Source organism: Theropithecus gelada, chromosome 6, assembly GCF_003255815.1.
Source record: "Theropithecus gelada isolate Dixy chromosome 6, Tgel_1.0, whole genome shotgun sequence".
Taxonomy (NCBI): Eukaryota; Metazoa; Chordata; class Mammalia; order Primates; family Cercopithecidae; genus Theropithecus; species Theropithecus gelada.
The window spans coordinates 30694330-30766418 of record NC_037673.1 but is presented as its reverse complement, the minus strand read 5'-3'; positions in this window follow the sequence as shown (position 1 = coordinate 30766418).

The following is a 72089-nucleotide window of genomic DNA, read 5'->3' as shown; positions in this document are numbered from 1 at the left end:
TATGCAGTAAGTGGAAACTCCATCTATCTACTTTTTCAAACCAGAATCTTAGGAGTCATAATGGGCTGTGCTTTCCTCCCACTCTTTCAACTCGTCAGCAAATAATGTTAGTTCTGCTTTCAAAATATACCTTGCAACTGTCTGCTTCTTCCCACTTTTCTTCTGTTCCTGCCTTGTTGGAGCTGCCCTCCTCTATCCTCTGGACTATGGCAGTTGCCCCAAACAGGTTCCCATTCCTTCTTTTTCTCCTTTAAATCCAGCCTCCACATAGCAGCATGAAGAGTGAAATTCATAAAGTACAAACCGTAATATATTAACACATCATTTAAAGTCCTTTAATGATTTCTCAATGCACAGAGAAAAAGTCTAAACTTGTTACACAGTCTATAAAGCCAGACAAAATCTGGTTTCAATTTGTTTCTCTAATTTAAGGTTTTGATGCTATTCCATGTGTGCAGATCTTCAGAATTTTTGAAAACACACCAACTGGTTTCCTATATCGTGGTCTCCTTGCCATAGAAGGAGAACAGTGCAGTGCTCAAATGGCTGTACTCTGCAGACAGGCTTTGTATTCTGACCATATCACTTGCCAGATCGGAGGCTTTGGGCAAATTACCTAAACTCTCTGTGCCTATATTCCTTTTCTCATACACATGAAAAATAAGTTTCAACATTACAGGGTTGCTCTGAGAATGGAATGTAAAACATTTAGAAGACTGACCAGCAAATCCTAACTGTTCAGTAAGAATTAGCTATTAGTATTAGTTACTATAGTGTAGGCTAGCACTCACTGTCCTTGACATCCTCTCTTTGAATAGACATCTTCTTCCTATCCTTCAGATCTCATCTTAAGCATCTCTTGCCCCAAAGAGGCCTTTCATCATACATGTAATTCAGTGCCTGACACATAGTAGTGGCTTAAGTATTTTATGAGCAAATCAGTAAATGAAATTCTAGCAGCTGAGAATATACAGCAACTTCCCAGCCATACTGGTAGTCATATATATTTGCTGTCTTTTCTTGGTGACAGATCCAACACTGGAGTAGACATGAGAAAGAAGAGGGAAGTTCTTTATGCATCCTAAATTGAGAAAACCTATGATTTGAAAGCCCTCTTGATTTCTGTCTGGTTACAATAAATAGATACATCTCAGTACCCATATCAGTAGAAAGAGGAAGTTTGTCTATATACTTCAACATAAACTTATATAACTTTTATCTAGCTTTATAATTCTCATGTATATGAGTATATATTTCATTAGGCAATTAGTTCTCAGCTACTACTAGAGATAATTGTTCTCTCTTAAATTGAAAAAATATAATTAAACAATATATTTTTAATACTTCCTCAATTATCCCATGAGGAGAGTTACTCAATGAGCAACTGAAAGAAATCAAGTAAAGAAAATCCATTTCCTTAAAATTTCTGTTTTTTGTTGTTGTTTCTTTATTATTTGTTTGTTTTTTACAGGTACTCTAGTTTTACATCTAAGTCCTTAGGAGAAGAAAAAGGATTTTCTAATTCAAGCCACTTTGTAGTGACTGGTAATTTGACTGTCATTTTGTATGACTCAAAAAGGATAGCCAACCCCATATAAGACCATACCATATATTTATTCTATCAATACAGACATTTTAAATTGAGTTAAATATGTTCTCTTTAAAAAAATAAATTTATTCATGTAAGTATAACATACATCAAGGAAAGTTTACAAATGTCAAATGTACATCTTTGTGAAGTTTCACAATGTGTATATCATCCAGATTAATAAGTAGAGTATCACTGAGATCTCACCTCTCTTACCCACCTCTAAAGTCAGTTACTCCCCCTTCCCACAGGTAAGCACCATCCTGAATTCTCATATTGCAGACAAGTTTTCCAGGCTTTTGAATTTTATATAAATGGAATTATTCACTATGTACTTTTTGGATCTGGTTTCTTTTGCCCAACATTTTCTTCATGAGATTAACCTACATTGTTTCTAGAAATAGCTATTCCTTTTAAATTATGTGTATGTTTGCATTTTATATATTTTAGAGATTTAGCTTATTTTACAAATACCATAGCTATACCATAATGTATTTATTTTGCTATTGATGAAAAATTTCATTTAGTGTTTGGCCACTGTGAATAATGCCTTACAAATATCTACATTTGGGGAGGTTCCAAGATGGCCGAATAGGAACAGCTCCAGTCTGCAGCTCCCAGCATGAGCGATGCAGAAGATGGGTGATTTCTGCATTTCCAACTGAGGTACCAGGTTCATCTCACTGGGGCTTGTTGGACAGTGGGTGCAGGACAGTGAGTGCAGCCCACGGACTGTGAGTGGAAGCAGGGCAAGGCATCACCTCACCCAGGAAGCTCAAGGGGTCGGGAAATTCCCTTTCCTAGCCAAGGGAAGCTGGGACAGATGGCACCTGGAAAATCAGGTCACTCCCACTCTAATACTGTGCTTTTCCAACGGTCTTAGCAAAGGGCACACCAGGAGATTATATCCCCTGCCTGACTTGGAGAGTCCCACGCCCACGGAGCCTTGCTCACTGCTAGCACAGCAGTCTGAGATCCAACTGCAAGGCAGCAGCAAGGCTAGGGAAGGGGCACCCACCATTGCTGAGGCTTGAGTAGGTAAACAAAGCCGCCTGGAAGCTAGAATTGGGTGGAGCCCACCACAGCTGAAGGAGGCCTGCCTGCCTCTGTAGACTCCACCTCTGGGGGCAGGGCATAGCTGAATAAAAGGCAGCAGAAACTTCTGCAGACTTAAACGTTCCTGTCTGACAGCTCTGAAGAGAGTAGTGGTTCTCCCAGCATGGAGTTTGAGATCTGAGAATGGCCAGACTGCCTCCTCAAGTGGGTCCCTGACCCCTGAGTAGCCAAACTGGGAGGCACCTCCCAGTAGAGGCCAACTGACAACTCATACAGCCTGGTGCCCCTCTGAGACGAAGCTTCCAGAGGAATGATCAGGCAGCAACATTTGCCATTCTGCAATATGGCAGATATGGTGATACCCAGGCAAACAGGGTCTGGAGCGGACCTCCAGCAAATGCAACAGACCTGCAGCTAAGGGTCCTGACTGTTAGAAGGAAAACTAACAAACAGAAAGGACATCCACACCGAAACCCCATCTGTATGTCACCATCATCAAAGACCAAAGGTAGATAAAACCACAAAGATGGGGAGAAATCAGAGCAGAAAAGCTGAAAATTCTAAAAATCAGAGCACCTCTGATACTGATAGTTAACAAGGATATCCAGGAATTGAACTCAGCTCTGCACCAAGTGGACCTAACAGACATCTACAAAACTTTCCACCTCAATCAACAGGATATACATTCTTCTCAGCAGCACATCACACTTATTCCAAAATTGACCACACAGTTGGATGTACAGCATTCCTCAGCAAATGTAAAAGAACAGAAATTATAACAAACTGTCTCTCAGACCACAGTGCAATCAAACTAGAACTCAGGATTAAGAAACTTACTCAAAACTTCTCAACCACATGGAAACTGAACAACCTGCTCCTAAATGACTACTGAGTACATAATGAAATGAAGGCAGAATGTTCTTCATTCAAAGAACATTCAAAGATGTTCTTTGAAACCAATGAGAACAAAGACACAACATGCCAGAATCTCTGGGACACATTTAAAGCAGTGTGTAGAGGGAAATTTATAGCACTAAGTGCACACAAGAGAAAGCAGGAAAGATCTAAAATTGACATCCTAATATCACAATTAAAGGAACTAGGGAAGCAAGAGCAAACACATTCAAAAGCTAGCAGAAGACAAGAAATAACTAAGATCAGAGCAGAACTGAAGAAGATAGAGACACAAAAAACCCTTCAAAAAGTCAATGAATCCAGGAGCTGGTATTTTGAAAGGATCAACAAAATTGATAGACTGCTAGCAAGACTAATAAAGAAGAAAAGAGAGAAGAATCAAATAGACCCTATAAAAAATGATAAAGGGGATATTACCACCGATCCCAAAGAGATACAATCTACCATCAGAGAATACAATAAATACCTCTATGCAAATAAGCTAGAAAATCTGGAAGAAATCGATAAATTCCTGGACACATACACCTTCCCAAGACTAAACCAGGAAGAAGTTGAATCCCTGAATAGACCAATAACGGGCTCTGAAATTGAGGCAATAATTAATAGTCTACCAACCAAAAAAAGTCCAGGACCAGACGGATTCACAGCCAAATTCTACCATAGGTACAAAGAGTAGCTGGTACCATTCCTTCTGAAACTATTCCAATCAATAGAAGAAGAGGGAATCCTCCCTAACTCATTTTATGAGACCAGCATTATCCTGAGACCAAAGCCTGGCAGAGACACAACAAAAAAAGAGAATTTTAGACCAAAATCCTTGATGAGCATTGATGCAAAAATCCTCAATAAAATACTGACAAACCGAATCCAGCAGCACATCAAAAAACTTATCCACCATGATCAAGTGGGCTTCATCCCTGGGATGCAAGGCTGGTGCAAATCAATAAACATAATCCATCATATAAACAGAACCAAAGACAAAAACCACATGATTATCTCAATAGATGCAGAAAAGTCCTTCGACAGAATTCAACTGCCCTTCATGCTAAAAACTCTCGATAAATTAGGTATTGATGGGATGTATGTCAAAATAATAAGAGCTATTTATGACAAACCCATAGCCAATATTGTACTGAATGGGCAAAAACTGGAAGCATTCCCTTTGAAAACTGGCACTAGACAGGGATGCGCTCTCTCACCACTCCTATTCAACATGGTGTTGGAAATTCTGGCTAGGGCAATCAGGCAAGAGAAAGAAGTAAAGGGTATTCAGTTAGGAAAAGAAGAAGTCAAATTGTCCCTGTTTGCAGATGACATGATTGTATATTTAGAAAACCCCATTATCTCAACCCCAAATCTCCTTAAGCTTATAAGCAACTTCAGCAAAGTCTCAGGATACAAAATTGATGTGCAAAAATCACAAGCATTCCTCTACACCAATAACAGACAAACAGAGAGCCAAATCATGAGTGAACTCCCATTCACAATAGCTTCCAAGAGAATAAAATACCTAGGAATCCAACTTACAAGAGATGTGAGGGACCTCTTCAAGGAGAATTACAAACCACTGCTCAACGAAATAAAAGAGGACACAAACAAATGGAAGAACATTCCATGCTCATGGATAGGAAGAATCAATATCATGAAAATGGCCGTACTGCCCAAGGTAATTTATTGATTCAATGCCATCCCCATCAAGCTACCAATGAGTTTCTTCACAGAATTGGAAAAAACTACTTTCAAGTTCATATGGAACCAAAAAAGAGCCCGCATTGCCAAGACAATCCTAAGCCAAAAGAACAAAGCTGGAGGCATCACACTACCTGACTTCAAACTAATTACAAGGCTACAGTAACCAAAACAGCATGGTTCTGGTACCAAAACAGAGATATAGATCAATGGAACAGAACAGAGCCCTCAGAAATAATACAACACATCTACCACCATCTGATCTTTGACAAACCTGACAAAAACAAGAAATGGGGCAAAGATTCCCTATCTAATAAATGGTGCTTATAAAACTGGCTAGCCATAATTAGAAAGCTGAAACTGGATCCCTTCCTTACACCTTATACAAAAATTAATTCAAGATCGATTAAAGACTTAAATGTCAGACCTAAAACCATAAAAACCCTAGAAGAAAACCTAGGCAATAACATTCAGGACATAGGCATGGACAAGGACTTCCTAACTAAAACAACAAAAGCAATGGCAACAAAAGCCAAAATTGACAAACAAGACCTAATTAAACTAAAGAGCTTCTTCACAGCAAAAGAAACTACCATCAGAGTGAACAGGCAACCTACAGAATGGGAGAAAATTTTTGCAATTCACCCATCTGACAAAGGGCTAATATCCAGAACCTACAAAGAACTTAAACACATTTACAAGAAAGAATCAAACAACCCCATCAAAAAGTGGGCGATGGATATGAACAGACATTTCTCAAAAGAAGACATTTATGCAGCCAACAGACACATGTAAAAATGCTCATCATCACTGGCCATCAGAGAAATGCAAATCAAAACCACAATGAGATACCATCTCACACCAGTTAGAATGGCAATCATTAAAAAGTCAGGAAACAACAGGTACTGGAGAGGATGTGGAGAAATAGGAATGCTTTTACACCGTTGGTGGGACTGTAAACTAGTTCAACCATTGTGGAAGAAAGTGTGGCGCTTCCTCAAGGATCTAGAACTAGAAATACCATTTGACCCAGCCATCCCATTACTGGGTATATACCCAAAGGATTATAAATCATGCTGCTATAAAGACATATGCACACGTATGTTTATTGTGGCACTATTCACAATAGCAAAGACTTGGAACCAATGCAAATGTCCATCAATGATAGACTGGATTAAGAAAATGTGGCACATATACACCATGGAATACTATGCATCCATAAAAAAGGATGAATTCATGTCCTTTGTAGGGATGTGGATGAAGCTGGAAACCATCATTCTCAGCAAACTATTGCAAGGACAGAAAACCAAACACGACATGTTCTCACTCATAGGTGGGAATTGAACAATGAGAACACTTGGACACAAGGTGGGGAACACCACATGCTGGGGCTTGTCGTGGGGTTGGGGGAGGGGGGAGGGATAGCATTAGGAGATATTCCTAATGTAAATGATGAGTTAATGGGTGCAGCACACCAACATGGCACATGTATACATATGTAACGAACCTGCACGTTGTGCACATGTACCCTGGAAATTAAAAGTATATATATAAAAAAGATATTTTGTTTTCAAAAAATCCAAAAAACAAATATGTACATTCATGTCTTTTAAGGAATATACTTACTTATTTCTGGGTACATACAAAAAGTGGTAATGTCGAGTCATAGAATATTTATATATACAGCCTTAGCAAACAGTAAGAAGATTTTAAAAGTTGTTACATCAATTTGCACTTCTGTTAGAAATGTTAGAGTGTAAATTGGTGTTTGGGAGTTCTCCACCAATACTCAGTATTTTCAGCGTTTTTAATTTTACCCAATCCAGATGGGAGCGGATTGGAATCTGATGACTAGTGAGATTGGGTGTCTTTTCACATATTCATTGACTATTTACATGTCCACTTTTGTCAAGTGATTTCTTAAGTCTTCTGTTCATTTATCAAATAGAATTTGTTTTTTTTTTCTTGTTGATTTTTTAGAAGTTCTTTGTATATGCTGTATACAAATGTTTTAGGTACAAAATATAAACGTATTTCCTATGCTATAGTTTGTTTTTTGTCTCTTAACGCTTTGTTTTGATGAAAAGCTCCTACTTTCAATATATTCTGGTTTATCTGTCTTTCTATTTTAATTAACACTTTCTATGTACCATTTAAAATATTTTGGCTGCTTCAAAGTTATAAAGATTCTTTTATATTATCACTTAAAATTTTGTTAAGGTTTAGATTTATATATATGTTTTAGATTTATGTATATTTTTATATATTATATATACATATATAGAAACCCATTTCTATATATAATATATATATATAAATTGTGTGTGTGTGTGTGTGTGTATATATTTATTTTTCTTTTGAGAGGGATTCTCACTCTGTTGCCCAGGCTGGAGTGCAGTGGCATGATCTCGACTCATTGCAACCTCCACCTCCTGGGTTCCAGTAACTCTCCTGCCTTAACTTCCCAAATAGCTGGAATTTCAGGCACCCACTACCATGCCCGGCTAATTTTTTTTTTTTTTTTTGTATTTTTTGTAGAGACAGGGTTTCACCATGTTGGCCAGGCTGGTCTTGAAATCCTGACCTTAAGTGATCCACCCGCCTCGGCCTCCCAAAGTACTGGGACTACAGGCGTGAGCCACTGTGCCTGGCCTCCATTTACATTTTTAAGCCACCTGGAATTGATTTTTGAATATAGTGTGAGGTTTACTTTTTATGACTTATTATATCTATATCTATGTTTAAATCTGTCTATCACGTATCTATCTATCTATATCCAGTTTACTTTACACCATTTTTTGAAAATAAACATTCTTATTCCACTGATCTGTGGTGTCTCTTTATCATTAACCAAGTGTTTATATAGTCCAAATAATGCTAGGAATAATAGTGCTATTTTAAAAAGACAATATAATTCATAGACATTTTCAGCCACATTTAGTAGTTCCAGTAATTGTGATATTTTAACAATAAATGTTAAACACTGATAACATAGTTTTAAACCTCTCTAATATCAAAGTGACAATCTGATGAAAGATTTGAACTCCATTCACAGCAAAATGCATATTACACAAAAATTTTGAATATAATTTTAAAGTTGTTTTGAGCATCTTATAGTGCGTGCTTTCTGATTTATGAACCCTTGTGTTAAAATCTTCTGAATAAATGGTAGCATTTGACTTCATAACATAAAAATTATAAAAAATATTTAAGAAATAATACTGGATGAAATAAATGATTTTTTGAGCTTACATTTGCATTTGTTAAGAAAATATTTAACTTTGTGGTATAAGTGTGTCATACCTGAATTAAATGTGCTTTTTAAACAAGTAGATATTGACTATGTTCTATGCAACTAGAACACAGGAAAGAATGCTTAGCTCATTGTCTAGTGGGAGAAATCACACTTTAATCAAACAGTAATTCATCCTTTTTAATGGAATTATACTAAATAACAGAAGTCATTTTAACAACATGCATGAATAAACTAACCCAAACAAATTTGTGGATATTAGGGATGGATGGTGGACAAGAGTCAAAGAAGGTTTGCTTAAGGAAAGGACAGTTTAGTTGAAGTCTGAATCGTGAATATGAGTTATTAGTCAAAGGGACAGATAGAGAACATTTCAAGTAGAGTCAGCATCAAGTACAATTTCACAGGGTAGGCAAGAATGTGGTTAGTTTGAGAAGAAAAAAAGCTAGCTTGAGCCAGTGAAGCATAAAATGCAAAGGAGAGATAGCACAGGGCAATGCTGGAGAGGGCAGGATTGTGCCCTTTTCTAAGAGCACTGGGAGGCCAGAGTACTGGAGGGGCAGCACTGCCATGAGATGATGGTGAATGGCTTTGGTGGTATCAGGAGAGACAATGGAATGTGAAACTTATTGACAAGGAGAGAATTTATAAGATTTGGTAATAGATTTGGTATATGGGAAGAAGAGAAGGGAGTTCTCAAGAGTTGTTTCTGAATTTTTAGTTTATATAACTGAATAAATAAAATTTGTTGAGATGGAAAAAAGCTGTAACATAGTAAGTGGATAAGATCTTTTTTTTTTCTTTCTTGTGGATGAACAGAAATAGAGTGAAAACAAAAATCATGGAATTATTATAGTTGGGGATTTATTGAGTTGGAACTGATTTTTTTTTTTTTTGAGACGGAGTCTCGCTCTGTCGCCCAGGCTGGAGTGCAGTGGCCAGATCTCAGCTCACTGTAAGCTCCGCCTCCCGGGTTCACGCCATTCTCCTGCCTTAGCGTCCCAAGTAGCTGGGACTACAGGCGCCCACCACCTCGCCCGGCTAGTTTTTTGTGTTTTTTAGTAGAGACGGGGTTTCACCGTGTTAGCCAGGATGGTCTCAATCTCCTGACCTTGTAATCCGCCCGTCTCGGCCTCCCAAAGTGCTGGGATTACAGGCTTGAGCCACCGCGCCCAGCCGGAACTGATTTTAAAGCATCTAAATGATGAAGTCGAGTTGACAATATGTAGATTATTCTAGTAGGGACATGGTCTGGCTAGAAGGTATACATTTGGACATTTGGAAGTTAGTGAAATTTAGATGGCATTTGAGGCCAAGTATGGAAGAGACCGCCAATGGAGGCCCTACAGGACATGCATTAAAAGAGTGATCTTTATCTTTCCTGGTCTAAGCTGGCTCTGTTTGAAATCAGCTGATTAAATATACTTTTGCTTGAGAGCAAATATATAATGACTCTCTTGGTCATTGATAATTTATCAAGATAGTTTACTAGGCTAAGAGGCCTAAGTAGACTTCAGAAATTATGACTTTGGGAATGTATTTTATCCAAATCATTATCAAACAGAAATGTCCTCTTCCTAACCAAAAACCAGAATTTGATATTCTCAAGGGCTTATGATAATTATGGATCTTTTTGTGTAGGAAGATGTGTGTGTTTGTATGTGTGCAGGTAAGAGAGAAAGAGGGGGAAAGAGAGAGAATTAAGCTGGGTGTTAAACATGTGAATATTAGCTACACCACATTGTCTTTAACATTTCTCCACCAAAATCTCACAATGTTATAAATAAGGTTTAATGTAATAATACAGAAGCATTCACAAGATTAGAATTTCAGAACTGGGTAAATAAGTCCTTAGAACATGGACCATAGAATAAAATACGCTATTCTTTGGGTTATTGTGGAAGAAGAGGTTCAGAACAAAGTCTGTTGAGTATATGTGAGAGGAGGTTACCACAATTATCTCGAAGCTGCCAGAAAAACAAACAGACTACCTCACAGTTTTACATGAGGTCAATTCTGAGCCTCACAGTGCCTGGCACAAAGTATTTTATTCACTGGGTAAGCATTATTGCAGTTTCTCAGCTTTGACACTATTGTCTTTTCGGGATGGATAATTCTTTGTTTTGTGCTATCTTGTGCATGGTTGCATGTTTAATAGTATCATTAATATCCCACTAGATGCCAGTCATACCACTACCCTAATATGACAACCAAAAGTGTCTCCAGATATTTGTGGGGGAGGGTAAGGGCAAAATGCCACTGGTTGAGAACCACTGATACATTGAATTAACAAGCATTTCCTTTCTGATGGATATTGGCTATTCTGAGTCCTTTTTGTCCTTCCCAACTATATCCAGGAGGATGGAAGGGTCTTAACTCTTGAACAGCAAGAGGGAGAAGGTCACTGTTAGTCACCCTGTGGTCAGAGTCAGAGGTCGCAGATCAAGTCAGGTGCTGACAGCCACATTCAGTGAGGAGCAGTGAGCTAGGATTCGAGGCTATGGATTGCCTATTAGTCAGCTAGGGTTCATCCAGGGCACACATGCGTGCCTATTTAATGCCTTCTAGGCTTTATGAAAGAAGGTTTTCACAAGACGACAGTGGAACCCTTGTGAGATATCTTACAGATAGGCCAGAGATCAACTCTAGAGGTTAAAAGTTACCATTTAATTGACTCCTTTCTCTTTAGGTCAAATTACTTACAAAGAACAGTCTGAAAAACAAGGGAGTGAATCTGCCATCTCATAAGCTTGACATTTCCTTTGAAAAGATAAAATTTAATGACCAAATAAGAAGTAGTTATGATCCTTGAGTTTGAATTTGCTTATGGATGTGACTGGTAATGTGAACTGATGTATTTCTAGTCTGGCTGGTCCTGTATACCCAATACATCGGCAGGCATCTGCTCCACAACAGTAAGGGTTATACAGTATTCAGTTGAAGCTGTAAGTCTTCATAGTACCTCTGCTTTACACATGCATTCACACTGTAAGGCTTATATTGAAGCAGATAATGTATACGCCTGTAGGTAAAGGGTGGTTTCTTATAATAGCTCTCTCTGGAGGAAGAAAACAATGTGTTCCGCACCAGGATTTCTTCAGGTGTCTTTAAGCATAGCTAATATCAAGCATGTTTGTATAGTCCTAGAAAATACAGCTAAACTGCCTCCTGGTATGACATGCCATAGGACAGCAGCCAAGTAGAAATGTGTATTGTTATGACAATACAGGGATTTATATCATTTTAAAATCATGCTGGCTGCCAGCAGGAGTAGAAACCTAGTGACCTAAATGAACTCAACCAGAAATCCGTTAAATGATTTAATTTTTGGTACATCCAGCTATTGATTATATAGTGCCGGAGCGAAAGCAGTAGCAATATCAAAGGCATCCATGAAAGCCAGAGAAGAATTAGTAAGAGGAACTAACTACTGTGAGAAGTGAATAGATGTCTGATATGAAGGGGCTAGCACAACTAGAACAATAATTTTGTGACAAGGCTGATTTATTCCCTGTGCAATGAAGAAAAGAATTTCCACAGATTGTTCATGTCAAAACATCAGACTATAACAGGTGTCTCAACATCTGAGTGCACTGTGATGCTCAACATTTTTTGCCTTTTGAAAAAACTAGAAACAAGTGAACAATGTACAGGTTCACATACAGGAGATCATGAAATCTTTTGTGTTAGAGTGGCTGGGCAGGGTACAAATGCTGCATAAAATAGAAATGGTAATGTGTAGCTATTGCAGGGCTCACATTCACAGTAAGAATACTAAATGTAGTAGAACTTACTCCAGGTGAACTCAGCTGTGTCATATTATTTGTACAGTAGCAGAGAAACATGTGTCTTTTTTTCAATACTCTACTACAAACAATCTGTAATTCTAGTTTAAAAAAACTCCATAAGTAAACAAAGACCAAGACCTTTGTATTAGTCCATTCTCTTACTGCTATTAAGAAATTTGTAAACACAAAGACGAGGCAATTTGTAAACACAAAGAGGTTTAATGGATTCACAGTTCTCCATTGCTAGGGAGTCCTCAGGAAACTTGCAATGATGGCAGAAGATGAAGGAGAAGCAAAGGCATGCCTTAGCGTGTCCCTCAGGTGGGACAGCATGAGGGCAGGGGAAATGCCCCTTATAAAACCATCAGATCTTTTGAGACTCACTATCACAAGAGCAGCATGGGAAAAACAACCCCCATGATTCGGAGATCTCTATCTCATCTCTCTGCTTGACATGTGGGAATTAATGGGATTACAATTCAGGGTGAGATTTGGGTGGGGACACAGAGCCAAACCATATCACCCTTTATTTCAGAAAATTAAAAGAAAGAAAATAGGCTTATGAAAGAGTCCCTCCACAATTCAAGGTATTGAGAGTAGAGGATTGTGGGATAAAAATTCTATAAAAATCCTTTAACAGATTCATGGAAGGAGTCTTAAAAGATTCACAGGGCTTTTACTTTTTACTTTCTTTGATTTTCACTGAGAACATAACACAGATAATCCAACTCTTTGGGTGTTGGGGGGACCATATTTTTGTTAGGATTGCAGTGAAAGAATGCTAGAAATAAAAGGCTCATGTGAGCCACTAAAGTATGAAAAAGGGTTCATTTTTTTTTTTTTGCTAGCATAATCCTTATCAATTTTTGATCTAATTATAGAAGAGTAGATTTTAATAACAGCTATTTCCTTCTTTTACCATAAAGTCAAATAAACAGTTCTGAGGTTCACCTTAAACTTTTTGCCCTCCCCAACACATGCCTAGGTTCTGGAGGTGGAAATGACCTTGGTCTCTGGTGATACATTCTATTCCAAGCCTTTCTATTGGCCTTAGCTATATTCCAATGTATAAATGACAGCAACAGTAATAGTAACAGAAACAGTCTCAGGTATAGTCACTGGGGGACTTTTTTCCTTTGTGAAGACTACAGATTTTTCACTTCATTAATTATTTCTCCAAAGAAAGAACATTTATAGCAACAATAAAATAAAATATTTTTAGTTTGGGAGGTAGGGAGCAAAACTGGCTATACGCAAGGATTAAGGATTATGGTGGTTAAGGTTGAGGAGACAGACTTTCTGGATTCAAATCATGGCTTTGCCACTTTCATGAGATTGGGAAATGGGCTCCCAGTGAGCCCCACTCTGATCACTTGCCATGCTATGTTGAAAGGTTCTGAGGCTGCATTCAAACACAGAAGGAGGATTGCTGTTGTCAATTAGCAATGTCTGGCATGGCCATGAAAGGGGGATTGGCATCATTCAAGCCATCCATTTGTCATCCCTGGGCTGCAGGCAGTAACAGAATATTGAGTCAGTTTGAATGTGACATTTATCATCCATGAATTAATCTTACAAATCCTCCTGGCTGCTTAGGTGGGTCTTCTTTCCTCACTAATCTTTATGTACTCCTCCTGAAGATGTGCGTTCTCTTGAAATAATAAATATTCTATGGTCAAGTAGTTGCACTATTCTGTCAAAAGCAGCAAAAACTGGTTTCTGAGAAGAAACGCCCCCACACCATTATATTTATTTTAATCTGTTTATGAGAAAGTTGAAATTTTTTCTTAGAATCTTTACTATATTACTATCATAAATATCACATAGTTAAGTAATGGCAGTAAATTATGAAGGAATAACAACAAGGAACATTTTAATAGTTTAGACCCTGGATTTGAATGAACAAATATTTCCACATACTACTAGGCAACGTAATCCTTTGTATATAGAATGGTATAAAACTAAATTTTGTAGGTAGTTTCTCTCAAATTTGTTTTATTTTAATGTTACTGTTTATGGATCATTTCCAAAGAAAAAAATTAAATTAAGGAAAGATTAATGTTGGGAGGAGTTTTTAAATATTTTATTTCTGCATTGACTGATGTACTGTTAACCTTGAATGGTATTGATCCACATTTAATAGAGAAGTGGGTAGATTCTTTCTAAGAATATCTTGAGTTGAGGATTAGCAATTTTGAAAAGCAAACTTATAGATAATCTCTTTCACATTGGCTGCAAATGTATTGTTCTAGGTGTTAACTGATGTATTAAAGAATCAGTAAAAACAAATATGATCCTCTTTTTCCACAATCAAGACGACATTTCAATTTATGCTCATTAAATGCATAATTAATAGGCCTATTGAGCATTTAAGAAAATACATATGCTTCTTTCTAAAATACTTTTTAAAAGTAATAATATCTTGGATTTGCTCATTTAAGCACTAAATAATTCCAAGGAAAAAAACTATTCTTATTTCCAAATGTTGCATCAAGTTATACATGTCCGTATCTCATAAAGTTGTCTTTTACTACATGAAGATTTAAGATTGATGAGATATAAATTGCTGTTCTAAACTACATTTGTTACATTCAAATGAATTAAGTTTACTTCTAAATCATAAAGCTCTGCTTTCTTTTATGTTTGGATCATCACATCTGTAGATGAAGAACTACCCTGAAATAAATAAAGTTGACTTCCAGTGTGAACATGGCTGCAGAAGTCAGCAATTTCATCCTTCTCCTCCTGCAAATCATAAAAAGAGCAATAAAGAGCATGGAAAACCAAGAAACAAAAACCCTACAAATTTCCTTTTCAATTGAACCAGGAGACAGATATAATGTACATCCTTTAAAATATATGTAAGACCTGCCAGGAGCCTCTGAGATCTGGTGAAAGCCATGAAGAAGAAATTAAAGGGAAGAAGCACACAGAGGAGAAAGAGGAGTTGGGGAAAACAGACTTCAGAAAATAGAAGCAAATACACACCTCCTGAAATGGCAAAAGCTTTGTCCTTGCCTTTCACAGTGTTGCTGAAACTAGGTGTCATCAGGCTAGAGACAGAAGCCTTGCCAGACTCAGTTTGTCTCTGAGAAGGAAAGGAGGTGGGCCTACATAGAGGGATACAATGCTAGTAGGAAGCAGTTTGCCTCTGTGCAGGCAGAGGGAAAAGTCATAGGGCTGTCTGGTAGGTCATGAGTGTCAACTTGGGGAAAATTCAGCCAAGAGACAGAAGTGAGCACTGAATATGTCTGCTTCTAGAGCAAAAATTAAAATAATTATGGGGATTAGAGTGACAGTATAGAATGTCAGTGTCAGTGGTTATAACAAAGGAGGAAAGATCTGCCACTCACTGAGTACAAAAACAAAAAAAACCCAACAAAACACACACACACACACACACACACACACACACACAACACACACCTCCAATTCTAGTTGTATCATATATCCTGGATTTTAAACACATTTCAATTATAGAGATATTAATATAAAAAATGGACTTCATCCATTTAATAATTGTGATAAGAGAAGAAAAAAGCATATGTTGGAAGCGATTACTGTTGAAAAATATGGGAAGAAAAATACTACCTAAAAATTCAGCACTATGGGTGTGCATAAATTATAAATCAATTGTAATGGTAAGACATCCAGCAAAACTACTGTGCTTTCTAAATATCAGAAGAGCAAAATATACTGTCTATACTAACACGTATACAAAATGTAAGTAGAATCAAATAACAAAGAGTTTGTATCTTATGTAATAGTTCCAGGTAGAGGTTACTGGTCAGTGGAGACTCTTCTAAGTGCAGCAATTCAGGCATCCAGGCTTTTATATCCTAGGATTTAATCATCACCTGCCTGCAGCCAGCATATAGGGAAGAATCACAGAGGAGATGCAAACTGTTTTTAAAAGCCTACCCTGAGAAAGATCTCATCACTTTCCTTCATTTTCCATTGGCTTGATGGCTCATATGGGCATTCCTAACTGCTGTGGAGACTGGGAAGTATAGAGTTGAATTAGGTAACTCAGGAAGAACAGGAGAGAGAATTTGGTGGCCAGTTTATAGTCTCTGTTAAAACCTTCAACTCAAAAAGGAGAAAAGGGGATAGCAAATTAATTTGAGGAAAATTAGAAAGAATAGAAAAAGACACAAATCAGGGATTAATGAATACAAAAAGAGAAAAATTATAGAACTAATAAACCCTCGAAGTGAGAAAAGTTGTATTGTCTGCTAATGTTTAAGTTAAAAATGAGTGAATAATTAAAAAATATATGTTTGCATTGCTTGTATAAGCATATGACAAGGACATACACAACAAACAATAGCAGTAACTGTGTATTTAAAAGGACGGGAATTAGATGAGGGAACAAGGTGGAAGCCATCTCATTGTACATACTTCTATTTTCTTTTGGTTTTTCAACTATGTAAACAAATCACTTATTTAAAAAAGCACAATAACATACAAGCTAAATGAAAACAATTATTTAAGCAAAATTGAATTTGTAAACTTCAGCTCTGAGATTACTTTTCCTAACAAGTTTTTAGGAGGAGAAAATATTTTTTAACAGGGGGGCTTCTAAACAATCAGTTAATGAGGCACTATCATTTTAAATGAGATAGAATACATAGCTATGAGATGATTGCATAAAAACTTGAAAGCATAGATGATTTTCAGAGTGATATCATAGTAGTTAATGATATTTGGCACAGCTAATGGTGACTATGCTTCCGCAGTCTGGTCTTTGGTGGATTGTCTCCCTAAGGCAATGTTGAGAATTACTAGACTTTCAATTTCATATCTAGTTGACACATTGTGTGATGGGATTTTCCTGCTGTGTGGCAGTGAAAGTCTAGGAAATAGGAACCCCTGATCGTGATATTTTATCCCCCGAAGTGATTATAAGAAACTCCGTTGATGGCATAAAATATTCCTAATTCATTCTTATTTCTCTAGTATGTGAAAAATCTGAGATTCTGAATTAATGCTGAACAATTAAAGTGAAACATGGTGTTCAGGAGGCAATAATTCAACTGCAGGGTAAAGCCAACTCAGTGGGTGCTGTGGGAGATGGTAGAGAAATCCTAATTACTTATGACCACCTTTGGGTACACTATTTCCATGTTCCCCTTGAAATAAAGAGAGAAAATGTCTTGTAGTCAGTATTAGAGCTTTCTATATCAGCTGGAGTTGCCTTGTTATCAAGAGGGAGTGAATGATTGAAGAACGAAGACTGATATCAAAGAAGCAGTCAATGGGTAAAAAAAGGGAGGAGTAGCAAGAAGTTGGCTAAAAGTACTATCTAAATTGCTTCTTTTCTTTACTATGCACTCATCTTTGACCCTAGTTCTCCTTTTAGATATCCAAAGTTACTGAAGGAGAAGGTTCTTCAAATAACCTGTTTTGAGTTTTGAGTTTATTTCCCCCCACTTTTGTTTTCTTTCTTATATAAGCAACAAGAGTTCCTTTTTAACATCTTTTTTAAAAAAAAAAATGACCCAGCTGAGATGGGTCAGAGTGACAAATGAAAGAAAAATTTTTGCTGAAGGAAGTGAGTAGCTCAAAGTCAATATTCTCCAACAGACTGAGTGAAAGCAGCCCTCCACAGCGTGGTCTTATGTGACCTATTCAGTCATATCTGTGTGAGGTTAATTCCCCTGGACTACCCTTTGTTGATTCGCATGAGTGGTTGAGGAGGGACAGTCAAAACACATCCAAGTTTGTGGTCATGACTCCCGTGTCTGGGAAAGTAGTACATAGACAGACATTACGGAGAATCCATGCTGTTTGAGGTCAAGGTAAAAGAATGTCTCTGCTTGGTTCTAAGCTTCTGGAGTGGTGATGTCGAGAAGGAAGTTTCCTTTGTTTTAAAAGCTGCTGCAGAGTTTTGCATAGTTCTCTAGTTGATTAGAATAGTGGGAATAATTAGGGTAGCCATGCATCCTGCTTTGTCGGAAACAGTCGTGGTTCATGCCTATTGTTACAGTAAAATGATAAACGGCACTTTCATTCTCAAAAGTGTTCTGGTTTGGATGGTAAATTATACCATGTCCCAAGGAATTACCAATTTTAAGATTTTAGTAATTCTGTTTGTGAAAATAGCAATAGCAAACAATATGTGCATGTCCATTTTCTTTTTCTTTTCTTTTTTATCAAGATGGGGTTTCACTCTTGTCATCTAGGCTAGAGTGCAGTGGCACGATCTTGGCTTGCTGCAACCTCTGCCTCCCGGGTTCAAGCAATTCTCCTGCCCCAACCTCCTGAGTAGCTGGGATTACAGGTGCACGCCACCACGCACCACGCTAATTTTTGTATTTTTAGTAGAGATGGGGTTTCGCCATGTTGGCCAAGCTGGTCTCCAACTCTTGAACTCAGGTCATCTGCGGGCCTCGGCCTCCCAAAGTACTGGTATTACAGGCGTGAGCCACCATGCCTGCCACATATCCCTTTTCTCTAACAATCACGTGAATGATTGGGTCCCTACCCTATAGATTGGAAGGAGAAGACGGCCCCCAGCCGGTATATTTATTTAGGACCATGAATAGAGCAAGAAGAAATCCAGCATTGAATGTCTATATTTTCCAGTGAGTTTAGCTACCATATAGCACATAAAACAATTCAAGTTATTCAGGAATGTATATTTAAGAATTATTTTGAATAATATTCCTAAGAAATCTTTTTTAAACCAATGTGATATAAAGTGTTTTCTTCTTTCTGAGCCTCCAAAGTAGGGTGGGTAAGAAAGGGGCACACAATTTGAGGCACTATTGCTCTCAGGTTCGTGCAAATGCCAGCCTTGCACTTCTGTTTGTTGAAGAATATTGATTTGTGCTTCAAGCCAAGTCTCATGCTTTATCTATTCTAAAGAGGCTTCCTGAACTCTGTGATCTCTCACCAACCCACCTCAAACTAGTGTATTTCCCCTCATGTGTTCTTTGATGGTACCTTATGCAAACCATTGTTTCACTTTGTTGAAAAGCGTGTGTGTGTGCCTGTGTGTTTTGCTGTGTGTTTTGGTTCCTTGAGGTTAGAGATGAGATTGTGTACATTTTTACATCTGCAGCACATATTACTGTATCTAATACATGTCATGGGCTCAATATTTATTGAACTATAAAAAGAAAATTAATTAAAAACAAGTCATTGATTCAAAAAGCTCATTAAAATTATTCTCAAAAAACATAATTGCAGCCTCAGAGAATGTGTTCCAATAATAATAATAATAATAAGTAATATTTTCTGACCTTTATAATTAAATGGTTTAAGTACAAGTTTTGAAGTATTTAATACTTGTATATAGGAGAAAGCCTGAAGAAATAATGAAATTTTCAGTGTTGCCATGAAACCTGCAGAGATAGATTCTCATTGGGATGTCTTCTGAACACTTCTTTCCACTGAGAAATAGCATAAAGTCGTCTTTATTGTGGTGTGTTGACTTCTGACTCATCCCAAATGAATAGACTAGACTTTTATTCCTCCCTTGCTCTGCTTCTTTTTCTGAAGAAAAATGCTAAGCCATTTTGGGGAAAAATTTTAAGAACATGCCAAGTAAATGTGATAAAGTCCAGATATATACAAGGTCAATAAATCATTTCTGAACTCAGTTTTTGAGGGATCTGTAATGTGTACTGAATGAAAGTATCTTTTCATTTCTATATTTGTAATATGACTAATTAGATGCATCAAAGCAATGTAAAATCAATCTAGATATATTTGGTAGGGAGAAGACTGGCTTAATTCAATTTTCAGTCTTTGATTAACATTTGAGTTTTTCTCTTAATATAGAGACATGCAAGACACCATGTGAAACCAGAAGCTCAGAAATAAAAGAACACAAAAGAAGTTAGCTTTGAGGAGGTCTATAATCATCCCATATTAATATAATCTCACAACCCTAATGCACATTTTTAGCAATGAATCCATGACTAGGAGCTGAAGAAGATAGTTGCATAATTATATATTATATTGAATGTGTTCAGGATGATTCAAGTGGAAGTGAATCACAAGGCCTCAATTATCCAGATTGACTCTCTTGATCAAAACTAATTTACTGGATAATTGTGCACTTCTCCATCCCTTTGGCCTGATAAGCTCTCATCGAGTTAGGCGATGGGGAGCCAAATTGTACTTATTATATTTTTGTGTGTGGTTCTTTCTTCCTTGGTTTCAGATTTGAATATGAACACTTGGCTTCAACTAAGACCTGTCTGGACTTACAAGATAACTGGAAACTGTTGGGTTTTGTTTACCAGGTGGATTTTTCTGAGTTTTGTCCAACTCTGGTGGGGATGATCTTCTGGGTCTGTTGTTTGCTGATGCACACTGCTGCATTATGCATGATTCCTGACTGTTCCTCGTCTGAATAAGCTGTACAGTGCTTTGCTGGTGACTTCCCATTTGTACTCAGCCAGTGATTTTTGACAGTATTTACACCTAAGTATATATTTTTTCCATAATATTAGCACCCAATTCATGGTAAGGTATCAAGGATGAGAAACATATGTCATATACTTGTGTATAATGTTTAAATATTTAAAGCATCAAAAACTAAAAAGTTACATGGAAATCTTCCTCCAGCAAAATTGCACAGTGGATGTATTTTTTCAGTAGTATGAAGCTTTTATAATGTTGATTTATTGTATAAAAAGTAAATGCAAAACTGGAACTTAGAGAACAATGCCTTATACTAAATATTTATAGTTTGAAAATAAATTTTCTCATTAGGTTTGCCATTTGAAACATTAATTATACTGGGGGAGGATGAATTGCTTTTCATTCCTTATATATCACCAACTTCAGAAGATATAAAATCTTTATTTACTAATTTATTTGAATAACACCACAGATCCTCATATCTCGGTACTAGAATGTATAAACATATCAAAGTAAGACATGACAGATATTTATGCAGTTCCCCATGTATAATAGGAGCTATGTGTGTTAGGGAAAAGTAGATGGGAGACAAAAATCTGAGAAGTGGCTTCTATTTTCAAATCTGCCATTGCATCACATCATGACTTTATTTGACACACATAAAATGGTGATTATGTCTGCCCTGCCCACTGCAGAGGATTTTGTGATGATCAAATAAAATAATATTTCTGAAGGTGCATTGTAAACTATGAGATATTATATACATTTAGGCATTATTATTTATTAGGTTTTGGCACCATGCAGTTGAGCCCAGATCAATTACGGGATCATAAATTTCCAAGTATCGATTGAAAAAGCTTCCTGTGAAAAAATCTCAACTCTTTCCTTTGATATGATAAGACTAAGAATTGGGAAGAAGCTTAGAAAATGTAAAAAGTCATTGTGTCAAGAACATACACATTAAAAAGAAAAAGTAAAAGACTGGTATCTTGAAAGTTAGTTCAGCAGGTTAGGGGGAAAGCTATGTGAGTCATCTAACCAAATATGTAGACTAGGTTGTAGTGATTCTGTGGATGCTCACAAAAATACGCATAATGACTATTTAGCTGAAGGGATAAGGTCAATTCAATGAGGTACTATCAAGACTATGACTGTCTGCATACTTTGGAGGGAAAGTGAGAACAAAAACTCAGATTGTCTTTTAGCCTATAGAGATTAAGTGAAAAAAATCAATATCAAAGAAGTAGTGATGTTGAAATGAAGGAAAAAGCACCTCTTCATATAGTTTCTCCTGTTTGTTGTGAAAAAAATTGTACTTCATATAGGAATATTCTCCATTATTTTTAATATATGGAAGGTTCTCATATTTTTCAATGTATACTCTCGAAATATATTTTTTTTTGTATAATAGTGTCACTCACTGAATTGCTAAAAGGCTTCCTAACACAAATTATTAACACAAATGGATTAAGATTTTTCTATAATCGTACTCTTTTTCTGTAAGTGCACTTTTTAATAAATCTGATTTAATAACTGGATTTCCATAAAATTGCCATCTTATAACCCTGTTATATTTTCTGCATTTGCTCAGTGTGCCAGATTCCATTGCAAATACTTCCAAAGGGTGAATATAAATTCAGAGTGACAGTAAACATTTTGGGCATATGTTAAACCAGGAAAATTGATTCTTCACTGGTGCTACTTAACTCTGATTGGTATCTTGTAAACCTGTGCTACAACACTGGAGGAAGAGCACTCTTCAAACAAATTGTTTTCCTACAGACCAGCAGGGTGCCTAGGGTGCTAGGGTATATGTGTCTTACTTCAACATAGGCAGTATTTATAAAAACTTTCTGGTTTAATGAGTCATCTTTTTAGGTACAATCCTAATTTTATCAATGTGTAGGTAACAATCTACTTTCTTCCCACTATCCTCTTACTGGTGTTTTACAGTAACCCCCAGTGTTATGTTAATAGGAAACACGGAAAAGTGACTTAGAAATGGAAGAACCCCAGCATTCTTCCATTGAGTGATATAAGGAAGTGAGCATCTCTAATTAGGTATCTACTGTGACTAAACCCTCCTACGGTAGACACTGAGAAGAGTGTAAAGAAAGATGAGTCCTCTCCTTTCTGAACTTAGAATTGCAATGGATAAAGAACTACTCCTGATAGCTAGGATAATAATATTTTTAAAACTTTGGGTATGTGATTGTGGAGAGGGGGTGACAATCTTTTAAATTTCACAACAGCTTATTAAAACAAGAATTAGCCCAGTGCTTCTTTATTCTCAGTCAGTTCAAAACTCATTATTGGTTCTTCTCCCACCTTTTGCTTTGTGGTACCTTGACACGTTATTCCAGGAGAAGGTTAATTTCATGTAGATTGCTCAGTCAATGTCCATGACATATTAGTCATCTTCATTCAGTGATTAAGGATTCAAAAGCCTGGAGACAAATGCCAAGTGCCTTTTTCATGTAACAATATAGACTAAATATTTCAAACTATTTAAACATTCTCATGAGTAATATATGTCTGCCCTAAGTCAGGAATATGCTGCACAGTTGTTTCAATTATCTTGTTCTCTTCTATGTTTTCTTTGGTTTCTTGATCTGCCTCCACCATTATCCCAATCCATTCAATCTGCTAAAGGGTGTGTCCCATTGTTTAAAAAGGGCTTTTGTTTTTAGGCGCTATTGCTCTAGTAATGGATTAAAAGTACACTATATTTTTGGAGGTAATATGGATGGAGAATTTAGGTTTAAAGCTGCCCGTGATGTAAAGTTGTGATATGTGTTTACAGTGTGCTTAAAGCATCCTCAGTGGCAACTGAGTTTAGGAAATCAGATGTTGAAGCATGCATTGATTCTAATTCAGAGAAAACTGATCACATAGCTTCGTTCCTACAATTAGCCATGATTTTTTTTTCTTTAAAGTATATTTTGGCAGTGTAACATAATTAAATGAACTCCTGTGGTCTCTCAACCATAAAGTATAACGGCTTTTTAGAAATCAATGCAGAGGTCGCTAGTCTTGCAGCCCGAAACCAAAATATTTAACTATATAGTCATATGGCTAATTAATGTGCTTATGGAGATTTTCAATCATTTTTGGATTTTTTAAATTAACTTGAAGTTTTACTTTAAAATAGAGCTGAATTATTATTGTATGGGAAACAGACCAGGCAGCCCCAAATAAATAACAATTTGGTAGTTATCTGTGTACGTGCATATTATTTAGATTTAGGGAGATACTTTAAGAAAATTCAAGCCTCATTCCACTCATACCCCTGACCATACTTTCATATATATTAGTGGTATAATCTAGGCTAATGACATTCAATTAATTTCCAAATCTTTACTCTGCACTCCTCAAAACGCACGAAACTCATTTTATTTTTTAAAAATAACAAGTTAGTTCTAGTTTAGTTTGAAACATAGAATTCAATTGCATTTTTTTAACCTATTCCAGTTTACTTTTTCCAGTACACTATATTTAGTTGAAGATTATTAATAGAAATGTACACTTTCAAGTAGACACTGATGACTATAATGGTAAGAAAAGGAGTCAAATCAAACCTGAATTCATTGTAGCTTGAATTCATTATAGAAGCAGGTTCTAGCAGATATGTACGTGATCATCAATGATGGCAGAGGGAAAGACATAAGGGAGATAGAACAGCTTGGGATGTGGGAGAATTAATTTAGTTAGTCGGCATTTAATTTTTTTCCCCTGAGCGTCTCAGTATCTTTTTAACACAGCAATTTGTAATCTTAGTTTAAACACTTGCAGTTTTGAAGCTCTAATTATAGTTTATATAATTCATGTTTTCCAAAGAACAGTGTTTCTTTTTACATAGAAACATTTGCGTATTTCTTTCAGATGTTTAAATATTTCAGCATTTATAATAGGAAAAAAAAAATCCTTATGATAGCCTTGTAATAGCTTTGTTGAAGGGATTGGAAACTACATATTAGAAGTTAACCCCTGATTTTGAAATTTGACTACATCATTTTTAGTGGGTTTTCATAACTATAAAATGTATATTTAAGTGAAAATGTATATTTTCAGGCAGAAAAGCAACAATAATCATAACACATTGTATTAAGTTCAGAAATAATAATGATTATGGATATTTGACAACCTGAAAATTGCCGATTACTTATAATTTCATTTTACAGTTTTCATGAAGGAAAACTCCAAATCCATTCTTTGGCACTTTGCTAGGAGACATTTGATCCTTCGGTGTCAAGCTCTTTTACATTTTTGCTCCTTTTACTCTGCTGTAGGATTACTCTACTCAAGAGGAATAGACAAGCTTCTGGAAATCACAAGAGTGGCAACTGCCAATGGAAGTAAAACAATATATATCTCATAATTCATGGGTTGACCAAAGCTAGGTCTTTTCTCCTTTAGGAGGAATTACAGTTTATTTATAAGTTAGTTATCCATCAAGTGGGAAAGAAATCAAATTTCGTTCTCTCTAGCACTTTTCATGGACATGTCATCCCAAGGTGTTAGTATACTGATTTATAAGAGGCCTGTAGAAATAGAAGGTGTCTTGTGCAAATCACTTGGATGTTTCAAAGAAAAATAAATAGGTTAGCTGAATTATTCAAGGACATCTTACTCCTGATTGCATGTGATGATAAGAGCTAATTAATCCATGGATATGTCTGAGCTATCTTTAATTCCATCAAAATTATTTTCAATATCACCATAACCAGTAAACATTTCTTGATGTCTTATATGCATAAAGTATGTATAAATGTATTTAAAGAGTATATACCTGTGGATAGATACATGTGTAACATACATAAAGCCCTGACACTGAAGAGGTAAATACACAATCCCTACCTTCAAAAAGTCGCAGATCTAGTCTTTACTTTTTGTGTATTTACAGCTAGTATAGTCTGCAAATCAAGTTCAACATAATCTGAGAAGCACCCTAGAATGGTAGGTAGTTCAGGGGCATGAATTCTGAAGCCAAATTGGCTCAGTTCAAATTCCAGCTGGGCCTTACTAACTGGGGATCTTTGAGCAAGTTATTTAAGCTGTCTGTGACTCAGTTCTTTATCTGCAAAATTGGGATGGTAATAATACTTACCTCATAGGGCTACTAGAAAGATTAAATGAGTTGATATTTATAAAATACCCAGCAGCTGGCATATAGCAAGTGTTATGTAAAGGAAGGATGCTTAATGGATATTGTAAAATGGGATTATACTTCAGTAGATGGAGAGATCTCTTGGAGATGGTTCCAATGATTTGGAAGAGACAAAATTTGAGTTACATCTTGAAGACAGAAGAGAAGCAGAAAGATAGAGGAGGACTTTTCAGATGAATAGGGTGAAATGTGCTGTCCTACTGGTGCAGGCTTGATCTCAAGGCAAATATGTTTTTGGCAGCAAACATACGAAGAACAGGAGAATGCTGGAGTTGAGACTGAAGAAACTGGACCTGCAACAGGATTTACCTCTGGGTGGAATGACCATCAGTCAAACTCTAAATCCAAGGGTGTGGCATGGAGAACATGAGCCTACTTAGAGATAAGTCTGATGTCTAAGAAGGAAGTTCACTCAGTTTTCCAGGCAGTTGTGCTGTTCACTGATCACAGATGTCAGCTTTTTGTATCAGGATGATCAATCCCCTTTGGAACAAGACCAGCTGTTCACCTTGCATCCTCTGCTAAATTACCAATGAGTTGTGAAGCTGGCACCCACCAACAGACAGCCTGGGCACACCAGACCCCATCATGGCAAGACACTTACTCTGTCTCACTCTGTTTCCCCACATGGCTTTACCTACCAGCTCATTTCCTAGTACCTAATTAGCTCCTGAATGCCTCCATTTCTTTGGCAGTTTTTGGCTCCATTTACTGCCCCTTCTCTCTTCATGTTAGTGGTCTGTTTGGCCCAGCTGACATTCATTCATTCCAGGTGACACCTCTACCCAGCTGAGCTCCCATCTGTATATACCTACCACATAGATTTATCTCAGACCATCTTAGGTGGAGTCCAAGCCCAGCAGCTATGGATGAGGGAACTGGGGCCCAGGAGCCCAGTGTGCCTTAGATGGATGCTGACAAGAATTGGGCCATGGATCAGAGCCCCAGCCAAGAAAGCCAGAGCTCAGAGCAGAACTCTAGTATTAACAAGGAAGTGGAACTCAAACAGAATATTGAGGTGGAAGCTTTGTCACGTGATCATCACTGTAAAGGGCCCAAGAAGGCTGAACTTTAGGATCCCAGAGTAGATGCTCATTTTACATGAGGAGCTCTTTTATTCCCAACCCACTTGCAACATCTACATCATATAAGGGATTGTCCATATTTCGTTCTGGCACTAGGAAGGGCTGATACTCTGAGACTGAGGATTTTCTGAATAACTGTAAGGGCCTGGGAAAAGCAAAGGCTGAGGAAGTTTTATAAACAAAAGTGTAGAGGAATATGCCTTCCTATGTGCTTCTGAGAAATAAACAGAATTGCAGCATAGGGGAGAGTTGACGAGTACTGGGAAATGTTTAGGGCCAAGAATAGCAGACTTTTAATGCCAGGTAAGGGGTCTGCATTGCTTTTTGGGCAGGGGAATTGCTGAATATTTTGAGCCTTGATGTGTCTAGAGATTAGCTGGCAGTTGTCTGTGAGCTGAAATATAGCAAAAGAGGAAGAGATGAGTCCAATTATGACATTCTTTATTCACAGAGACAACACTCTGAATTTTAGCTTTTCAGTGTCTGACATTTAGTAGGTGCTTAATAAATATTTATGTAATGAAAGAATAAAGTAATTAATTATAGGCTCCTTGAGTTAGTAGATAAATTCAAGATCAACTAATCTAACCCTTTACTTTTTGTATCAAGTGATCTGGCAGCTTGTCTGAATATTTCTTGTCATATGGAAAATTCAGTATATATCTAGGCAGCACATTTCATTTGGCATGGTGGCATTTTTCTACTACTAAGAAAGTTTCTACTTATAATGAGCTCAAAGAGGACCTAATTTTTTCTTTCCTTTGCATGTAATAACCACACATAGGTCACAGGCCTCTGGAGTCACATAAAATAGCCATTGCTGTCTCAGAGAGGCCTTTCATACTCCAGTAGGCTATGCCAATATTCTTGGTATATACCCCATTAGCACCTGCAACTCTGTGTTTGAAGTGGTCACTGCACCAGCCATTAATTATTAGCATCTATGATGAGAATATCACTGCTGAATCCCCAGCGCTTAGCACAGCCCTGACACAGAGTAAGTGTTCTATAAATACTCATCTACTGCACAATTTTCTATTTATATTCTACAGTATACAAGGGACTATTCTAGACATTGATGTTGCAGCATTAAAATAAAACAGATGAAGACTCTTCGTGCATGATGTTTCCATTGGCAGGAGGGATATGGGGAGGAGGGAGATAGATAACACCCATATAAACAAATGATATAAAATATGTTAGTGGTCATAAAGATAATGACAAAAATAACACCATGTAAGGAGACAGGGTTGAGGCATGCTATTTTAGATACAGCGTCTAGGGAGAATTTTTCAGGGAAGGACATTTGAGCAGAAAGTGGCATAAAACTCAGGGGCAAAACAGAGAGCTATCTAGATATCTTGGAGAGGACATTCTAGACTAAGAGTAAACGGAGATTGAACTGAATTGAATTCCTCATTCTCACAGAGATCATGATATCTATTACTGTGCCCAATATTTTATAATTTTCCAAAAATGATTGATAAAGAAAGAGTGAAGAGTATGTTTGTTGTCTGACTGATAAAACCTTTTTTTTTTTTTTTTTTGAAATTAGAATGAAATTGTCATAGGATTTGAACACACATGGAAGCAGATCTGGGTCTTACAGAGGCCGAAGCATATACAGTTTTGAAAGTCTTGTATAAGAAAACGTGCTCAAACTTTTTATTTTTATACATTTTACAAAACATATGACTAAGTGTACACATTGCTAGGGTCTCAAAAAGTGAGAGACCTGAAAATTTCAGCTTCATTTGCTTCGTGGCACATCCACCTCTGGGTTCACTATGCATCTGAACGGAAAAGAGATTACTCTTTCTATTGCCTCTTCTGTTTATGACCTAATAAGGAAATGGCAGTTTGAGGTTAACACAGTGGTTTTTCTAGGCAAGCACCTAATTAATAATTGTACAATTCCATTCCAGCATGAGGAAACCAGGCCATTTTGGTGATGTGGATAAAGCACTTGGGTGAGATTCAAGGGTCCTAATTTTAGTCCTGTCATTTGTAAGCTATGGGAACAAAGTACAAGCCAACCAATCAATCTGCCACTTCCCCCCTCTTCATTTGAAAGGGTTGAATTAGAGCAGTGCTTCACTGGCCAGCTTTAAGATATTTATTATATTTAAACATCACCTATACTATACTTTGTATTTTCAGAGAATCATTCACATTTTTTTCTTAAATCTATTTAAAGATCTTTAATATGATTAAAGATCACATTAATGTATCACATTACTATTAACACTAGACATAATTGATACTAGAAACTTGGCAAATACATTTGATAAAGGCTTAACAATATTATTAGACTCTGGCTACATTTCTAGCTTGAAGAAGTCTTTCAGACCAAAGACTTTCTCTATTTATATTGTAAAGAGAGACTAACAAGTATCAAACTGCTGCTAAAGTCATATCTCTACCAAATAGTCATATCCTACCAAATGGAGCCTTTTTCATTATGCATTCAATAAATTGATAGATAATTACAAATAAATTATATTGGTAAATAAACATATTATTTTGCTTTTTAAGGTTACTTAATGCCTGTCTGTGTATCACCTAAAATAATTTTGTTGACAATGTACATCCAAGTTGGAGATAAACTAGATTATATAATCTTGTTTGGGTTTCAAAAGTTTTCTCTTAAATTTCCATTAAGCAGGAGTCAGTAAACTCTAAACTGTAGGTCAAATCCAAGTCACTCTCTGTTTGCAAATAAAGTTTTATTGAAACACAGCAACACTCATTTGTTTGTGTATTCTCTAGGGTTGCTTTCACACTATTATGGTAGAGTAGTTCTAAAGGAAATGGTAAAACCTGTTAAAAATATGTATTATCAGATCTTTATCAAAGAAGTGTGCTTACTTCTGCATTAAAAAAGAGTGTGACTTAGGTGGCTTCATGGTTTTAGTATCTCCTGTGCCAAATACTGCAGAAGTTCAATCAATTAAAAAAAAAAAGTAAAAGTAAATTGTCTATACTTGCATGTCTAATAGACACCTCAGACTGAACAAGTGCAATTAGCGTGACTGATCTCTATGGCCAACCTTGTCTATCTGCACTTGGTGGCATCTCCATTTCTTTCATTGTTAAAGTGCAAAGCCTTGGAGTCATCCTTTACCCTTTATTTTTCTTGAGTCCACATTCAATCCATTGGGAGACTCTTGGCGGTACCTTCCAAACAGATCCGGAATCTGAGCACTTCTTACTCCATCCAATGCTACCGTCCTTGTTAAAGCTACTGTCATGTCTGCATTGGATGACTGCCATCACCTCTTGGTTTCACTGCTTCTCCCCTTAAATCTCTGCAAGCTAAGTTTAACAAAACACATAGCCAAATCATTAGACTTCTCTCCTCAAAAACCTTCTACTCTCTTAAGAGTAAAATCTAAAGTCCAAAAGAATTTACAGAACTCAGTGTGACGTGGTCCCCTTTATCTCCCTTGTTGCATTGTGTAATGATCTTCCCTCAGTCCCTCTGCTCCAGCATATCAGTCACACTCCCTGCTTGCTCTTTCCTCCACTTGAACTGCTCCTCTCCTTATTTATACACCTTATACACACTGCCTCATTTTGTCACTTCCTTCAGGTCTTTTTGTTATTGTTGTTTAAGACAGGATCTCACTCTGTTGCCCAGACTGTAGTGCAGTGGTGCAATCATGGCTCACTGCAGCCTTGACCTCCTGGGCTCAAGTGATCCTCCCACTTCAGCCACCAGAGTAGCTGGGACTACAAGCGTGCACCATCATACCTGGTTAATTTTTATATTTTTTGTAGAGATGGCGGTCTAACTGTTTCCCACGCTGGTCTTGAACTCCTGAGCTCAAGCAATCTGCCCCTCCTGGCCTCCAAAAGTGCTGGGGTTATTGGTAAGCCATTGCATCTGGCCTTTAGACCTTTAGTAGATGTCACATCTTCATTAGTAGTGACTGCAAAACCATCACATTTGACTTGAAATTAATCATCCCAAACCTCAATAATCTCTGGAAATCTTTCTGAGATTTTCTGGTAAATTCCCCTCCCTTCCCCTCCCTTCCCCTCCCTTCCCCTCCCTTCCCCTCCCTTCCCCTCCCTTCTCCTCCCTTCCCCTCCCTTCCCCTCCCTTCTCCTCCCTTCCCCTCCCCCTTCAAGGTGAAGAAACAGTAAACCAAGTTAAATTTGGCTTCTAATTCCATAATTCCAGTGAAACTTAATGTCAAGATAATCATGAACCTCCAAGTTGCCAAATCCTGTCATCTGATTCTTTATCGTCATCATATTTGACCTTTTGGCAACATTTAACTTGGTTTACCATTTCTTCACCTTGAAACACTCCTATTTTTTAGGTTTAAGACACCGTATGCTCCTGGTTTTCATCTTATTTACCTGGTAATTTTATTTTCATCAGGATTTTTGGCTTCCTCTTTTTTATAACACATTTACAAATGAGCATTTTTTAGCACTTTTCCAGGTCTTTTTTTCTATCTAAACCGTACACTTAGATGATGCCATCTAGTTTCCAAAATGTCAGTACTATCTTTATAGCCAAAAGAAAAAAAAAATGACTATTAAATGTTTCTGGTTCAAATGTCTCTTCCAAGATTAGGACAAGTCTTACTGACATCTTCACATCTATGTCTCTTGGGAATATCAAAAGTAACATGGCTGTCTCAGTCCATTTGGGCTGCTATAAAAATACCTTAGACTGGGTAATTTATAAGTAACAGAAATTTATTGCACACATTTCTGGAAGCTAGGAATTCCAAGATATAGGGTGCCAGCAGATTTAGTGTTTGGTGAGGGCCAGTTTCTCATAGATGGTGACTTCTATGTGTCCTTACTTGGTAGAAAGGCAAAAATAGGCTAACAAGCTCCCTCAGGCCTTTTTCATAAGGAGGCTAAGGTCTAACCTTAACATCTCCCAAAGGTCCACATCCTAATAGCTCATCTTGGGGGTTAGGTTTGGACATCTGAATCTGAGGAGAAGGCACACATGTTCAGACCATAGCAGTAGCCAAAAGTTAACTCTTGATTTATCTTTCAGAAATGAATCTTTCCTAAATATTTCTTATCTGAGCATATGGCACCAGTATTCCTTCATTTGTTCAGTCCTTGGTTCCTTTCTCTTTCTTATCTCCCACATTCAATCCACCTACCAGTCCTATTAGTTTTACTTCTAATACATACCTTGAAATAATTTACTTTTGTATCTTAACTTTAGCCTCAGCCCTCTTCCTTCCTTGCTTAGACGACTGTGGTAGTCTCTGGTTTGAATTCTGCCTTTTATGACTCCCTTCTCACCAAAGTCATCTTTTCGTAGCATACATATGATATTACCACTTCCATTTATTCAATGCATCTCCAATTGCACTAAGCCTGCAATTATTTTTTTAACGTTATTTAATTTTATTTTAAGTTCTGGGATACATGTGCAGGATGTGGAGGTTTGTTGCATAGGTAAACGTGTGCCATGGTGGTTTGCTGCACCTATCAACCCATTATCTAGATATTGAGCCCTGCATGCATTAGCTATTTATCCTAATGCTCTCCCTCCCCACCCCCTGGGACAGACCCCAGTGTGTGTTTTTCCCCTCCTTGTATCCATGTGTTCTAATTGTTCAGCTCCCACTTATAAGTGAGAACATGTGGTATTTGGTTTTCTGTTCCTGTGTTAGTTTGCTGAGGATAATGGCTTCCAGCTCCATCCATGTCCCTGCAAAAGACATGATCTCATTCCTTTTTATGGTTGCATAGTATTCCATAGTGTATATGTACCACTTTTCTTTAACCAGTCTATCATTGATGGGCATTTGGGTGGATTCCATGTCTTTGCTATAGTGAATAGTGCTGCAATTGAACATATGCGTGCATGTATCTTTGTAATAGAATGACTTATGTTCCTTTGGGAATATACCCAGTAATGAGATTGCAGGGTCAAATGGTATTTCTGGTTCTATGTCTTTGAGGAATCATCACACTGTCTTCCCCAAAGGTTGAACTAATTTACATTCCCATCAACAGTGTAAAAGCATTCCTATTTCTCCACAGCCTCGCCAGCATCTGTTATTTCTTGACTTTTTAATAATCACTATTCTGACTGGCATGAGATGGTATCTCATTGTTGTTTTGATTTGTATTTCTCTCATGATCAGTGATGTTGAACTTTTTTTTGTACGTTTGTTGATGACATAAATACCTTCTTTTGAGAAATGTCTGTTTATGTCCTTTGCTCACTTTTTAATGGAGTTTTTTTTTTCTTGTAAATTTGCTTAAGTTCCTTATAGATTCTGGATATTAGATTTTTGTCATATGGATATATTGCAAAAATTTTCTTCCATTCTGCAGGTTATTTGTTCACTTTGATGTTGGCTCTTTTGCTGTACAGAAGCTCTTTAGTTTAATAAGATCTGATTTGTCAAATTTTACTTTTGTTGCTATTGCTTTAGACGTTTTCATCATGAAATCTTTGCCCATGCCTATGTCCTGAATGGTATTGCCTAGATTTTCATCTAGGGTTTTTATAGTTTTGGGTTTTACATTTAAGTCTTTAATCCATTTTGAGTTAATTTTTGTATAAGGTACAAGGAAGGGGTTTGGTTTCAATTTTCTGCAAATGTCTAGCTAGGTTTCTCAGCATCATTTACTAAATAGGGAATCCTTTCCCCATTGCTTGTTTTTGTCAGGTTTGTCAGAGGTCAGATGGCTGTAGATGTGTAGTCTTATTTCTGAGATCTCTATTCTGTTCCATTGGTCTATTAGTCTGTTTTTGTACCAGTACCATGCTGTTTTAGTTACTGTAGCCTTGTAGTATAGTTTGAAATCAGGTAGCATGATGCCTGCAGCTTTGTTCTTTTTACTTAGGATTGTCTTGGCTACACAGGCTCATTTTTGGTTCTATATGAATTTTAAAGTAGATTTTATAAATTCTGCAAATAATGTCAATGGTAACTGAATGGGAATAGCACTGAATCTATAAATTACTTAGGGCAGTGTGGCCATTTTCATGATATTAATTCTTCCTATCCATGAGCATGGAATGTTTTTCCACTTGTTTGTGTCCTCTCTGTTTTCCTCGAGCAGTGGTTTGTAGTTCTCGTTGAAGAGGCCCTTCACTTCCCTTGTTAGCTGTATTCCTATGATAGCTGTATTCATGTTATTTTACTCTCTTTGTAGCAATTGTGAATGGGAGTTCATTCATGATTTGGCTTTCTGCTTGTTTATTGTTGGTGTACAGGAATGCTTGTAATTTTTGCACATTGATTTTGTATCCTGAGACTTTGCTGTAGTTGCTTATCAGTTTAAAGAGGTTTTCGACTGAGGTTTTCTAGATATAGGATCATGTCATCTGCAAATAGAGACAGCTTGACTTCCTCTCTTCCTTTTCGAATACGCTTTGCTTATTTCTCTTGCCTGACTTCCTTGCTAGAACTTCCAATACTATTTTGGATAGGGGTGGTGAGAGAAGGCATCCTTGTCTTGTGCCTGCTTTCAATGGGAAGGCTTCAAGCTTTTGCACATTCAGTATTATATTGGCTGTGGGCTTGTCATAAATGGCTCTTATTATTTTGAGATATGTTCCTTAATACCTAGTTTATTGAGAGTTTTTGACATGAAGGGATGTTGAATTTTATGGAAGGACTTTTCTGCATCTATTGAGGAAGCTTACAATTATTGAATCTAATAAGCCCCTGTCAATCCCAACATCCTGACCTCCTGATGTTTTTCTGCTTTATCTGCACTGGCTTCATGACTGTTCTGGAAATCCTGCAAGGTCTGTCTGACTTCAGGGCCTTTGCCAAAACAATCCCTCCTGGGGGACCTTCACAAGACCCAATTTAGGGCCTTTGCATGCACGATCTTCCCACCTCTTTTCAAAATTGTCTCCTCACCTATCAGGTCTAGGTAAATGTTTTCCTTATAAACATCTTCTTTTCTAATCTTTTAAAGCATTGCTTCCCCTCCCAATTCAGCATTTATTTGCATCATGGAAACTTAGTCATTTATTTTCTGACACTTATACACATTTTTAATAATATTATTTGTTGATTATTTTTATAGTATGCTTTTCCCGCTGTATTGAGGAATATTTATGAAAGCAGAGATCATGTTTTGCATGTCAAGGTATGCTGGGGTTTCAACCTAGTGCAAGGCATTGACTATATTTGTGAATTAATACATATATTTAAATCATTCAATGAATGCATGTTTTCATAGAAACACGTAACTGGTTAGTTGTAGACTAAGTGATAAGACTCAGATGACTGTTACTGGGCTTTCCAGATTTAATATAGGGCATCCCATTTTAGTTAGTACAATTTAAATTCTGAGTGTCCTGCCTAGAGTTAATTAATCCTTCTAACATTGGTTTGGAATTTTTAAACAAAATAACCTGAAATCAAAGATTATACATACAAATTTCCTCCTCTATTTTAACTCTGCTCTTAAAAAAATCATATGTGTTCCTTTTACCCTCCAAAGACTTTCTGAACACATTTGTCTATACTCACCTCTCCTCCTCTCAACTCTCACAGCTTTCATTCTCTGTAATGTTACTTAGGGCTTCTATTTTGTTTTGAATTGTTGCTAACATTTTGATACATTTGTGCCTTGGTTCCAGAAGTAGCGTACACTTACTTCATATCCCACAATTACTTTAGCAATCAATAATTGCTGACTGTCTAATATTCAGAAAATTGCACCATCCATCACTTTATTTATGCCATTTATAAATGCTATTTGGGATCACAATTATCAGATTAAGTTTGTGATAAATAGTTTCTCACACATGTAAATTCCCATAATCAGGATAAAGATATGATTCAGAATAAGGAAATTATGGGGCAATATCTTTTATCAGCCTCTAGATATTACCTTACTTCATTACTCATCTATCTATAGCTGGGCTTTAGCACTGCAGTGAACTGTGGTTCTCACTCAATATCTGTCAATTAGTTATTGTGACTTTGAGTGGTTGTGGTTTGGAGACCCCAGTGGTAGTCCCTGTATTATGTTGCAGGTTGCAATCTTAGTGCAGATTCTGGTCCATAGAAGGTATTCAACTAATCTTTGTTGATAAATAAATTCCAGAGTTTTCCTTTTACTAGTATGTGACTTTGACTAAGATGCCAATGGTACCTCAGCTGTCACCACTACTACTGCTAATAGCAGTAACAGCAGCAGCAAAAATCCAACATTAGAGATCATTTGAAATCACTTGTACTGCTCCTGTCTTATCTAGCCTGTCAGAGAATAACATCAGAAAAAACAGCGTGCATATTTCTTTACCTTTTGATCATAACCTCAATAATATTTGCCTGAGTCTCTCCGTTAATAGTGGCATGCCTACACTTTGCTTCACCTGTGAAGAACCTGTCTGAGAATTGATAGATCTGGACAAGAGGGTAGCCAATTAGGTAATGGCCTCCAGCAAGAGCGGACTCTATAGAAGACTCGCCTTTGAACTGTGTGGAGTTGAACTAAAAAGTGCAGCTGTTATATAAATCAGAGTGAAAAGAACAAGGTTACACCTGTGGGTTGACAGCTATATTTTCTCAGCTGAAATGGTAGAGTAGTATAATGATAGCTAATACAATACTCAGATTAATTAGGTAATCTTGACTTCAATTATTTAGATAACTCCAGAGAGTCGGGAATTAGATCCAAAATTAAAGTGTTAGTTTCAGAAATGGAGATGAAAGGGTCCCTATCAGGAAATCACGCATGGAAAATATTTTCCTAAAAGATTTGAAAGTTTAACGGCAAGGAAAGTTATAAACAGGACCAGGTGTGATAAATTTAAAGCCAGGGATCGAATATCAACTTTATTATGTAGGTACAGAGAACATGTCACAGACAAGTTTGTAGATATCTATTTGTTAGACATTGTTTTCTAAGTACCTGCATCAATCTAAATTTGACTCTAACTTGATGCCTGGTAAAAAAGAACAGGTAAATGTGTGCCAAGTTGGTCATAATACATTCCTGTTAACACTTCTGCCATAACAAGGATCATCTATGTGTTTTGATTTGCACAGAGGTAGTGTGCTGAAGCTAGAAATGTACTATGGACAGAGCAATTTACCATTCCCAAGGATGTGTGTTTTTATCAACAGACATCTTAGAATCTATTTTTCTTTCTGTTGTCTTGAAAAATTCTAAAAATTAAAATAAATGCAATAGGGTTACAGTTATGAGAAATAATTTTAAAAAGTCAAGCTTTTATCATTCAATTATACTTCTCTTTCAGCATTTCAATACAATGAAATTTACTTGCAGCTGATCCTCATGGTCTAGGGAAAATTTTGTAAAAGTAGTGATACTTAGGAAGTAGCTGCATCATGATTTTATCATTAAATATTTATATGACAATATAAACTGCACCCTTAGAAACCTAGTTTAGCCATTCAAAATATGTAAACGTTGAAAGTAAGAAATAAATTTTGTTTTTTTTTGTCAGTCCTGTTACTTTCTACATTTCAGATGCCCACCTCATTATGCTCATTTGTGCTTGAAAGTAAATGGTGATGTTTCTAAATTTTCACAGTAACGTGTTAAGTTTATATACTTGGTATGTAAACTCATATACAGTAAGGGCGATCCAATATTAAGCATATGGAGTTTAAGGTATAAGATCATACTGAAGGAAATTAAGTAAAAGTACAAAAAGAGCCCTTGTCTGTGAGTAAATTAGTAGAGATTGCTTTTTGTGGATATTGGGTACATTGTGTCTTAGATAATGATAATTTACACATGTGTGTTTCTTTGTAGTTTACCAAGTACTTCCACATGCGTTTTCTTATTTAATCCCCAGAAAGCCCTGTGGGGATGGCTATGCAGGCATTTTTATTATAAAATGAAATTGAGGCTCGGAAAGTTATTTGATCACTTCACATAACTAATAGGTGGCTAAACAAGAATTTGATAGAACACAGAATCATTACATTCATTTTCTCCAAACATCCAGGAGTATTGTCTGTTAATACTTTTAATAGATTAACTGTTTTAGGGAAAAATACATTCTTTAAAATGTCATCAAATTTCACCAAATAACTTGGTGGATAATTCATGTGACAATTTGTATAGTAACTTATTTCTCTCTAAACCATACCCTCAAGATTCATCTCTCTATATTTAACTAGATGTATTTTTAAAAAGATTGTCTTCTCTGGCTTCCATCGGGGATAAGTGACAGCTGTCTGTGCATTGATGAAGCACGGAGACTTTTTTTCCATCCGAAGGAGGAGAGATCATTGCTTTTCATCCTTATTCTTTGAACTATTTAATTTTACAGCCATCGGAGTCAACTTTTATTCTTCTAGCCTATGTTCTAGAATCTTATAAATAGAGAAGGCAGAAAAGTGCAGCACCTAGGTAGACAGCTTTTGTCAATTATTACTCCTACATTGTTTTACAAGGTTCCTTTTGTTCTGTGGTAAAAGGCAGTGCTTTTCAATGAAAAAGTAGCATATAAATATCTCCCTTTGGTTAAGGGGTCTATGTTCCTAATAGAATTGCTAAGTTTGGTTCAGAGTATTATTTTTCCCTTCTGGGAAATAGGAGTAGAACATTTTATTCTCTGATATTTCTCTATGTGTCACTATTAAGTAGTCGTAATGTGGTGAAAAACAGACATGCAGAAATCACTCTTCAAGTTTCTTTCTATTGTTGTTATATAGCATAATTAGAAGAAACATGATTTTCTGAGTTCTGATTGGGAAAGAGAAAAAAGAAGCAGTAACTGACATTTGGAAGCTGGCTTGGCTCTCACACTAGGTCTTATTACTGTCTGACTAGACATAAACAGTCTCACAGAATGCTAAACTCAGACAAGTTTACTAACCTCAGACAAGATCATGAGAAAAGGAGATAAATCAAGGCCATTTCATAGTTCTGTCTACAGACAGAAACAAGGTCACTATGACACCCACAAAGTATCAAACATCCTTTTACTTGTTCAAAGTTTGTGACTGCTGTTTATCAATTACATCTCTTTCTTATCAGTAAAGTTTATTGAGAGACGCACTCATAGATGCTCCTCTGCTTTGGAAAGCATACAACTTTGAACCCCCACTTTTTTAGGTTCTCCCCCAAATCACCCAGCCAAAGACAACTTGCTGAGATACCCCATGATTTTCAATGCAACAAGTAATAAGCCAAATCTTCCTGAATTAGAGGGTAATCCCTGTGGGTTTTGGCTGTAAGACATTAACATACTTCTGATCTTTTTTTCAGCTTCTTATTAGTTATTTGAAAAAAATATTTAGGTATTCTGGTGTTTGATCTTTTTTTATTTTTTATTTTATTTTTTATATTTTTTTAATTATTATACTTTAAGTTCTAGGGTACATGTGCATAACGTGCAGGTTTGTTACATATGTATACTTGTGCCATGTTGGTGTTTGATTTTTATCTATAAAGTGGAGATAGAAATAGCAACTGTAATACTGTTAAGAATATTAATTGAGATATGCAATATAAAGTAACCTAATGGTGCTGTAATAAAAAAGTATTCAAATATTATTATTCACATCATTATATATTATATTCATTATCTTTCTCCTTCGTTCCTGAGTTTCCCACAATTTAATTATAAAAAAACTTTTCTTTCATAAGTTTAGTTGTGAATCAGAATTTTGACAATACATTGGGCAAATGAATAGCAACTGTCCTGATTTTACTTTACTGTCATCATACCCTGAGAGAAAAAAAAAAACAAAAAACAAAAAACAAAACAATCTGCTGATTGTGGCGAAGTGGGGTCCTCTCTGCTCATGCCCAGGAAGATCTCTTGGCATTCAGGACACCTGCTCATCTGAATCAGCAGCCTAAGCCAGCCCACTCTTCCTGTGCAGAGACTGTGGTGAAGTGGAGCCCTCTCCACCTCATGCACAGGCAGTCAGAGTACCTGTTTGCCTGGATTATCAGCCTCAGCCTCCCCACTGTTCCTGTGCAGAGACTGTGGTACGATAGGACCCTAAACACTTTATGCCTGGGCAGATCTTCAGGTATCTGGAGTACCCACTCTCCTGGATTAGGGGTTTAGACTTCCCTTTCTGCCCATGTAGAAAACATGGGCTGAAGAGGTTTCCCAGATCCACACGTAGGTACACCTCTGGGTTCTTGGTGGCCACCTACTGGATTCTCCCTTGGCACTGATGCCTATCATCAGGGGACTTGTAGGACCTGCGCAGTCCTGCTCTGCCCATCTTGCCTTCCATTCCTGTGGGGCTCACCAGGGAGCTCAGACCATGGTGAACTCCACAGATCAGCCTGTTGTGAGAGGCAACAGAGAGCTTCTCCCAGTAAACAAGGATCAAGATGTACCCAGCTGCTTTGGTCACAGCCAGCTTTATCCATAAGGGCTATCTGTGGGCTTGTAGGTCAAACCACATAGCCCAATATAAAATCTGCTGACAGAAGTACATCGGGCTGTAGAAGCAAAGCCAAAAGACCCTACCAAACATTCTTTATGTTCACACCCCCTAGGTAGTGGGCAAAGGGAAAGAGAAAGAAAAAATATTATAGGGAAAGAAAGATAGAAAAAGAAAGTAAATATCCTATCTGCATGAAAAAAGTTACAAAAATTAGAAGTGCTAGCATCTCCAGATGAGAAGGATCCAGTACAAGAATTCTGACACCATGAAAAATCTGAATATCGTGATACCACCAAAGGATCACGTGAGCTCTCCAGCATTGATTCTTATCCAAAATGGAAACTCAGAACTGACAGATAAAGAATTCAAAATATGAATTGCAAGGAAGCTTAATGAAATCCAAGACAAAGTGGAAAATCAAAGGAAATAAATTTCTAAAGCAGCCCAGGAAATGAAGGAAGAGATAAGTGTCTTAAAAAGAAATCAGTCAGAGCATCTGGAATTGGAAAACTCACTTGAGAAATTTTAAAATACAATTCAATTTATCAACAGACAGGATGAAGCAGAAGAAAGATTTCAGAGCTTGAGGACCAATCTTTCACATTAACCCAGTCAGATAAAAATAAAGAAAAAAGAATTTAACAAAATGAACAAAGTATTCAAGAAATATGAAACTGTGTAAAGTGACCAAACCTATGAATTATTGGCATTCCTGAGAGTGAAGAAGAAAAAGTAAACAATCTGGAAAACATATTTGAGGGAATAATAATCTAAGAAAACGTGTCCAATCTTGCTGGAGGTAGAAATCCTTGTATCTGGATTTCTACCTCTAGCAAGAGTGAGACTCAGTTTCCAAAAAACAAAAATCCAGATACAAGGAATCCAGAGAACACTTGTGAGATACTGTAAGCAAACATAACTAAGGCATATACTTACTAGGCGGTCCAAGGTCAATATTAAAGAAAAAATCATAGAGGCAGCTAGGGAAAAACATCAGATCACATAAAAAGGAAGCCTCGTCAGGCTAACAGTCGACTTTCAGCAGAAATCTTACAAGCCAGGAAAGATTGGGGGCCTATTTTCAGCAGGCTTAAAGAAAATAAATGTCTAACTAGAATTTCATATTTTGCCCAGCTAAGCTTTATAAGCAAAGGAGAAATACAATCTTTTTCAGACAAATGAGCTCCAGGAAAATGTGTTACCACTAGACCAGCCTCACAAGAGATCCTTAAGGGAGTTCTAAACATGAAAATAAAAGAACAATGCCTGCTACCATAAAAACAAACAACAGCAACAACAAATAACCACACTTAAGTACATAGACCACAGATGCTATAAAGCAACCACACAATAGAAACTACAAAGCTACCAGCTATCAACTTCATGATAGGATCAAAACCTCACATGTCTATATTAACCTTGAATGTAAATGGTCTAAACACCCCACTTAAAAGGAACAGAGTGGGAAATTAGATAAAAAACAAAACTCACTTGTCTTCTGTCTTCAAGAGACCCATCTCACATGTAACAACACCAGTAGACTCAGAATAAAGGGTTGGAGAGAGATCTACCATGCAAATTGAAAAAAAAAAAAAAATACAAGGGTCATCACTCTTATATCAGATAAAATAGACTTTAAATTACAAAAAAGTGAAAAAGGACAAAGAAGGGCATTATGTAATGATAAAGGTTTCAATTCAACAGGAAGATTCAAGTATCCTAAATATATATGACCCCAACATTGGAGCACCAGATTCATAAAACAAATACTTCTAGATTTTCAAAAAGACCTAGCCACATGGTAATAGAGGAGGCCTTCCACACCCCACTGACAGCATTAGACAGATCACTGAGCAGTAAAACTAACAAATTCTGGACTTAAAGTTGATATGTAACCAATTGGACTTAATAGGCATCCACAGAATACCCCATCCATCAACCATAACATATGCATTCTTCTCATCTGCATGTAGAACATGCTCTAAGATCAACCATGTGCCCAGGCATAAAGCAAGTCTCCATAAATTCAAAAAAATGAAAATAATACCAACCATACTCTCTTGGACCACTGTGGAATGAAAATAGAAATTAATACTAGAAAGATCTGTTCAAAACTACACAATTATCTGGAAATTAAATAACTTGCTCCTGAATAACTTTTGGGTAAACAACAAAACTAAGGCAGAAATTTAAAAAATATTTGAAATAAATAAAAACAGAAGCAAAACATATCACAATCTCTGAAATGCATCAAAAACAGTGTTAAGAAGAGAGTATATAGCACTAAATACCTACCTTGAGAAGGTAGAAATATCTCAAATTAGTGAACTAATGTGACACCTAGAAGAACTAGAAAATGACGAACAAATTAATTTCAAAACTAGCAGAAGAAAAGAAATACTAAAATTATAGTAGAACTGAATGAAGTTGAGACCCAATAATCCAAAGAACTGATGAAACTATAATTTGATTTTTTGAAAGGATAAACAAGATTGATAGATTGCTAGCTAGATTAACAAAGAGAAATGAGAAAAGATAGAAATAAGCATGATCAGAAATGACAAAGGTGATATTATAACCAATGCCATGGAAATACAAAAGATCTTCAGACACTCTTATGAACACCTCTGTGCACACAAACTAGAAAATCTAGAGGAAATGAATACATTCCTGGAAACACACAACCTCTTAGGGTTGAATCAAGAAGAAATTAAAACACTGAACAGACCAATATTGAGTGCTGAAACTGAATGGGTAATAAAAAACCTACCAACCAAAAAAAAGCTCTGGACAGGATGGATTCACAGGCAAATTTTACCAGATGTCCAAAGAAGGGCTAGTGCCAATTCCACTGAAATTATTCTAGAAAATGAAGAAGGAAGGACTCCTCCCCAGTTTATTTTATAAATCCAGCATCACCTTGATACCAAAACCTGGCAAAGGCACAGCAAAAAAGACAACTACAGGGCAGTATTCCTGATGTGTATAGACGCAAAAATCATCTACACAATACTAGCAAATTGAATTCAGCAGCTCATCAAAAAGTTAGTTCACCACAGGGAAGTAGGTTTCATTCTTGGGCTGTAAGTTTGGTTCAATATATGCAAATCAATAAATGTAATTTACCATATAAACAATATTAAAAGGAAAAAAAACATATAATCTTCTCAACAGATGCAGAAAAAGCTTTCTATTAAATCCAGCATCCCTTCATGATAAAAATCCTCAAGGAAACAGGCATTGAAGGAACATACCTCAAAATAATAAGAACCATTTATGACAAACCCACAGGCAACATCATACTGAACAGGGAAAAGCTGGAAACATTTCCCTTAGGAGCAGGAACAAGACAAGGATGCCCACTGTCATCACTTCTATTCAACATAGTACTGAAGTTCTAGCCAGAGTAATCAAGCAAGAGAAAGAGATACAAGGTATCCAAATAGAAAATAAGCAATCAAATTATCTCCCTTCACTGACGATATGATTTTGTTCCTAGGAAACACTAAAGACTTCACAAAAAGGCTTCTAGAACTGATAAATGACTTCAGTAAAGTTTCAAGATTCAAAATCGATGTATAAAAATCAGCAGCATGTCTATAAACCAGAAACATTCAAGCTAAGAGCCAAATCAAGAATACAATCCCATTGACAATAGCCACAAAACCTCTGAAATACCTAGGAATACATCTAACCAAGGAGATGGAAGAGCTCTACAAAAAGACTACAGAACACTGCCAAAAAAAATTAGAGGTGACCAATCACAAAAATGGAAAAACGTTTCATGCTTATGGATTGGAAGAATCAATATTGTTAAAATGGACTTACTGCCCAAAGCAATGTACAGATTCCACATTATGTCCATCAAACTACCAACATTGTTTTTCACAGAATTAGAAAAAACTATGCTAAAATTTATATGGAAGCAAAAAGAGCCTGAATAGTCAAAATAATCCTAAGCAAAAAGAACAAAGCCAGAGGCATCACATTAGCAGACTTCAAGCTATACTATAAGGCTACTTTAAGCAAAGCAGCATGGTTATAGAAACAGAACATATAGACCAATAGAACAGAATACAGAACCAAGAAATAAAGCCACATGCCTACAGCCATCTGATCTTTGACAAAGTTAATAAAAATAAGCAATGAGGAAAGGACTCTCTATTCAATAAATGGTGCTTGGACAGCTGGCTGGCTAGCCATATGCAGAAGAATGAAACTGTACTCCTACCTTTTACCATATGCAAATATTAATTCAAGATGGATTAAGTATTTAAATGTAAGACCTCAAGCTATAAGAATTCTGGAAGAGAACCTAGGAAATACCATTCTGGACATTGGCGTTGAGAAATAATTTATAACTATGTCCTCGAAAGCAATCGCAACAAAAACAATAGTTGACAAGCATGACCCAATTAGACTAAAGAGCTCCTGCACGGCAAAATAAACTATGAATAGAATAAACAACCTACAGAATGGGAAAAAATATTTTTAAACTCTGCATCTGACAAAGGTCTAATATACATAATCTGTATGGAATTTAAATAATACACCAGACAAAAAACCACATAACCTTATTGATGAGTGGGCAAAAGACATGAACAGACACTTCTCAAAAGAAGGCATACAAATAGCCAGCAAACCTATGTAAAAATGCTCACCATCCCTAATCATCAGAAAAATGCAAATCAAAACCACAATGCAACAGCATCTCACAGCAGTCAGAATGGCTACTATTAAAAAGTCAAAAAACACTAGATGCTGGTGAGGCTGCAGAGAACTGGGAATGCTTCTATATTGTTGGGAGGAATGAAAATTAGTTCAGCCACTGAGATTTTTCAAAGAACTTGTAACAAACAGAATTGCCGTTTAATCCAGCAATCCACTACTAAGTATGTGTGTTCATAGCAGCACTATTCCCAATAGCAAAGACATGGAATCATCCTCAGTGCCAATCAATGTGGACTGGATAAAGAGATGTGGTACAAATACACTGTGAAATACTATGAAGACATGAAAAATAATGGAATTATATCTTTTGCAACAACATGGATGAAGCTGGAGGCCATTAACCTGTGCATACTAATGAAGGAACCAAAAAACCAAATACCACATGTTCTCACTTATATGTGAGAGCTCAACATTGGGTTCATGTGAACATAAAAACGGCAACAGCAAACACTGGGGACTACTAAAGGGGGAAGGGAGGAAGGGAGCAGGGGCTGAAAAGCTGTTGAGTACTATGATCACTACCTGGATGATGAGGTTATTCATACCCCTAACATCAGTATCATGCAATATATTCATGTAAATAACCTGTACATGTACCCCCTGAATCTAAAATAAAAGTTGAAATGAAAAAAATACCTCTACAGTCCCCAGCCATCATTTATTGACAACTCAGTGTTCTAGAGAGTAAGCTGAGCAATGCAGACGTAGAAATGAGTTAGATTTCATCCTTACCGTCAAGCAGCACGTGCTCATCTCTGATAATTTGCTGAGTATCAACCACACCATTTGTTGTCAAACATCTTCCTGATACAATATATCTGGGGGTTTATGACATAGTCCTACCATAGAGCTATACCAAATTTCTCATTTGGCAAGATGAGATTCACGTTATTCACCCAAAGGATAATCCAAAATTAAGCACAACCTTAAAATACTTAAATAGCCGGGCGCGGTGGCTCACGCCTGTAATCCCAGCACTTTGGGAGGCCGAGGCGGGCGGATCACGAGGTCAGGAGATCGAGACCATCCTGGCTAACACGGTGAAACCCTGTCTCTACTAAAAATACAAAAAATTAGCCAGGGGTGGTGGTGTGTGCCTATAGTCCCAGCTACTTGGAGGCTAAGGCAGGACAATGGCGTGAACCCAGGAGGTGGAGCTTGCAGTGAGCCGAGATGGTGCCACTGCATTCCAGCCTGGGCGACAGAGCGAGATTCCGTCTCAAAAAACAACAACAAAAAAAAAACAAAAGAAAAACAAAACAAAAAAAACAATAAAATACTTAAATAAAAATCTGGCGGATATTTAAAAAGCAACAGAGAAATCAGCATTCCTTGGATATTTTTAAAAAATTTTAATAGAAACTTATAGATCAAGGAGGCAAAAATATCAAGAAAATATGGGGGATGCAAACATAAGAAGCTATTTTCATCACATTTGTGTGTGCATGCATGCATGTGTGTATGTATGCATATGTGTGTGTGCACATGTTACTTTGTCCAATGTACAGAGCAAACTCATAGTTGTTCGATATACATGGGATATTTACAAAATTTGACCCCAACCCACCCTACAAAGGAAGTTTTAAGAAATACCAAAGAATTAATAGTATGTGAACAATGTTCTCTGGCCAAAGTGTAATAAAGTTAAAAATAAACAATAGATTTGGAGGTGTGATGGTTAATACTGAATGTCAAATTGATTGGATTGAAAGATGCAAAGTATTTATCATGGGTGTGTCTGTGAGGGTGTTGCCAAAGGAGATTAATATTTGAGTCAGTGGGCTGGGGGAGGCAAATCCACCCTTAATCCAGGTAGGCACCACCTAATCAGCTGCCAGTGTGGCTAGAATTTAAAGCACATTGAAAAGGCAAGAGTGGCTTAGCCTCCCAGACTACATCTTTCTCTTGTGCTGGATGCTTCCTGCCCTCAAACATCCGACTCCAAGTTCTTCAGCTTTGGGACTCGGGCTGGCTTCTTTACTCCTCAGCTTGCAGACAGCCTATTGTGGGACCTTGTGATTGTGTGAGTCAATACTAAGAAATTCCCCTTTACATATATATCTATCCTGTTAGTTCTGTTCCTCTAGAGAACGCTGACTAATACAGGAGGATTTGCAATTCTCTCTCTAAATTGAAGGGACCTCCAGCTTTGTGTGGCTTTTGCAGCTCTGTGCCCAGGCTGTTGAAGTCAAAAGCCAATGGCTTTAAGAACCCAGTGCATGATAAAAAATTGTCCACTTGCTTTGTCTCACTACCTCCTCAGTACTGACTGCATCAAAGATTCTTAAAAGAAACAATAAAACCAACAAAGGGAAAACTGGAAACAAACAGAAAAGGCAGTAGACTATGTTCAAACAAGGATGAGTAGTTTTGATTGGGAGCAAGATGCAGGTAATATCCTTGGATCTGTTATGACTAGAGCAGAGGTTTTTGCTAGGAAGTAGTAGGGCATTTGATTGAGCATGAAGAAAGCAACCAAACCCAGAAGCTTTAGGAAAGTTTACATGAAGAAGTTAAAGACTGGAAGCAATTTACAATGAAGAACCTCTTTGTCATTTGAAATTATAAAATTGGACTCTTAGGAAACTCGGTGAGGCAATGTATATGAGACACTTCAAAAAGGAGAGACGGAGTTAGGAATAACATTCATGAGGTGATAAGTACACGGCACCAGAACACGTCAGTGAGTCAGGTGGTGGCAGTTTAGTGACAGCATGAACCAAGGTTTTGGTTATTGCTTCCAGAATGGTCCCCTCAGCTTCTCTCCTAATAGATATTTTAACCCAGGCTAAGTGATTTAGTGAGAACAAGAAGTTCACAGACCTGTAAGTAAAGAAAAGTGGAAAAAGAGAGGAGCTCAGTAAGAAGAAATAAGTGTGGAGCCAGTTTATAATGAACAGATGAGTATCCCTTGCATACCACCTCCACTTCCCATCCTGCCAAAACACATCACCAAGGAGGAAAGAAATGATAATGCAAGAGGAGAAATCTGTTCTTTCGTTCACATTAAAAAATAAATAAATAAAACACTGAGATGCTGAAGGGCATTTTCAGCTTAATCTAATCTAACTATTCTACATTTTAGAAGCTGCCATTTGGCATCCAGAGCACCAATGCTGAAATCCAATGAGGAAAAAAGGAAAATAACAGTTTGGAGGTTCCCTTGTCCCTACTTTTTTTTTTTCTACTTATACCCTTTTATCTGCAATCTATTCTTTATCTTCATATTTGACTGGGAAAATTCATGTGAAGATGAATGGGAAAATACTAGGACTTCTTTTTCTGTTCTATTTTTTAAAATTTGAAGACCTTGGAAAAGATTTAAAATGACTTTTTTCTAATATTGAATCAATATAGATTTGCATTTAGTTTCTTTAGATATAATGAAGATATGATATGCAAAATAAATTCCATTCAATTGAGTTACTTAAAAGAAAATCAGGACACTAGATATTTAGAACATAATTTTATTCTTTTCATTTATTAAATAATATTTTAGTATATTATAGATACTTAAAATATAAACATCACATTGATTCAATCATTTGTAATATAATATAGTTCACAGTGATTGAAGGGACTGTTTTGCTTTAATTTCCTTATTAGTAGTATAGATGAATATTTAGTAAAATTTTGTTGTAAAGTAAAATGATCTAAATAATTTTGCTTACCAACACATTTCATAGTTTCTTTTTCTTATTCTTCTTACTTTAATACAAATTTCACAGAAGTGTAATTTAATACATACTTTAAACAGAAAGATATTTTTATATCTTTCTGTATAAAATTGTATTGTAAGCTACTAACTACAAACACCTCTGAGTACCTTCACCAGAACAAAGCTCCCACATCATAACTAGTTCAATAAAACTGGTTAAACATTTATTCAGGAAAGGAATGAAAACTGATTCTGCCTTCAATTAAAAAAAAGCCTGAGGTATTAGATAATCAACAAACCCAGCTGTCATTTAAAAAAAATGTTCAGAAGTTGAATTTTTCATTTAATTACCATTTGAACTTTGATAGCTTTTTATAAATCATAAGGCTTTATTAGTCAGGGTTCCAGCAGGAGTGAGATGAAACAATCAATTGGGTAATTGAGGAAAGTGTACAAAAGGGGTGATTTCCAAAGTTATGGACAGGGTACAGTGAAACCAGTAAGGTACACTGGAGTGTGCTGGGGTTAGCAACAGTTTGGGGCCATATCTCCGCCAAGACTTGACACAGAGGGGAGGTGGTTACTGGTATACAGAGAAGACAGTTACATGGAGAAGGTCACCTGACAGAAACTGTGGTCTTTGGGGGTGACTTTCCAGGGAGGGAGCATGGAGGAGAAATATCTAGACTTCATCTACCCCATTATCTAGTCTTCTGTGATGTCGCTCATTAGCCAAAGTCAAGAGGCAAGAGGAAGCCAGAGGGCAAGGGATCCTGCCGATGCACTTCATGCTGGCCATCCTCACTCCCAAGACAAAGAGCCCACTGGAGAAGGATCAAAATGAATCTGGAAGAAAAATAGAACACAGGCAGCATATGGGCCTAGATATATAATCTAGGCATTCACTCTAAACTTGTTTATTGAACATCTACTATATATGATATACTCTTCTAGGCACTGAGGTTACAAATACAAATAGGACATAATTCTCAGAGTGGAGAAACAATCCGGATGTTTTCTTTTCTGTCCTTTTTCTTATTTGAGATTTAAAGATTAAAAAGGAGCTAAAGAAAACAACAAGAAAAAGACAAAAATTTACCATAAAAGAAAAGATATCATGCAGTATAAAATATTCATCTACAGAAACAAATATAGGGCTGGGCATAGTGACTCATGTTTGCACTTTGGGAAGCTGAGGCAGGAGGATTGCGTAAGGCCAGAAGTTCAAGACCAGCCTTGGCAACATAGTAAGACCCATGTCTCTACAAAAACAAAAACAAAAACCAAAACCCAAGCAAACAAAAATCCCCAATTTTCCAGGTATGCTGGTGTGTGTCTGTAGTCCTAGCTACTCTGAAGGCGGAGGCAGGAGAATCTCTTGAGCCCAGGAGTTTGAGGTTATAATGAGCTATGATGGTGCCACTGCACTCCAGCCTGGGTAACAGAGTGAGCACATATTTCATATATGTATGCATATGTATGTGTGTGTGTGTGTGTGTGTGTGTGTAGTAAGAGCTACTCTTCATTGTAGCCTCCATCTGGCCTGAAAGATAAAGTTATTCTGGACCGAGAAATTCCTATAAATGAATAGTAAGCCTAAGTATATGAGGAAGCAAAGGAAATGGATTCATGCTTAACAAACTCTTCAATTAATAAAAGCTTGTTCCTAGGCTACTCTTTCCTCTGGGGAGCTCTCAGTATTTTATAGTCCTCGTCTAAGAAGCATTATAACTCCTCTGTGTTAGAAAGAATGGAATAAGTGTGTCAGTGGGTTGAGTATTTTTTCTCCCTCTTCTTTACCTTGGATATATTAACAGTGAATCAATGCTTTGCAGTTCTATCTCTAGTGGAAAATATTCCTTTCTTTTTTATATGGTGGCTAAGGGATAGATTTCCCTGCCTGCCCTGACTACGTCATGGTTACTGACATCATAATTTTTCCAGTGGCTAATCTTTTAATTAATTCAAAGAATATTGATGAAACTCTTTGTATTTTTGACAAGAAAACTCCTTAGTTTTTATTCGTATTTAAGTTAAATGAAAAATCGTTTTATGATACATCTCTAGACTAAGTCGGACACAGATGATGCTGACAAAAATGACCCACTTAATAATTGATTGCTTTTTATTTCACTCTCAATTGCCTAAAAATGCCCTGGTTGCTTATGCACATACTGTATCTGTTGGAATTGATTTTTACAGGTTCATAAAGCCATAGTGAGTTTCTTTCAGGCTATTGCTTATCTAGTCCCTGCTAAAATTGTCATTAAGGCTGGCAGTAGAAGCAAGAAGTTTTGGAGCATGGTTTCCCAGCCAGTCTGGGAAAATACTCTCTCATAAGACACCTTAATGCTTTGTATTCCTGAAACTCTGACAGATGGATGCCAAGTTCCTGGCTAGAAAATGAGATAACCAAGTGTAACCTAGACATCAACTGGGATTTACTGACCCCTTAAGACTTGCTTGGACATCTGTTAATACCGGATGGAAGCCAAATAAATCCTTGAGGCTTCTGTAAATTGAAGAGAATGTGGTGCCTGAGTTTCCAGAGCCCCTCTTCATCTCATTCCTTTCTTGTCTTACATGCAGACACTTCAGTGGTACAGTGCAGATATGAAATAGACTCTTGGTCAACTTACCCCAGATATGCCCCCGTCCTTCAAGGTATCTGCAAGTGTAGTAGAATTGAGGAGTTGTGGGAACATATGAATGATATGAATGCTAATTATAATAGTTATAACCCCACATTGAACCCCAACACATTAAAATAGTCTTTGGTCTCTCCATATCCAGAAAGTCCCCAGTGACCTTTCCTAGCCATTGAAACAAGCTTGTTTAAGCTCCACCTTAGGAGTAGCTTCTCCTACTGATACTTGTACTCTTGGCTCCTATATTCCACACCTGTGCTTTGTCAAGGCTCTTCACCAAATAAAGATGTAATCTTTCTAAAGGGTAAATGAACTATTATTAAGTTGATATCATGTTTTATTTTGCTATGATGGGGCATATACTTCCTAAGAAGATAATTTAGTATTTCCATTTTTTTGGCAATGTTGAGAGACAGAAAACAATTTCAGGTTACATAATAAGGTAATTACAAATTTGGCAGCTGTGCCTCTTTGACAATAAAAGTGCATTGTTTCAGAGTGTGCTGATAATGTCATTTAAAACCCTGAGCATGTACTCTGTTCTTTGGCTGGTGAGTTTTACAAAGGTATGAGGAACAAGTAGAAAGATAGAAGTTGTGCTGGGCTAAAGTTGTGCATCTTCAGAATTTTTTTCCTTCTGGTTTCTGAGCCTTAGGGAATCTCAAGCAACAGGAAAGATGATATAGTTTTTAAAGCCCTTAGGAGGTCTACCCTAATTTCCTGCTTTATTTTCAAACCAGCTCTTTGATGGCTAAAATCTCTTTCAAGCAAAGCATTCTTTTCTGAGAACAAGTAAAACTGAGCCAGAGTCCACAGGAAAGACTCATTGAGCACCTGAAAGCAGGGAGGGGGTTAGGAAGGGAAGGACTGAAGTCACCTAAGCTAAATCTCAGCTCTTGATGTGCAGTGGAGCTCTGCTAAAAGAGCTGCAGGGGGAAGGCAGGCTTAATACTGTTAAAATGACTTTGTAGGTTCTATCTCCAGCTTTTGCTATTCAAAATGTGCATCAAATGGAGAAACTCTGTGGTTGGCAGCAAAGTTGATGTCATATGATTTTAGTATGACCAAAGGGAAGCTAAGACAGATTCAAGATCAGAGTTATTTTTGTGTTATGAGTGAAAAATAGCAATAAAGGATGATATCAGGAAATGCAAAGGAGTAATTAGGGTCAAAGGGAAAATAAGTGGAAGCTGGAGAACACACTGTTGACACACTTTGATTCCCTTTCAATTTGATTTAGAAATTATTATTTTATTGCATGGATGAGGTAGAAGAGTTATAAAATTTGCTGAAATCTGAAAAATGCTCTCATAGCCCAGATTTTGAGACATGATGTATATTATCACTGTGAGCTTGGAGATGCTCAAATTTCACAGCTGCAACTAAAAAAATATCAGGGGAGTAATGCCAAATCAGGACAATGGACAGCAGCTGCAGCTCAAGAAGTCTTTGTTTGCCAAGTCTGGAGAGTCGTCTTAGAGGTGTTTTCAGAAAGTATCTTAAATATACTCAGCACTCAAGGCCTCTTGCAGTGTGATTACATTGTTAAGGCTTGCCACATGGCTTCCCAGAGGTAAGCATAACAAGCTCTGTGTGAAGAGATTCTTACAGACATTAGTGCATATAGTTTACATACAGATCAATAAAGATTGAGTTCCAGTTGCATCTAAGTCCTTATTTCTAATTGTTTCCTCTGAATTATAAGTGGATCACTTTAGCATCTTCCTAACTGAATCAGGGATTTAAACTCATTTACTTTCAGAGACTATGACCTAGGAGTACAGATGCTCACCTAACTAAAAGCCTAGTGGACCACTTAGTGCAAAACATTTTCCTTTCCTAGTGCTTACTTACAGAAATCCAATAGGGCTTTGCTACCCCAGCTATCATGGGCTGCTCTGAGCTTTAAAAGGTTGTCTTTGTCTGTTTGAGAACATCTGCTCCACACTCTGGTCATATGGTAGCCCTTAGGAAATGGTTTCTCTAAGGCAGAAGCATGTTTCATAAGATTCATATGATTTACAAATGAGAATTTTAGGTTCTAATTAGTACTTTCAGGGTGATTCATGCGAAAAAAAAATACTTCAATTTGCATGTCAATGAAAACGTGCTGCCTTAGAAAACCATGCTAAATTATGTAATTAATTTTTGTACATAGGGAAGGATTTACTTTTCCTATTTCCAGTTCCCAGGAAATAGATTCAGAAAAGCTTAGTGTATTAGATATTTAAAACACATGACTATTGCAACATGAGGTTTCAAGTTTTGGTATGTTGTATGAAGAGAAAAAAAATATTCCTCAAAAAATTCTATTTCCTTTACTATTGCGGCCCTGTTTTTCTCTTCCTCTTTCTCTTTCCTACTTCCTTCTCTTCTCTTTTTTCTTTTTCCTCTTCCTCCCCCTCTTCCTCCTCCTCAACTTTCCATCTTTTTCTTCTGTTTATCTTTCCCTAGCATTGTAGCTCTTTTTTAGAAATATTTATGGCTGATGTTTGCTGTGTATTCTAATTTTGTTGGCTTTCATGCCAACTCATTTTCACAATGTGCAATCGTTACGTATGAAAACGCTTCATTCTAAAGTTCTTTCAAATGTTAACTAACCATTACCATGATAATTTGATTTCTAATTTTTGTATATTTAACTAGAATGTTGGCCTCTAATAAGCAAATTCAGTTGAATGCAAAAACAAACAAATAAATAACAGAACACTAACAAAAAATAATAAGAAAAAACTGTTACTGGTAACAGTAAATAAAAGTAATTGAGATACTGATAACAACACTGTTAACAATAAATAAAAATACTTAATTCCTTGAGTTAGAAGCATGATGACACAAAAGAATAATTATATATATTATTTTACATAGCTCTGTCATATCAGTATGCCTTCTTTTGGAGGACCAGAATTACACCATTTCTCATTGCTATAGTAGTTTATAGATTTGAAGTAGTATTATTATCTTCTCTTCCATCAAAATGGATATGGGCATATGATTCAGACTAGCAAGAATGAAAGTTCTTCATTCCCATGGCCACAGACATTGGTTCTAGGCTGTGCATTGATCTAAGATGGGCCAATCAGAGTTTTCCCTGGGATTTTTGCTGGAGCTCTCATAGACTGGGACTGACAGTGGTGGTCTTGCTGCCCCAGGAACAGAATCTGTTTGAGAGCAAAGCTAAATAGAGGCAGGTAGAATTGGATACAAGCAGGAAAACGACTGAGAGTTGATGCCATTGATTGCATTCCTGAAGGTTTATACAGGGATGGTATATTCTAGATAAATATGAGACAAGTGATAGGAAAAAAAAGTGACTTTATAGGAGATAGGAGCCGAAACAAGTTCAGGGAACAAAAATGGAGCATGAGACTTCTGAGATTTCAAGGACTTTGGAATGGCTGGGAATCAGGATATTGGCTGATTAGTGGTAGGGATGAGTTCAAAGGTAAATAAGGGGATCATCACTAAAGTGACCTTGAATGCCTAGTTAAGGAGTTTAGACTCAATCGTGAAGGCAATGGAGAGCCACGGAAGGAATTTTAGCAGGTGTCTGACATGGTTAGATTTGCCTAGGGCTGGCCTGTGTTGAGGAAATCAGATGTAGAGTTTGAATAATTTTTAAACATCACGGTTGCTGTTTTCCATTTAGAAGCTTCAAACTAATAATAGAAAAATTTGAAAAACAAAATTTAACTCTTAAAAATCATTTTTTATATCTGTAAGCTTATTTTGTCATTTATATTATAAAACAGTGGAGACATTGTTATGAATATATTGATTTTGTCTTAGACATTCCTGCTATATTAAAAAAGTTAATAAACAAAAAGCACTACAGCTACTGAAAATGGAATCAGTACAAATAACTAAAGTTAGAAAAGCGAAGAGTTAACTTTGCAGTGAAGTTATACGATGGGAACTGAACTGGTTCTATTGCTCAGAAGAGACGTGTGTATTCAGAAGTGAAGTAAATCATAAAGCTTAAACATTCTGTATGTCCATAGTCAATTTTTTCTGTTTCAAAATTCTCAAAAATAAGTAATTTATAGTATACTGGTTTTGCTATTCAAAGCAATGCAAACAATAATAGTTGCATATCAAGTGTGCTCAGATTTAAATAAACCTTTTTCTCATATTAATTTGCACTGCTTTTCAGCTTGCAAAATTATTTTCCATTTATGTTTCCTACTCATGACACATCCCTGTGATACAGACTTACAGACTGTACAGCTCTTTGTTTTTTGTTTGTTTGTTTGTTTGTTTGTTTTGAGACAGAGTCTCGCTCTGTTGCCCAGGCTGGAATGCAGTGGTGAGATCTCGGTTCACTGCAACCTCCACCTCCCGGGTTCAAGTGATTCTCCTGCCTCAGACTCCCAAGTAGCTGGGACAACAGGCGTGCACCACCATGTCTGACTACTATTTTGTATTTTTAGTAGACATGAGGTTTCACCGTGTTAGCCAGGATGGCCTCAATCTCCTGACCTCGTGATCCACCCGCCTCAGTCTCCCAAAGTGCTGGGATTACAGGCGTGAGCCATTGCGCACGGCCACTACAGCTCATTTTTACAGATGAGAAAACTGAGGTGGAAGAGGATAGTAGTAAATTAATCATGGAAACACAGAGAAGCTGGACAAATTGAGATTTGAATCTGAGCTTGAATCTAAAGCTCAAGACTCTGTGGTTTGTTTGATTTTGCTTTGACTATCGTACCTTTAGTTTTTAAAGACAGCATAACAGCCAACCCAGGGCAGCCAGTTCATAGAGTCAGGAATTAGGTGTCCAGCTGTGGGCCTGTGCTGTGGATGCCCATGTGAGTCTGGTACAGTCTAGTGGACCCATTGCCTTGTGCTCCAGCCTGAGCGGCAGAATGAGACCATCTCAAAAGAAAAAAAAATGGCTTATGCATATGTTACTGCATTTCATTTTTATAGCAATTGGGTAAACCAAAGGTATTTTGTCTTCATAGTAAGGATGAATAAACCAGGTTTTTAAAAAATTGAGTTACCTTCAGAAAAAATCTAACATTTAGTAAGTTGTGCAAATAGAACTTCTACAGATGAACCTTGTCATTAGGCTTTTGATTGCATTTCCTTTGATGTTTCAGCTCCTGGAGAGAAGGCTAATTTTGCCCTTGATTCTTTGCCCTTGGCTCCTTTCTATCTTTTACCTCTCTTTGCCAGCCAAGGTAAGGATTGGAATTTCTCCCAGTATTCATGTGACTAATCACCGAGGTCACAGTGGTGAGTACATCCCTTCCAAGGAGTTGATTATCAGGTATCACTGCTTTCTACCCAACTGGAGGCATTTCCCACTGTCTGAACTCATGTAGACTTGGTGAGATAAGAATGCCAGTTGCTCCTGGACTTTTGAATGCTGCATTTTAAACTAGCGCCTACTCTCTGAGTTCAGTACTGACCTACACAGGAAGCCACATTACTTGGCTTCCTGGACTCAGCTGTGTCTTGCCCATGTGGTGGCCAGCAGCAATTCCTGTCCTCCATTCCCTGGCTAACTCCTACTCATTCTACTCTTGGCCTGACATCTTCTTCTCCCAAAGCCCTTTCCAGACATAGTTAATGTTGATTCAGATTTCTGTTCTGTAAGTTCTTGTTTCTATGACAGTGGTTTCCACATTGTGTTGCGAATGTCTATTTCTCAGGCTAAGACAGCACCGCCTTGGATGGAGAGCCTGTGTTTCCATCTTCCTAGCTCCAGTGCCACCTACAGGGCCTGAAACAGAGCACTATATGTAACCAATGAATGCGTGTTGAACTAAAAGCTTCCTGAATTAATAAAAATAATGAACACAGGAAATACTGAAAATACAAAATTATAAATACATGTCTTACATGCATACATAGATATTTTCTGTGGGTGACTTAAATATTTGATCGCTTTAAAATGATTGGAAGAGCCTCTTTAGTGAGAGTATATCAGGAAACACTATATCCATTTGGTGAAGGTATAGAGAAATGAACTAATGTTGATTAAAGACCATATCCTAGGACGGATTAAAATTGCCTTATGCAGGCCGGGCGCTGTGGCTTGTGCCTGTAATCCCAGTACTTCGGGAGGCTGAGCCAGGTGGATCACCTGAGGTCAGGAGTTTGAGATCAGCCGGGCAAACATAGTGAAACCCCATCTCTACTAAAAATAAAAAGAATTAGCCAGGTGTAGCAGTACACACCTGTAATTTATTGGGAGGGTGAGGCAGGAGATTTGCTTGAACCCAAGAGATGGAGGTTGTAGTGAGCTGAGATGGCGGCTATTGAGCTCCAGCCTGAGCAACAGAATGAGACACCATCTCAAAAAAAAAAAAAAAAAAAAAAAAAAAAAAGGCATATGCATATGTTACTGCATTTCATTTTTACAGCAATTGCATAAACTGAAGGTATTATATCTTCATAGTAAGGATGAATAAACCAGGTTTTAAAAAAATTAAGTTACCTTTAGAAAAATCTAGAATTTACTAAGTTGTACAAATAGAACAGAATCCCAGGAAAGGAAAGACTTGAAAGTCCAGTAGACTCAAATCTCAATACCTACGCTACATTTAATATGTCTAATACTTGCATGAGTATGTACTCTTCGTAAGAAGCTTTGGTGTATGTATGCATCTGTGCAGATGGGCATGGCCATGTGTATGAACCATGGAGCTGAGAATGCCTGAATCACAGGTTTGTTGTGAAGACACATGAGCTAATATGCATAAAATGTGTAGCCAAATTCCAGGTATTAATAGGCTGGGCAATGATTATTCTCTTGCATAGTCCAAGAATGAGAAGAGAGAAGATTTCTCTACTTCCATCAGAACAAGCAAATCACTGCCCTACTGTGGATACCAGTGGACCATTTGGGTCCTAGCTAGCTGCAAAGTAGCAAAGGATCACTCTCAAACTATTCTTGAGGGAGTTTACATCTAAGATGTTCCTTGAGGAATGACAATAGTTTAAGGCAGGCCTAGAAATGAGGTTCTGTCTGTAATGTGCCTGGGGAGAGCCAACCATGGAACAACACTCAGACCAACCAGAGTTGATTTTCACCCATTGCAGCCTGACATGTAGAACATCTGACTGCGCTGTGTCAAGTTTGCGTCATTTTTTTTTTTTTTTTTTTTTTTTGAGACGGAGTCTCGCTCTGTTGCCCAGGCTGGAGTGCAGTGGCGGAATCTCAGCTCACTGCAAGCTCCGCCTCCTGGGTTTACGCCATTCTCCTGCCTCAGCCTCCCGAGTAGCTGGGACTATAGGCGCCCGCCACCTCGCCCGGCTAGTTTTTTGTATTTTTTAGTAGAGACGGGGTTTCATCCTGTTAGCCAGGATGGTCTCGATCTCCTGACCTCGTCATCCTCCCGTCTCGGCCTCCCAAAGTGCTGGGATTACAGGCTTGAGCCACGGCGCCCGGCCAGTTTGCGTCATCTTCATCGTAGTCTCTGCATGTTGGGAATCATTTTAGGCATTTGGAATTCTCCAGAGCTGGAGGACTAAGCAAGAAATTTTCTAAGCTTTCCCCGGCATAAATAGGTTCTGTATCATCCTTAGTTCAGAGCCGACATTGAGACAGAAATTGGGGACCTCTTTAAGCAATTGCTGTCTTTATTACTGGGGAAAAGCATCAGGATCTCAGTTTGTATTTCCCCCTTCTATTTCTTTAACTCCCCTAATTCACAAAGCACTGGCTGAGTAACTCACAGAGATAATCTATAAAAAAAAAAAAAAAAAAAAAAAAAAAAAGGAGAAATTTGCCTACGTAGTTCATATGGCATGGAAATACTGCCTACATGTGGAAAAAATTTTAAAATGTGACTAAGTAATAAAGTATTTTTCTTTTTGTAAATTGAAGGAGATTCATCAGACAAAGGGGAAAAATTAAGGGAGACAAAAAATATTTATCTATAGTGGCTGCCAGAGCATCGTGCTTATGGGTGCTACATTATCTGCCAAAAGCGTGCTCCTGTGCTTCTTAAGGCTGTAGTAGCTTTCAGGGGCAAGTGGAGCTGCAGTTTACAGGTCCTTTTAATGAAGTCAATGTGAGCTCTCTGAATCAAAACACCTCAAAGGCTGTGGAAGTGAATGAGAATCAGATTCATCAAAAAAAAAAATAATAAAAAGCCCCATACAGATTAAGGTAAAGAAATCTTACCTCAGAGCGTTGACAAGGATTGTCTCGGCTCCTTGGGGAGCTCAGCCCTGTGTGGGCAGCATTCCTGGTATAATTTCCTTTCTGCAGCTTGACTTTTCTAAAGCCATCATAACTTGAATCAAAGGGCCTTGTGGAAATGGAAGCTGGCATTTTTTAAACTTTATGAGTTATTAGGGGATGCTCTTTCAAATAAAATTCACTTTAGATTATGAAAAATAATGATTTGCTTACGAAACACAACTTATTCGCCTCAGATGAGCTAAAAATACAATAGTTTATTCATTGAGTGGGTGGGGAGGACTTAGGAGTTACTTTAAAAAGAACTGAAATAGTTTGAAGATTTTTTTTTTTTATATAAAGGTATCTTATTTCATTGTGGAAAGATCTCTCACTGCTCTTATTGAAGATTTGGCTCTGTTAGTAATGATTTCTTACCTTTCCCTACAAATTCTATGATTCATTTCTGTTATAACATTCCCTGTTTTATGAAAAGTTTCTGTTTTTTTTAAATCCAATCTTACCTGTGATTAGTCCTGCCCTACTTTCCTATGTCACCTTCAAAAAAGTGATAAAGCCCGAGTTTCCTCCAAAAATAGACATTATTTGAGCCTCCTTGTTCTATTGCTGTGGTGTCATTAGGGACTTATGTGGCAGTGCAGATACTAAGAAGAAATATGTCATTTGGTTGTGAGGTCAGCCTAGTCTAGGGAGAAAAGAGCAATCTGGTGGTAAAACACCCTACAAAATAATATCTCTGATTTAACTCACAGAAAGCTCCCTGGAATTAAAAGACACCACCAACTTTTTTTCCCCTGCTAACCAGGACTATATCTATCTGACCTAGATTATCAGACCATGAAAAGTAGATATGAGTTCCTTGCAAAGTAAAATCATAAAGTCTTGGGGCTAAAATGAAGCTTAATAGCTTTCTGTTGCAACTCTTCTCCTTATTGTTGAATTTTGTCTTTAATGGCTTCTTCAGGTAGTTTTCTAGTCTTTTCAGGTACATTCCTTAACAGGAAAAACCCACTACTCATGAAAATTGAGCTCTTTGAGGGCATGGGCATTGCTTTTTAGTTTTTTCATTATTGTTATCACCTGAATCTAACCAATGCCTTGTATATATTAAAACTTCACTCAAAATTTCTTGAATGAATTAATGAATAAATGATTACTCTGAAGTACTCTTAATGTATCTACATAGTAAGTGTAGCATTAAAAATATATAACCTGTCTTTTCTGCTCCTTCTCCCTTTATCCCTTCTTTTCTGTTTGCTCCCCCTATCGTCCAGTGCTAGGCATAGAAATAACTAATGCTGGATACAAGAATCTAATGATTAGCTCTTTGTATAACAAAGGTAAATGCTTTGCCTGTTTTTGCAACTCAGATGTTTAAAGGAGTCTTAATGGAATAGCAGTTAAGAATTTACTAGCTAGGTGACCATTTTGCTTTTCCATATGCCTCAGTTTATTTATCTGTAAAATGAGGATAATAATTGCACTTATCTGAGATGATTAAGTGAAGAACCAAAACCGTAATGTGTATAAAGTATTTCAGAACAGTATATAACATAGAGTAAGCACTCAGTAAACATTAAAACATTGATGTCATATGAAACAGTGTTTTATTCATCTTTGAGTATTTTGGTTATCTCTTGTTGCATAATGAATCACTCCGTGATTGTCTCTCATTTTCCTATACATTAACTGGGCTCAGTTGCATGGTTCTCACTTGAGTTGCTCATATGTTTTTGCTGTCAGGTAGCTGAGAAGCAAGACACATCCAAATACTTGGCTAAGGAGAATGTCTAAGAATACGCAGACCCATGACTGGTTGTTGGCTGGGAGCTCAGCTGGGGCTTTCAACTAGAATGTCTCCACTTAGCCTCTCCATGGGATTTGAGCTTCCTAAAGTGTGGTGGCTGGGTCTTGATGGGGAGCTTCTCAAGAGCAAGCACTGCAGGAGGCGCAACTGGAAGCTGCAAGGCTTGTTATGACCGCATCTCGGAAGTTACATGGCATACCTTCTGCCATGTCCTGTTGGTCCAAATAATCACAGAGCCTGCATAGATTCAATGGAGTAGATGAAAACATTTCATTTCTTGAGTGCAGGCAAGGCAAGTTTCCATTGCAGAATAGCATGTGGAATACAATAAATTGTTGGCACCATTTTTGGAAAATTTCCTCAGCTACATTGACAATTGCAATTTTTTCTTTTACGTTTGAGATTAAATTTATCTATTACTTCTTTTTTCAAATATTTAGGGTCATATATGAAAGGTTAAACCTTCAATATTGTTTTTATTTGGTGGGCTTTTAAAGTTTGAGGATGGTTAGTATGCCTGTAGTGGGTATTTTTCTGGATAAATATAGGTGCTTAAATTTTTCTATAGAAAGACATGTTTAAAAGATCTTTAGATGTTTAGCTTCATCTTAAGGATTGAATGTGGTGGCTGAAGTAGGCCAAAGAAGTGATTAAAAGAAATATACCGGCCACAGTTGCTTTCCTTAGACTGTGTTGAATAGACTCACTGGCCATTCATTTTGCCTTTCATTCTTACTTTCAGATCATCCAACAGAAAGAAATTTAATGTAAAATCATTTATACTATACATTATTTAGTTATTCATATCCATATCCCTGCTTATCACAGTCCCAACATAATAACAAATAATTTATAGGCCTCAGCTCACACAGCAGTTTCATATACAATGTCTCATTTGATCTTCACAATACAAGCTGTGTTACCCGAGTGCCTGCTATTCCTTTCTTCCCATAAAGGTATTGAAGCTCAAAGAGGTTAAAAGATTATTCCAAAAAGAGAGTAATTATTTGAGTTATAAATACCTACTTGTTGTAAGGTCATAAATGTTCATTTAAGAGACATGATTTCATGGACATAGAGTGTTGAATAGTAGACACTGGAGACTTGGAAGAGTGAGAAGGTGGGAGTGGGGTGAGGGATGAGAAATTATTTAATAGGTACAATGTATGCTATCCAGGTGATGGCCACATTAAAAGCCCAGACTGCACTACTACACGATACATCCACGTAATAAAACTGCACTTGTACCCACTAACTCTATACCAAAGCAAACAAACAAAAACTGGCAAAAAATGTTCATTCATTTATCAAATTTTTGATTCTTCCATTATTGTATTAAAAATTAATTGTGGGTCCAACACTCATTCTGAATATCTATCCACTTGATTCACTTGGCTAACACCAACATAGTATCCAGAAAAGCTGTAATTACTTTCCCAACCCTTGAGTCTAAGCATTACCATGTGATACAGTCCAGGTAAACGCAACATAAATAGAAGTCCTCTTGGAGGATTCTGGAAAGATTCTACTCTTTGCTGTAAAGGAAAGATGAGGGTGGTATTGTTCTTTCCACTGTCTTTCCTACCATGGCTGTAGTCAAAATGCTCAGAACTGCAGCCATTATTTAGTATTTTCCTATAAGGGAAAAGACATGGAAACTATAGTGATGGTGGTTTTTGTATTGTTGAACCACTGATCCAATAATAGTAAACAATTCCTTTCAGAATTTTTTTTTAAACAAATGAACAAATACACATTTGTTAAAGAGGTACAATCTTTGTGATTTAAGCTGCTAATGTTTGGATTATTAGAATTTAATAATATTCTTGATTTAAGCTGCTAATGACTGGATTAGAAGCAGAATGCCTTTTGGGTCAAAATAACATTCCTCCTCTCTTTCCCTCCCTCCTTTCTTCTCTTTATTCTTCCTTCCTAATATTTCTTTTTCTTTCAGCATGTGGTGGGTTTGGAAGGTATGAATAATGCTAAAGAATAGACTTGCCATTTGGCAGGAGTTGGATGAATATTGTTAAGAGATTTTATAGATGACCTTTCATTTTTAGGAAAAGAAATACACGTAAAGAAAGCAATGAGAATGATAAAGCACTGAACGTGAAAATGCTCTAATTGGCTAATCAATTGTGGAACTACCAATTATATTTTAATATTATTAACTCAATAAAAATATCTAGTACATTTATTGTTCAGAAATAAAAAATAGTCGTATGCCAGTCACAACACTGGGAAAGATATTTGAAAACATTTTTGTTGTTGTTTTGACAAGGTGTACAATGAATCACTGATTCATTGTAATGTATTAGATAAATTATGCTGTTGTACACAACGTCTTAATGCCTGTAAAAGTGAATTAAGATAAAGATTGATAATATATTCATATTGATTAGTCATATCTCCTTCCCTTACCCTCTTCCTCTTCTGTACTTCAACTTGAAACCTGTAAAATTTCTTACTGGGCACCGGCACAGGCTATTCCCTCTGAATGAAGCGTATTTCCTCTCTTTACTGATTAACTTGTATTCACCCTGCAATCTCAGTTAAGACTTTCCTTCCTCTGGGAAGATTTCTCTTTTCACTTTATATAAAGTTAACTCTTTTTCCATATACTTCCATAGGGCCTTGTTTTTCCTCAATTACGTGTTTCAAGTTGCTTGTTTACTTGTTCAGTTCCAAGTTAAACTCTAAGTTCTTCAGGTAGAACCTTTAATCTCTGTATCCTCAGAGCTTTCCCTATTACACAGTGGGTACTTACAACTTGTTGAATAATTGAAATAATCAATTTAATTGTCATAATTCTTATGTTTGCTTTCAACAAAAATAAAGTTTTAAATTATTTGAAAGAAACAAGTCTACATTACATGGTTTTTTTCTTAATCACAAAAAGAAATACCCCTTTCTTTTGAAGTTTTCCCATTTTTTATATTCAAAACAGTCTCTTGTCTAATTTTGCAATTTCTTCTTTGACATTCTTTATATGCCAGAGAGCTATCAGTCTTCTCATTTGCCAATCTTTGTTTGCCAAGTGTCAATGTTCAAAGCCAGACTAATTTCCACATAACATATACTATATTTTCCTACTGAAAAGATCAAAGAAAAGCACTATGCTTGACATGATTTATTTTTGACAAATAGTGTAGCCTGCTTTAATATGTGAAAACATTTTTCATTAGGTTCCCAAGGGGTAGAATTATGTCTCACTAGATAAATATTCTCATTTTAACAAAGTTTTACTCTCTCCAATTTTGTTTTGTCTTGGTTGGTCACCTAGCATCTCCAAAGAATGCATACTCAGGTATAAATGTTTCTGAGATATATTTCACAGTGTATAAGTGGTTTTAAAACCTCTAACATGTTGAGGCTGTTTAAACTTAATTTTAAATTCCTTCTTGAGTTTTTCTTTGCAGAATTTCTTAACTAGATTTGCTTATCATTAACTAGTAGTCAAATAGACATTACAAACCAGCTCTCCTTTGCTCACCTTTCAAATTAGCTAATTTATCTAATTTATCTAATATTTTCTTTTCTTAACCTTCTATTTTCCAATTCATATATCTAATTATTTGCATTTTTTATGTGTTTTATTTTGTGGTATGGCATCTCCAACATTATTATCATTTATTTATATTATTTTGTATGACATCTTGAATAACTATAACTTTTTGAATTATTCAGCTCTCTTAGAATAATTCAAAATTGAAATCCATTAATCTGGTTTTCTTTTCCCCTCCTCACATTCTTTTGGGATGATAATGATACATAGCTCCTGCTCTCCTAGCACCCCTTTGCTATTAAAGAGTACGCAACACTACTGCATTGCTAATCAATGATTAGACATCATTTTTTTCCTTACTATTCAATTTCATTAATTCTCTGTATCAAAATAAGCCTCAAAATTCTTCTAATATCTCTTGTATGAATCCATTCATCTCCTCATCTTTTCTACTCTCCTGCTGGGCTTTCATCAGATCTCACCCACCTTAGTGAGAAAACCTACTAACTATTCCTTCCCATCCCATCATACTTCTGTCTAAGGAATTTTTTTTTTCAAAGATTACTTTGGAAATCTAATCATAGTAGTTTTCTGTGTGAAAATCTACAGTTATTTCCATCTCTCTTTGGAAACATTATAGTTTCTAGTGTCGGTAGGTTCCAGCCCTACTCATTTTTTTGTGTATCTTCAAACAAATCTTATTTTCTTGCCTTCCTGATCTTCTGATCCTCTGCATACAGTAGGCTCTTTGGCTGGAAATCCTCCTCTGTAACCCCACTGCTCCTGCTCACTTCTTGCTTCTTCCCAAGGCTAACTCATCCTCCAGGTCTCAACTGCAAAATTCTTCTTCACAGCCTAGACTCCACCCTCTCCTCCCAAGCAGGTTTAGTCCCCAGCCCACATTTTTCCACAGAGTCCTCTACTTTCCTTCTCCTAGTTTTTTATAAAAACATTGCTTTTGTTTTTAAAAATTATTATTATTTTTAATTGGCAAATCAAAATTATGTACATTTGTTGGGGTACAAAGTGGCATTTTGATATTTGTATACAATGTGGCAAGATTAAATCAAATTAATTAACAGATCCACCACCTCGCCTTCTTATTATTTTTGTGATGAAACATCTGAAATGTACTCCCTTAGTTATTTTGAATTGTACAATACATAATTATTGGAGATAGTCACCCTGCTGTGCAATAGACTCCAAATGTACTCCTTCTGTTTACCTGAAACTCTTTAGCCATCGTCTCCCCATTCCCTCCTTCCTTCCCACTCCCAGCCTCTAGTTACTTCATTCTATTTTCTGCTTCTATGACTTTGACATTTTTAGACTCCACATGTAAGTGAGATCATGTGATATATGCCTTTCTTTCTGTCCCTGGCTTATTTTGCTTAGCATAATGTCTTCCAGGTTCTTCCATGTTGTTATAAATGACAAGATTTCTTTCATTATTAAGGCTGAATAGTATTCCATTGTGTACATATGCCACATTTTAAAAATCCATTTATCTGTTGATGAACACTTAGGCTGATTTCATATCTTGGCTATTGTGAATAATGCTGTAAAGAAAATAGGAGTGCAAAAAATATCCCTTTGACAGATTCAATTCAATTCCTTTGGATATGTATACCCAGAAGAGAGACTGCTGGATCATATGGTAATTCTATTTTTAGTTTTGGAAGAATCTCCATACTGTTTTACATAATAACTGTACTAACTTACATTACTACCAACAATTTACAAGGTGTCCCTTTTATTTGCATCCTTGCCAATACCTATTATCTTTCATCTTTTTGATACTATCCATTCTAAAAGGTGAGACATGATATCTATGAAACCACGAAAGGTCTCAAGTAGCCAAAATAATCTTGGATACAAAGAACAAAGCTGGGGTCATCACACATTCAGATTTCAAAAATATTATAAAGCAATTATAATCAAAACAGCATGGCAGTAGAATAAAAACAGACACATCAACAAATGGAACAAACAGAAAGCTGAGGAATAGACTCATGCATTTATAGTAAATTGATTTTCAACTAAGGTGTCAGGAACACATGATTGGTCAGCCTCTGCTGTAAATTTTATGGGGAAAACTGGATAGCTACATGCAGAAGAAGGAAATTAAATCCTTATCTCACACTATATACAAAAATAAAATGGATCAAATACTTAAATATGAGACCTGTAACTATAAAACTACTAGGAAAAAAAAGAGAAAAGGCTCTATTTTGGTCAATGATTTTTTTAAAAATATAAATCCAAAAGTACACAGAACAAAAGCAAAACTAGACAAATGGAATTGCAAATGGAATTAATTTGATTTGAAATCAAATTAAAGGCTTCTGCACAGCAAATAGAACAACTAACAGAGTGAAGAGACAATTCAGAGTGGGAGAAAATATTTGCAAACCATGTATCTGATAAGGAGTTAATATCCAAAATAAATAAAAAACTCAACTCAATAGCAATAAAGCAAATAACCCCATTTAAAAGTAAGCAAAAGACCTAAACAGACAATTCCTAAAAATACATACAATGTTTAACAGGTTTATGAAAAAAATGCTCTGCATCACTAATCATTAGTAAGATATAACCATAAAACCATAGTGAGATATAACCTTCTCCTAGCTCTTACCCCATTGAACTCTAGTGGCCTCTTGGCTGTGCTGCCCTTATTGTGAGGTTAGATTGCCCATATTTTTTTGACCCACCTGGAAGCATATAATCATTATTTATAAAATAAATTAATTCATAAAGTTACTTTCTGTATCGTTTTTGATTATTTCCTATTTTCCACTTGGCAATATGTCTCTTTTGTCTTCTTTTAGGAAGGTAAAATGCTGTAATTTTTTTTCTATCAATGTTATAAGCTTTCTAAAATTATTAATTTGAATTATATGTTTTTAAATTTTTCTCATACTCCTTTTAGTATTTCAGATGCCACACTCTTATTATGATTACTATCTTTCAAATGTTCTTTCTGGAGAAAAAAATGAGTCACGGTTTGAGTTTTATGTGCACTGACAGTGACCTCAAAAATGTTACTTTATTATGCATAGCTTATAGTGCTTTAGATTTATTTATTTGGAAAAGTCAAATTGTTTGATTTCTAATTCTGCTGATGCAATGCTGTTGGGCCAAAGGGAGGTAGAGAGAAGTCTTAAAATTGCGTGCCATTTGTATTAATTAATAATTGGCTTAAGTCTCTATCCCATTAATTATATTAGGATCCCACTATTATGGAGTGAAAATAAGGTAAAATATGTGGCAGGCTATTTTCCCAATAAAACCTTGCACAACAGTTTTAGAACATTAGTAAACTGTGTTTTATGAATACATGTAATAATTCAATTTTTCCTTGACTTGAAACTACCAATATGAGTGACCAGAGAAGTAAGTTTATATTACACAGTATTAAAGACAATTTATAGTTACTTTTTCAGAGGTATATTTTATTAGTGAAATTTCACAACAGATAAGAACATAAAATAGGATACTGACATTTTGTAAACTCATTGTACTAGGCTAAAAAAAAGAAAATTCTGTTATAGAGACATCTTTCTTTCCAACTTTAAATTGTTCAGGAAGATGTATTTGAATTCACTGACCTTGTATTTACTTACCAATAGCAAGTAACAGGTACATTAAAGAATATAAAGACATTGAGTTTAAATATCTAACCAGGAAGTGGTTTCTTAGGATAGTTATGCAGGCAATACATTCATTTGTCTTTTCAAATTATTTTCCTTTGTCCAGCGAACTAACCATAGCTAACTACCAGGTACAGGTTTTTAGTAAAGACTATTAGGTTATCAGCAGTGCCTCTTATTTCTGCTCTCCAATCAGCAGATCCTCTCTTTTCTGCGCCCCAAGTGTAGGCTCTAGATAACCATGTTTCTGCTGTGCAGTTCTGCTTACCCACGTTCATAGTCATGATATGTCTGCTGTGTTGAACCTCAGTATATCCAAAACTTAATCTGCAGGACAGATCTCTGGATGGCTTTGGACTGACCCAATTCACTCCCACTTTCCTGCGTATAGTTCTTGGAAAAACTGTAGAATGTGCTGGGACTACATTCATCCTGAGACATAGGCAAAAACTGCCTGAAACAGTCTGAGTCTTGTTCTTGTCCCAACCAGAAAATGTAACATCTTGAGCTAGGGAGGAACTGTCTGAGACAAACTGGGCTTTGTTCCCTCTTCCCCTGCAAGTAGGATGTCCTTCAAATCTTTGCCCAGTGAGTGATATTGCCCTGAGGTATATAACTTGGGTTGGGACAACTTCTGGGGTCCCTCAGCCACAATACAAGTGGAACACCCAAGGTTCAGCCTTCCTCCATCTGCCCCAGGCAGCTTTCTTGAGCCTTGAGGGACTGGATCACAATGGATCCTAGGCTGCTTTTGTTGCTTGCTGCCTATCTGTAAGCAATAAATCTATTTTATGTAACTTGTTGTGTGTGAGTGTTCTGTCTCATCGGACTTAGGCAATTGGTAAAACTATAGCCCAAGGTGCAGTGGGCAAAAGTGTTTGGAGTCCTATTTCTGAAGGTTGGTATAGTCATAATCTTTGCTATTCTCCATACAGTGGGAGTTCTCTCTTGGTGCTAGTAATTGGAGAACGTGGTCCACACTACATTGTGTATAGTAGAGGCTCAACAACTTTTGAATGAATGTGTACATGAAAATAGGCACCTGACTTAAGTCGGGCTGTTCAAATCTTGTCACTTGAAAATTGCAACTGAGAACTATGGTATTGTATTGGTGGCTACATCACATCAATAGTAGATGTTCAAGAGGAAAAAAGCTACAAGTTGTGATGCCAACTTACCCATGCCTGGTCAGGTTCCTATTTCACTGAAGTGTGGTTGCCTAGCTTTAATTATAAGAGATACTCCAGTATATCTATTAAACAAGTTACTCTTTCTTACAACCACGAACTCATGCATTGTGCAACTAAACCATCACTTTGATCTTCTGAAAGTGTTTATACATGTGGGGGTAGAAATAGATGGCACATATGCACATAAATATGAGCACGTATTGATTGTGTTTCTCTAATTATAGCCGACACAAATGAAAAACTAATTGTAATATGTATTTGTGAATGGGTGTTATTGATTAACCTAGAATTACACATTTAGTTATCACTTTTTATGTGTCTCTCAGCATAGAATATATATGTGTCTGGATATAAAAATTTGGGAGGGAACGTTTTAAAAATTGGCATGGGCTATGTGTATGCACATAGATGTATTTAAGACTGTGTGATTATAATGTATGTTCTCATTTATTATGGGTTCTCATTATGGATTGAAGGTTATTGTGCCCCCTTTTATCATGTCAATATTATAGAGGAAGCTTAGTTTTCTGTTTATTTTATGTGAATATGTGTGTTGTATTTGTTAATTTAAAAATCATTCTGACTAAAGAACAACAAAAATAACATGAAAAAACCAAGGTATTTATCACTTGTTTATTCATTGCTTCTTCCTCTTTCTCCTCCTCCATTAGCCTCATCTGTTTTGATTCATTAAACTAGTCATCTTACATGCAACATCTTTCCATTTACAATTTCTTCCACTTAAGAGAAATAAATATTAATATCTAATTTGGAGGTTTTCATTTCCTATTATATTCTTTTATATGAAAACATTGTAGATACTTTGATTAATGCCATTTTGATTAATCTTTTAAAAATATTATAGACCCTTTGGAGAACAGAATATTCCCAGTTTACTGATTATCAGATGATATTTAGATATTTAATTTCTGTTTAATTTTTATATATTGGGAATGATGAATAGATGATAGATTACTGTAAATCTGTTCTTTCTTCTAAAATGGAAACATCTTAAAATATTTCTAAATAATTATAAATATGTAATTCTGAATACATTTTCCTGACATTAAGGGGTGTTTTAAAGATGTGTAGATGAGAAACTCAAGATTTGCCAAATTTCTGTTTTGCAGGAGGTCTTATTCCAGGATTGGTAATTATCATTTAATGGAGAGAAGCTTTAAGGTCTGGATCCCATATACCCTAGAATTCTAATTCCAATGTTGCAAACATGAGAGTAATTCAAGATTTGGTGTCAGAATTTTTTTTATCTCGTTTTGGAATAGTGCAGGATGTTTGTTTTTCCCCAAAACTCAGAATATTCTGGAAATGATTTTCAGTAGGGCAAAGGTAGGGTCAGTCATTCGGAGGGTATTGACTAATGCTTTATTGAGGTGTTGTGGAGGTAGTTTTAAAGTTGGCAATTTTTCCATTTGCATCTTTCTCATCTCCCAACCTTATATTCATTAATTAATGAAGAGACTTTAGAATTTGAAAGGACAATGAGATAACACAAAGGGTCAAATTAGACTCAGGAGCAATCACAAGACACAGGAAAATGCTTCTTTCTTTGAAGAAGTCCAAAAGAAGTCCCACACCATTAACAGAGCTCCCAGAATGTCCTTTTTCTTCAACATTGCCAAAGCCTGTCATTCCCCAATAAACCCACAAATCTCAGGTTTTTAAAAATTAGTAATCTAAAAAAAAAAAAAAAAAAAAAATCACATGTATCCTGCTAAAAGCATTTTGTAGATAAGTGCTCTCCATCACATTTCTGCTAATATCTTTACCCGGAGGTCTAGTTAAGAGCCAGGTTTACAATGGCATTGCCTATGGTCATTATGTATTGTTTTATCATTTTAGAAATGTTTGTGTTTCTTGGTTTTATTCAGTTTGTCATAGTTGTCTACAGGTTTTTTTTTTTTTTTTTTTTTTTTTTTTTTTTTTTTTTTTTTTTTTTTTTGTATTTTAGGGTAATCCAAGATGGATCAGAAATTCAGGATCTTCACGGTTAACGTGCTGGCAGTCAGAAAGAAATGCAATAGAACTGATTTAAGCTCTAGATCATGATAGCCTGTGATGTGGTTATGATCTGTTATTGTTTGCGATTTTCTGTACCATCATATAGTAATGACAGTTTGTTATGTAGTGGAGATGACTGCACCAGACCTATGTAAAAATTTACTTTCTACTAAAAATATTCTTCTTGAAGTTTATGAGACTATTTTAAAGTAAATAATTTCCTAAAGAAATAGGCCTCTGGTGAAACACCAGGGAATAAAGGAAATAAATTGAGAAAAATGCCACAAGCTTATTTTTATTGATCCCATTCCCATAGGTTTAAATGTAATTTTTAATTAGAGTGTATCACAGAAAATACCCTTTTCAATTTATTTTAAAAGATTTGATCATATTTTTGCCCTTTTAACTTATAGCTAGAGCAACACATACTGTGAAAAGTTTAGAAAAG